Genomic DNA, 72,089 nt, shown 5'->3' on the forward strand with positions numbered 1-72,089 from the left:
TCACAGTCACTTATTCTTTATTCTTTTAGTGACAGTTTGAATAAAGGAAGGCCCAGCCACACATTGTGGTTATTGGAGTTCCCATTTCTTGTCTCTCTCTCTTTCTTACTCTTGCTCTCCCACCATAGCTCTCGCATGCAAGCTTTAATCCTTCTCACCTTTCACTCTCTGCCCGTAGGGCATAACCCCATTGTGGTCCCCAAAAATCGGTATGAGCTCGGGTATTAACCCGTACTGCCTAAAGATCAAATGACGATAAAATCTTGTGAGAAGCTTCCTAGTCCTCTGGGACCACCCTGCCGTCGAACAGACCCGTCGAGGTTTCCGCCCACCTACTTCCCTCAATAGGCATACTTTAGTTAACAAATTAGTCCTATCTCATTTATGTGCGACATGTAAAAGCATCTTCCTTAATTAAGCCTTTTAGGGAACATGGTTCGTTCACGTAATCTTACGGCACTGACACGAAAATAAATTCAAACATGTTCCTTGGAAGTAAACTTAACATTAGCATTTTATCAGAGATACAAGTCTTGTTCAAAAGGAACAATATCCGCAATCTGTGAGGATGCACTTTATTTCCTCAAAGATTCTGCCTTGTACTAGTAACAACGGCCCTCGAGAATCTATCTCGAGTCACACAGATCATTTGAGTAGGACCGAGAGGCAATGAATTTACAGGCATCCAAGCGTCCTCCTACATTCAAACCAACCGGCGGAGAGATCTCTCGTGGCGAGTTCGGTCCACGTTCCCGTCACGGCTATTTAGAACCCCCTTGGCTAGGGTTGGCGGCCAACTGGGGGTGGTTTGGCGCGCTCTCCAAAAGTCCTCCAAAAGTTCAACCTGATTCATTATTTCCATTTCTTTTATGAGTTTGGGGTTATACAATCTTTTACAATCCGTGTTCCTAAACTTACAAGCACAAACAATGGTGCATGCGAGTGCTCGGGACATCTGCTAAGGTAGGGTCCCTATCTTTGATGCTTGGCATTGATCCTTCTTGCCTTGGTGGCAATCCCAATATCCTCTGGGGGATAGGGAATATCTTATTTCCAACCCCTCTCATGTGTGATGGGAGCGAGCAATTATGCAATTGGATCTATATCCGATAGTTCTCAAATGGTAGCTGTCTTAACTTGCTAGCCTTTAATCCAAGGTTCTTGTCTTAGAAGAAACGACACTCAAACTCTCTTATATTAACGTCAGATTGCATCATGGTTAAAGGTGATATCTTTAAGGTTGTTTCAGCTTTATTGAGGCCAGATTTAGAATAGAGACCAGTGTGTTTTACTTGTCTCATGGTCCCTCTATGAAGTAAGAATAGATTGGCTCAATTACTTTTAAACCCTAAATAAGTCGAGTTTAGCCCTATCCTTGTGTATATAAGGTTCATTTTATTGAACGGTCCTGAGCAATTTTTAGCATTTCATATGCACGACTTACGATTATCTTCAAGACGAATCCTTAGAAGTGCAACTAAAACTGACTATGATGCCACACAATCTAGATGCGTGTCTTTCCTAAGGCAATGATGCAATGCATGGCTTTTGCTTTTGGGAATTCATTTCGACGCACTTATGCAAAACATAAATAGAGACTTGTATTTTTCTTTTGAGTGGAGGACGTGAAGTTATCAAGCCTAATGCAAATGCGAACCCCTTCCCTCTAAAGGTTTATAGGAGCCCAATACCTGGCTTAGTATTGTAATAACCAAAGTATACTTAACCGTTATCATAGCAACTCACGATCCTTATGTACTTAATTCAAGCCTTTACTCCTACCTTTCCAGTTTCACAAATTTCGCGATGCAAAAAAGTACAATTTTCGCTTAATGACGAATATGTGTAAGCGTCCTAACAACCCATTTTTCAGTACCTTTCAAGCATGTCAATGCTAATGCATAATCCAAAGCACTACGAACACAATCAATAAGGTCCTTGATTTTTAATGTGCATGAATGCAAAATCTTTTGTGCAATTTATTCGTTCAAAACCTGCCAAAGTGCAATAAAATGGTGGTTAGTTATTATAAACTTTTGCCCGAATACTTCTCCCTTCCCAATGAAGTCGGTCTATGTTCTTAAGGGCTCCCAACAAGGTAGGATTTGTGGGACGTACCTAGTTACCAAGCATTGCAGTTCCTTAACCCATAGCTCCATCAATTGAAGTGGGATTCGTGCTCTCGATTGAACATTACTTCACTTGGGAGGCATCGTATAACTCAGCTTTTTCTTTATAGCTACGCACCCAAGTTACGAGAGAGATGACTCCTCATGGAAGGAATTCGTCCGTGAGAACCCTCTCAAGGAGGGGAAAAAAGAAAGGGGAAGCTCAAAAGCCTCCAAGGGGAATTCCTCTCTCTCTCTCTCTCTCTCTCTCTCTCTCTCTCTCTCTCTCTCTCTCTCTCTCTCTCTCTCTCTCTCTCTCTTCTTATTCTCTCTCCCTCTCTTTTCTCACACACACACTCTCTCTCCCTTTTCTTACTTTGTCACCAGTCGGACAGCAAGGAAAAACAATGATCCTCCTCCTCCCCCTTTCAACGCCCAAGGGCCCTTTTATAGAGTATTTTGGGGGGGGGGGGGGGGGGGGGGGGTATTGGTAAGGTATGGAGGCCCCCCCCCCTTATTCCCCATCAGGGCGGCTAGGTGGATGGCCGTCGCCATATAGAGTATGCGGGAAGGGAAGAGGGAGTAATCGTTATCCCCTGCCCATGTCATCCTCCTACCAGTTGGAGCTCCCCCCACGCCGCTCGTCATCCATGGCAGTCCCCCCTCTCTCTCCGCCGTCAACATGTGCCAATCCCCCTGCATCCCCCGATGGTGGCGTGAGAGAAAAAAAAAGGCCGTTATTCTTTTCTTTTTTATAAATTCAAGGGAAATGTTACAGAGACATACTTGATAAGTTCTCTAGTATGCATCTATGTACATGACACCTTTGGATGTTTGACAATATTTGGTACTTGGTGGTCTATGCTCTTTCTTGACATTGCTCTTGGTAGTTTATGCTTTTTCTTGACACTACTAGTTGCATTGTACATCTTGATTTGCTACCTTGATTTCCATGGCAATGGAAGTGTGTTATTTTTTGGATTTTTGCCTGCATTTGCATACTCTTTGACTGCAATTTTGTGAACAACAATGTTGAAACTTAGTTTTGAGTTGCTTTATTGAAAGTAGACTCTTGGTTTGAGCACTTTAATACATTCATTCTATGGACATCCCATACATCGTATTGCATCCTGCCTCTTAGCTAGTTTTGGGGATAAGTTATTGTTATTACAACAACCCATTCTCTCTTTGCTTTTCAATCATAATGGCATCAACTTCAAGTGCTTTTGGAGATAGTACCATTTTTAACATAGACAAGTTGGATGGCAATAACTTCAACTATTGGAAGGCCCAAATATGGCAAAATTTGATTCAAAAGAAGCAAATTAGGTAATTGATAACTAAAGAGGTAAAGCCCAAAGTATGATGTAGAGGCTTGGGCTAATCTTGAAGAGTTATGCAAGTCCACTATCATTTTGTCTTTATTAAAACATGTTTAATTTAATATCATTGAGACTGATGGTGGTGCTTGGTAGTTGTGGAAAAAAATATGTAATATTTATGATAGGCAAAGGCCTGCTTTGGAATTGTATTGGCTTAAGAAACTCATGGATCTTTATATGAAGGAAGGAACTACTATGTCTTCTCATTTGAATGAGTTTCATTCTATTTTCAATGAGCTTACTTTCAAAGGGATTACCTTTGAGGAGAATGCCAAGGCTATGTTCTTGCTTGTCACTCTCTTTGAGTCATGGGATACTTCCCGTACTACCATAAGTACCAATTCTCCTGCATACAGTTTTAAACACAAAGGCATAGAAGGTTCCTTGCTTACTAAGGAAGTAAATAGAAAGAATATTTATGCATCCCGTACCTACATGGAAAACCACTCATGGCAACCTCGATTAAATTATAGCCGAGTTGACTGCCTGCAAATGCTAATGATGTAGTGGCCCAGAATATGCTTATTGTGAAGGATTATGGTGTTGGATAGAAAGGACAAAATGTACTAAAGAGGATAGAATGTACTAATTCCCAACTAGCCTTGAGACGCTCTAGTAGAGCCTCTCATCCTCTTTATTGTTATGAGCCCTCTATGCATTATGCCATAGTGACAAATTCTAGTGAGTCCCTTACTTATGAGGAGGCTGTGTAAAGATAATAGTCACTCTTGGGAGAGAGCCATGTAGTCTAAGCTTAATTCACTACAAAAGAATCATACATGGGACATGGTTTCAATATCCAATGGAAAAGATACATTGCCATGCAAGTGGGTGTATAAGTTGAAGAGCCCCCTAAGCCAACATATAAAACCCATGTTTGGTTACTAATAGTTTTAACTAGGAAAAGGAGTTGATTTTGATGAGATATTCTTCCCTGTGGTCAAAATGACTATCCTTCACTTGGTTTTGGCCTTGGTTGTACACATGGACCTAGACTTGTTTAGATGGATGTGAAAATAACTTTTTTATATGGGGACCTACATGAGAACATCTATATGCAATAGCCTAAGGGCTTTGTGAAAAAGGGTAGGGCACACCTAATGGTCTTGCTCTATCTTCTTGCCTCCATAGCTATTGCTTCTTGCTTCCACTTGTGCTCTCATCCTTGCTCATCCTTTCCACTTTTCACATCATATGCATTTTAAAGCTTAAATAGAAAAATTATACTAGATTACACTTAAATACTTCCTTTTAATGTATTTATCCCTATATTTTCTATTTTTCTTTCTAAATTCTTACAATAGCTTCTATGCAGGAAATCCTCGATTGCTTAATACAAGCACAACATGAAATATGAGAGCACGACCATCACATATTGCAACTAATGGGATTTTCTTAAATATGATTTTTAAATATACGACATATGCAATAACAATTTAGACTTTTGCTTAAATCAATAGATGGGCATTAAAGAGATAGTAGTGTATTTTCCCTTTCATCCATTCTTGGGTAGTGGAAATAGAGTGTTCTTGGTTTTCTTTGTCAAACCTTCATGTTCCAAGTGGTTTAAATTTTCAAAGGAAAATAGTATTCATATCTTGCCACATAACATTGAAAAATGAACTTTTGTCCAAATGTTCTAGTTCCCTCATAAAGATCTAGTTATTGTTCCTAGAAATATATTTTATTGTAATAGCATAGATGCTTTGAAAATAATAAGTGTGGATGTGATGTATATAGACATCCTTTTTAGCATGGTTCGGTCTTAGCTTTTCATGATTAGTTTTACTTTTTTGTTTGACTTAACTTCAAATAACTTTATAATAGAAAATAGTAGATATTGGTTTCAACAATGGTTTTTGATAATAAGGTAGTAAGTAGAAATGCCAAAGGGAGGGTAAATAGAGTCTACAATATCTTATTTAGACAATTTTGTCTTTGCAATAATTTTGATTTTATTAAGATGAGGATATGAAAATCTCTTTTTGTGTTTCTCAATCAGAACACTATAAGTAAACCATATGGTGGGTTTTGGAAGGATAAAAGATGACTTACATCACCAAAAGTGTGTACATCATGATGCATACATTAGGCAATACATGTTATTATAAGTCGCTACAAACAAAAGATCAAAAGCCACCACAAGAGGGAATAAGGCACAAAAGAAATTGATAATGAATATAGTGTATACAATAGATGGATATAAATAATGAATATAGTGTATACAATAGAAGGATATAAATTAAGTGCCTCTAACATGATGTGATGTGAATAATTTCAGTAAAGCAATGTGCACAAATGAGCTCAAATATGACAACCTTCAATAAATCTACAAAAAATCAAAAGAAATGCCCAAAAGAAAATTTGTAAATGGTGAATTGTGCAAACATAATGCAAAAGTACGAGGAGATGAAGGAAAGTTAGTGAAATGCATTCAACGAAAAAGGAGGTGAATAAGAAGACCCTAATACTTCTACCTAGAATATTACTAAATGAATTTACATATCTAGATCTTATAATGATGCTTGCATTCATTCCATTAAATGCTAAGTAGAAATAATAAAAACATTGCAAAATGAACCTAACAAAAGTCCAAAAAAGGATCCAAAAATTTGCAAAATATTAATATTCTAATCATAGGTAGTCAAACATTGCCATGCAAGTAATTACTAACATTTGTTAATGTTTATCACGTTGCCTATTGATGTGAATACATTATACTTATATCCTACCTTTATCAAAATGAGAAAAAAAAATGTATGCCTTATTGAGACTACTAGATGCAAAACTCAATGGTTGAGAGAAACATCAAACTCTAATTACTACATTGACCTACAACATTAAAAAAATTTGAACTTTGAGAAAAGATCTATGCCATAAAATGCAATTTAACAATGACACACAATATGTTTGGTATGTCATATGGATTCTTACAACTTTTGAGTGTTATCTTACTATTGAAAAATATATGTCTCAAGCACATAAGATGTAAAACATTGTAGCAAATAAATCATCACTACACATTTTTTCAAAACAAGCACGTGAGAATCTTCCTTGATTGCACAACAATCAATGTAGTCTCCCAAACAAAGAAAACTCTAGATTTTGGAAATATATGCTTTGAAAGGTGATCATTATGGATCTTCTTAGATATTTTTTAGAAAAGATAGAATGCAAGATGCATGCTTTTATACAATTCAAATTCTATGTCATGAGAACATAGAAGAAAAACATCCAAGAATAAGATTGAGAGAGAGAGAGAGAGAGAGAGAGAGAGAGAGAGAGAGAGAGAGAGAGAGAGAGAGAGAGAGAGAGAGAGAGAGAGAGAGAGAGAGAGAGAGAGAGAGAGAGAGAGAGAGAGAGAGAGTGTGTGTGTGTGTGTGTGTGTGTGTGTGTGTGTGTGTGTGTGTGTGTGTGTGTGTGTGTGTGTGTGTGTGTGTGTGTGTGTGTGTGTGTGTGTGTGTGTGTGTGTGTACGCATGCATGCATACACACATGAGCAAGTGAGAGTGTGATTCATGAGTGTGAGTGAGATAGTTCGGGATAGTTGAGTGGCTTCAAATCCAAAACAAATTGTTCCTTCTTTCAATCTCCTATAATTACACTTTTGATCAACTAGAAGGTCCTCTTCCAGTACATTTTTTCTTTATATACTCTTTATGGAATTTATTTAGATCTCAAAGATTGAAGTATTTCATGTATCTTTTAATCTATTGAACTTTAGCAAATTCAAATTTTGACTTCTTCTCTCATTTTTCTTTTACTACACATCAAAGAATGTTCAAAAGGTGTCATGAGGGTTTTCATTTTATTATTTTAAGGGTATTAAGGAGCATGCTAGGTCAATAAACTCAATGGGTACTTTCTTTTATTCCTCATAATGTCAACATGATATTACCATAAACTTAGCATGAGATTGATGTTGTTATTTTTCTTTAAAATATTCAAATAATTACAAAATGTTAAATCCTTGCTCTATCTTTTGCATAGATCTAAAGCATATGGAAGGAGATCTTGGAATCTTTTGACATGTTTTGTCAAAAGGAGTTGCCAAAGTTCAAGCATATGGAAGGAGATCTTGGAATCTATTGGCATGCTTTGTCAAAAGAAGGAGTTGCCAAAGTTGCTTGACCTCTATGATCTCCATGGCTTGAAAATAATGGTGGAAGTCAGATTCTCTTTCTTCCTAGAATCTTGCTATGTTTGACCTGAAGCATGACACTTTGCGAGGGATTGTGACCTAAGTGGAGCATATCCAAATAAAGAAAGAGTCATTTCGTGCACCAATCAAAGAAGACAAGACCCCTAGGGTGAAAGAATTGAGGCCTAAAGAAGTCTCGGGATAGACCTGGTCACTTCATAAAAGAATGTCTTCATGCTTTGCAATGTGCCACATAGGCCTTTTTGATAGACTTGATGATTGACTGATACTCAATGTTGTGCAATATATGCAAAGCGCATCGCTATAACTCCCAAGGACTTTCAACTTGTAAGAAATCTTCAAACAGTGAAGGATGTGCTCATTCTGATGGAATGAATATAGTTTGTAATGTTATCTTTTTTGGAATAGTTTTCTCCTTGTGCAGTGGATGAAGGAAAGCATGGTAAACAAAACATATGCCCTAGCAAGAACAAGTGTTGGAGAAGTGTAAGGGTCAGGAAATAGCCCTCAATAAAATGGCTCACCCTTGGTCAATCACAACTATTTCATAGCATTGGAAGGTGACGATGAATTTAAATATTCTAATGATTCCTTCTATGAATAGGAACATGAAGATGTCCTTAATCACTTGAAATGTGCATGGCATGTGCATTGACAAAATAAGTTAGTGTGTTCCATGCTACTTAGAATAAGAAAAAATGACATTTTTTCTTTATAGGAGATTGACATTAAAGAAGAAGATATTGATAAATAAGCCTTCCCCTAGTACAAATGTTTATTGATGCCTTACCATAGAGGAAGTGAGGATACTCTCCTACTAATCCACTCTGCATGGCAATCTAAGGAGAAGTGGAGAGATGGGGATGGATGCATGCTTATTGTGTTATTAGCAATGGGACAAGAGGTAATTGACCTTATGTCCATATATGCCCCAAATGCATCACATACACACATTGCCAAGTGGTTAGCTATTGAGATTAAGATGGCATGAAACCCAATTCTCCTAATTGGCAACTTCAACATGACAATTGGGATGATAGATAGGTTGCATGTAGCTAGTACCATATATGCCAGCACAATCATCAAAACAAAGTGGCTAGCGTGCTATGAGACTAGATAGAGCTTATGTCAATCATGGTTATGGATGGCTTCTTCCTAAGCCCAAAGTACATCTATTGACTAAGGTGATTGGCCCCAAGAGGCTACTTGCAAGATGCTCAAGTCACATTAAGTGCTATAGCTACTCCTTGCCACCTTTCAAGTTGAATATTTCCTTCTTATAGGATGAGCTATATCTTTGATGAGTCTGAGAAGCATGGCAACACGCCAATGGTTAGAGCCTCTCACATTTTCAAAGACTAAATAATTGTATCAAGGCTATTGCCCAATCCTCCAAACTAAATGGAAGGGCTAGAGTGAGGGAGAGAAGAGTGTTGTTTAATACTACATGTAGCTATTGTGTTGCTAGACTCTATGCTCTCATGATTCTAAAGATGATTACCTTGTATCTCTCTTATAAGACATTGAGGATTACCTTTTGGCTATGAAAGACACAAAATTAATAGTATTAAGGGGCAATTGAGAGAAAAGTTGATTTCAAAGGTGAAGAGATGTCACCCTTCTTTTTCAAATGTTTAAGACAAAGAGGAGCCAAAATACCATAGCTATTATCAAAGACAACTAAGGAAAGTCCATAGTGATGATCTCTTTATCTCCAATGTCTTTGTACACTACTTATCCTCCATTGTTGTGGTAAAGAACATGAATACTAGATTGTGTATGCAAATGGCATGCATGTTTTCTTGCTACCATGTAGTAGCATTGTCCCATAGGAGGTTTAATGTTTGCTAGCATGATCTTTCCTTGGAAGAACTAGAGTTTGTGACTGCCAAAATGAAGAAGGGGAGATCCCCTAGCCCAACATTTTCCTAGTCAATTTTTACATCGCTATTTAGATTGTATTTGGCATAGATTTGTGTATCTTTTTCATAGAGTAAAATAAACTTGCCATGTATATACCCATTGAGGAAAAAGATGGATGTTGGGGGAGATAGTGAGACAAAGAGAGGTGACCTTCCCTCACTATCAAATATCCTAAAGGGGTGTGACCAACTAAAGAGAGGTGACCTTCCCTCACTATCAAAGACCTCAAAGTTAGAGTTTGAATTTGGCATCTTCCCTAGGTTTGATGATCAGAAGATCCACTTTGCCATGCTTCATCTTGAGGGATTTTCTCATACATGGTGGCGGTATCTAAAAAGAGAAAACGAGCAAGTTCACAATTGGGAGGATTTCAAAGCAAAGATGGCTCAAGTGTTTGTATCTCCCATAGAGAAAGAGAATTTGGCTAGGAGGTGGTATCAAGTGGACCAAAGAAGCCTATCTATTAGAGAGTATACCAACTAGTTCTTGAACCTTACCATGTATGTTGAGAGTGTGAGTGATGATGCAAAATTGTATAAGTACATCTATGGTTTGAAGCTTAATTTATCAACTAATGCTATGGTCCATAATCTTGTCATACTACTCCATGCTATTGAATTAGTTGAGAGGTATGCTTGTAAGTGTAGGAAGGATATCCTTATGCAAGCTTCTTTTAGATAGCAAAGGGCTATTGATAGACATGGCAAGTTTGGTGGCAATTATGGTGGGTATGGCACTTCATTTGGTAGCCCCAAAGTCCCCACATATCCCACATTTAATAGTTCGAGGTAGCAAAGTGCTTCAAAGCCAATAATGAGCCATAAAATTGAGCCTAAATAGGGTGACAATAGACCCAAGAATAATTTAGCAAATGGTAAAAATTGTAAACTTATGGATCTTTTTAGAGAGCGCAAAAAGAAGGGTGTATGTTTCAAGTGCAGTGAAAATTACATGGCTAACCATGCATCTAAGTTTACTCATAAGAATACCAAAGCTAAAAACTATAACATGATTTTGCTTGAGAATATTGATGAGGAAATAATTGAGGAACCAATTGTGGATGCACAAGCTAAATTTGAGGATCATAGTGAGTATCTTGAGCAGGATGAATCTTATGACCTAGTTGATGGGTTTCCATTTGACCCTAGTGGGCATGTTCCATTTGATCCAAGTGGGATATATTTGCATATAACTGCCACTACCCTTTGTTCTATTTCCATGGATGCTTGGATAGGTTCTAGGAGCCCTAATACACTCCATATGAAGGGTACTATTCGTGGGGAGGAAGGATGTGTTTATCTTGATAAACAATGGCAGTACACATAGTTTTGTAAATAAGCTAGTTGTTGACATGCTGAATTATCTTCCCACTTATTTACAATAGCCCATAAGAGCTCAAGTAGCCAATGGTGAAGAGAAATCAACACCTAGGCATGTCCACAAGTTCATATACAATTGGTTGAAAACTATGAAGCAAAGGTGAATCTGATTACCTTGGAAATGGGACCCATAGATGTGGTACTTAGGTGTGATTGGCTTATGACTTTAGAGAGGATTGCTATGGATATTTTACAATTTTACATGAATTTTTCCATTGATGGGCAACCTATCCATCTACAAGGAATCCATAGTCAGATTTTTAACTTATCACCATTAAGCAACTCAAGGAGTATAAGAAGTGCTCTTAAATTTTTATTTACACCTGAATAAAGAGGTTGAAGATCATTCTAAGGATTCAATTTTAATAATCCATCGTTAAAAGCTCTACTTGAGGAGTACATGGCTTCTTTGAAGAGCCTATGTCATTACCTCTCAAGAAAGCATTGGATCACCTTATAGACCTAGAACCACGTTCCAAACCAATCAATAAGCCACCCTACAAATTCTCTAAATGTGAGCACGAAGAAGCAACCAAGCAAATCAAGGAGCTTTTAGATATGGGTTTCATTGAGCCTAGTTTTTCATTGTATGCTTCCTTGATCTAGTTAGGGAAGAAGAAAAATGGATCCTTTAGGATGTGTATAGACTATATGGATCTAAATAAGATCACATTAAATAACAATGACCCAATTTCTAGAGTAGATGATTTGCTTGATGAGCCTAAAGGGGTTAAGCTCTTTACCAATATTGACTTCAGATCAAAGATATCATCACATTCGCATGCAAGAGGGTGATGAGATTAAAACAACCTTTAAGACTAATCATAGGTTATACTATTTATTAGTGATGCCATTTGGGCTTACCAATGCCCCAGCCACCTTCCAAAGTCTAAAGAACAAGATATGTAGCCTTTCCTTTTCAAGTTTATTCAAGTGTTTTTCGATGACATACTAATTTACAATGAGACATTGGAGAACCATTTCTCACATATGAGAAAGGTCTTTGATGTGTTATGGCACCACAAACCCTCATTGCTAAGAAGAAAAAGTGTTCATTCATGCAAGTAGAAGTGGAGTACTTGCTCTTGTTCATCCTAATATATGTGGTCCCATGCCTTTCAGAATTACTAGGTGTGGCACAAAGTATTTTATGAATTTCATTGATGATTATTCGCATAAGGTCTAGGCATATTTCATAAAGAAATAATCAGATGTATTTACTACCTTTCAATGTTGGCTTGCTCTTGTTGAGAACTAGTCTAGGTAAAGTCTAAAATACCTATGGTTAGATAATAAGGATGAATATGTCTCTAAAGCATTTGAGCAATTTTGCGATGAGCACAGTATCAAGTGTTGATTGATCGCTCCTTACATCCCACCCCAAAATGGTGTTGTTGACTGCATGAATAGGATGATTCAAAAGAGAATTCATACTATGCTTAGCTAAGTAAGCTTATCGTAGCATTTTTGGACTGAGATAGTTACTATTTCCATACACTTGATAAACATATCCCCATGCACTACTATTGTCTATCATGTTACAGAGGAGGTATGGTCTAGAAAACCTTTGTCATATGCTCATTTGCATGTCTTTGGATATAGGCTTTTTACTTATGTGCCCAGTCTTACCACAATAATGACATGTGACCCGATCCTTGTTATTGATGTTGAATCCTCGTCCATGTCTTTTTGCTCCATAAGTCCCCTTGGTGTACAATAGATTGTCCTTTGAGATGGTTTCTTTTGCATCCTTGTTTTTAAGTTACTTTCTCTATCAAGTAGAGAATGCTCAATGTCTTTGAGTGAGAGATTAGGAACATTACTTAGGATAGACACAAGGTTCTCATATGGTTCTTGATTTACATTTGATAGTAGCACTGTTATGGCTTTAGCCTCATCTATGTTCTTCTTTAAAGTTGAAAGTTGAGTTTTTAGGCTCAAACTTGTTAATATGCATGGTCATAGAAGAACTATCCTTTACATCTAGCTTATAGAACTGCATGAGTAATTTTACTTTTGTGTTTTTAGATTGAGTTCCAAAGATCATGTCAAGCTCATCCCATGCCTTTTTTGCATATTTGATGCTGGAGATATGGTGCAATACATCATCAAATAGTCCCCAAGCAATGATGCCTAGAGCTTTGTTGTTCATCTTTTTTCACTCTTTTGTCTTAAACTAGACTTCTTCACTGAACCCCTCTTCATCATCTTCCTTCTTGCCATCTGCATCTCCTGTATCATCCTCAAATAGATCTCAGATGTCTTTCCTCATGAGATGGTACATTGTCTTTTCTTTCCGAGCATGAAAGCCTTCACAATTTAATTTGGCTATTTGCTCAAGTTCAGAAATTTTGAAGGAGGTCTTACCTCAAGTATCTTTAGGAACAATGAGATTGAGGCTTACAAGGGATTTAATCAATTGGCCATTCCACATTAAAAATCTTCATGTTTTTCATTGCAAGAATTTAGGTAAAACCAACAAATGAGTTGTTCTTGAATGTTCTAAGAACACAAGTGTCAAGAAGTACTAGATTAGTATTAAGAGATACTAGCTTAATGTCAGACTTTATGATGCCTGATTTTAGGTGGTCTTCTTGATCTTCAGGTGGACTACTTGAATTCAGATGGGTTGCTCCAAATCTTCTTTCTGAGGTTTGACTTGCTGGAAACTTCAAATCTGAGTGATAGAACCTTTAGTGTGCTAGAATTAGTGAGAAAATGAAGTGAAAAAGAGCTTGAAGAGTACTTAGCTATGGAGTTTCTGTTTAGGGTTTTCTATAGATCTAGTTTTTTGCTTGTAGTGGGAGTTGTAGTACATCATTTGAACAACCCTCTGGTGGGGAGAGAGCTTATACAATGGGCTTCAAATGTCATATACTTGTAGGATTTATTGCGGTGCATAGAGGTAGATTAGATCGTATGATAGTAAACAAGCACAGATGTGACAATGAAGACAAAATCATGCAATGCCAGCTGCTTTGTGCATCAATCAGCTCAATTTTTGTGATGGGTTGAAGCGTCCTGGACTATAGAGTAATCTCCCAAAGAAATCAAGTTGAGATATGGCCTATAGGGAGAGTTATAAAAGCTCCAAGTGCTATTGGTCCAGTTTGGCTATGGCAAACAAGAAGGTAAAGTGGAGATGGAGGTGAGAAATGACACCATGAGCTAATAATGAGCTGACCAAAGGTAAAGAGAGACTAGAGGAGTAGAGTAGAGCTAAGATATGCTTAACTGAGCTCTAATACCATGTCAAAAAGATAGATCTAGAGCATGGCAGGAGCTATGGAGGTTGGAAGATGAATACAAGACTCATGATGACATAGACAATGGATTGATTGTTACACAAGTGAATTAGGTTCTAAGATAGAAGCTTGGACTCATAAACACAATCTTGTGTAGGATATCGACAATGACAATGACACTAACTGAAAGAAGAAAGCATCATGATATATTGCATTCAACTCACCAAAAGTGATAGTCAAGTACAATGCTATATAGTAGTTGGATAGTAGCATTCTGCCTCATTGTGCATATGGCATTCAGGGCATCTCTTCCTAGAGCATACATCATTTGTCATATCTTTCAACACCAAGGACAAATGCAATAAGTTGGATCCTAAATTTAGTGAAATATATGTTTCTTGGTCATGGGGATGTAGGTGAGATGGGCTATTACCTATGGAATCCATAAACTAGGAAGGTTATTCATAGCCATGATGTTGTTTTCCATGAGGAGGAGATGCATAAGTAGCTTGAGCAGGTAGTTGAAGTACAAAGGGTAATATTTCAGGAGGAGCCTCCTATTACTATACAACTAGCTAGACATCCTACATCAACTGATGTTCCATTGACCCATAATCATGATATTGGACAAGATTTACATGCCCCACAACCTTGTTTGAGATGGTCTACTAGAGATAGACATCAACCTCATCAATTTGAGCCCTCCGTAGACTATGTTATGGTGATGAATTCTGGTGAACCCCTTATTTATGAGGAGACCATGTGCAAAGGTGATAGTCACTCTTGGGAGATGGCCATGCAGTCAAAGTATGAATCATTGTAGAAAAACCATACATGGGATCTAGTTCCATCCAATGAGAAACATGCTTTGCCATGCAAGTGGGTGTACAAGTTAAGTACCCCTAGATGCTTTAAGCCAACATATAAGGCCACATTGGTTACTAAGGGATTTAAGCATCAACACGGTATTGACTTTGATGAGGTCTTTTCTCATGTAGTCAAGATGACTACCCTACACTTAGGATTGGCCTTGGTTGCTCAATTAGATTTGGATCTCTATGAGATGGATGTTAAGATGGATTTCTTACAGGGGGACTTGCATGATGAGATTTATATGCAACAGCCTAAGGACTTTCAAGAAAAGGGTAGGAAATACCTAGTGTGCAAGTTAAAAAAGAGCCTTGATAGTCTTAAGTAGGCACCTAGGAAATGGTATCATAAGTTTGATGCATTTATGTAGTCACAATCTTACTCCCATAACTAATTGTGAGACTAAGGCTAATGGTAGCTTGGATGTGGACTTCTTGATGAGTAGGCATCTAGGCTAGTCTTCAAGTTCATGGGACACTTATGGTTAAATCTTTTGTGGGCTAGTATCCTAAAAGGAAATGGCCATAGTTGACCTAGCTCCTTCTCAAAATGATGAAGTTTATGATGAAAATTCAGAGGTGCCAAATAACATTTTGAAATTCTAGAAGGTGGTACCCAATAAATACACATGATAAGAAGACAAGGCAAGAAGAGAAGATATGTCCCTTGCAATGAACATTTGGCTCTCAACCCCTGCTACGAAATATTAGAAACTCTCTGAGGTGGTGGGCTAGTAAAGGAATTGTGAGGTGGGCTAACCTATGGGATCCCCAAAAGGAAGATTGGATGGAGACACAAATAATCATGTGGCAGTTAATGAGCTAATAGTTGAAGAAAGGTGGCTTTAATAAGTGTTGTACAAGCTAGCCCCATGTTGACCTATGTCAATTGACATCCATGTAGCAAGATTATTAAGATCTCTAGTCAAGATTAAGGGTGAGAAATCTTAGTGGTGGCCTACATCCAATTGTCATCCATGTAGCAAGATTGTTAGGGGCTATTGTCAATATTAAGGGCAAGAAACCTTAAAAAGTTCATGAGGACTTTGATGAGAAGAAGATGCACATTTCTAATCAAGTCAAAGGAAAATGGAAGCCCCACTACCCCAATGTGCATCTAAGGATGTGGAAGGATAAGATGAAGAGGACAAGGGAGCACCCCATCCCCCCTTTGGAAGTAGCCAAAAATATGATCATCACTAAGGACCATCTTAGGAAATTCATGAGGCTTTCCTCATGATACCCTATTTGCATCAAGAAGAAGGAAAGTATACCAAATGATTTATGTGTTAACCCCAACACGAAGAAAGCAAAAGGAAGTGGAAAAGACGCAGGGCAAAGGCGGAAAAAAGGTAGCCCGACTGAAGAAAGAAAAGGAGAAAACGCCAAAAGCGCAAGGGCAACCTTAAAAGTCCAAGGCAAAGGCAAAAGGGGAAATGCGCATTTTTAAATAAAAAGGCGCACCCTGAAATCTTGTAAAAGAGCGCCAGGCTCTCACCCGTGCAATCTGTAAAGGTAGACGGGCGGTGGAAAGGAAGCTAGGAAGATAGAAGGACAATGGGAAAAAGGGCCTAGGCTATGGCCGGCCATGTAAAAAAGGGGAAAAGGGGATGACCGCCCAAAAGGGATTTAGGGTTTTGTATATAAAGTTGAAAAGTGAATGAGAAGCTCATTCTTGTGTGTGGCCAAAAGTAGCTCTCCTCTTCTTCTTCTTCTTCTTCTTCTTGCTTGCTTGAGCTTGTGCTTGAGAGAGGGAGTGTGAGAGTGTGAGGGAGTGAGTGTGTGAGGGTGAGGGACCGAGGAGGAGAAGCTCTCCATCTTCTCCTCTCTTCTTCTCTTCTCTTCTCTTCTCTTGTCTTGCTCGCGGTAATGGAGCTTGGAGCTTGGAGATGGAGGAGGATTGAGCTTGCTTGAAGCTTGCACTTGGATTGTGGAGCTACCAGAGTGCGCGGGAGAGGAGGTAACTCGAACGGCATCAAGGTAAGCTCACTACACCCGTAGATATGGATGGCACGTCGGCTATGTGAGAGGTAGCCATTAGTGCTCGGCTTGGAATGCTTGAAACAATAAGCGGTCCGTGGGTCTTGGCGGTTGAGTGAAAGCTCCCACATTTTGGTTCCGTTGCCGGGACCAACGGATTCAAGCCTTGAGCGCTTGCGCACTTCGAATCGAGCATCAAAGTAAGGGGTTTCCCCGAACCGGTGCTTGAGGTAGATAGGTAGGAAGCGAGGGGGTTGAAGATGGTATTCGATCTCCTTGGCAAGTAGGTTTATTGCTTTCTGAGATTTATATTGTGGAATGAAGTAGTGTAGGTATTTATTTTGTGATTTGGATGCATTTAGGGTAGGAAAAAACAAAGAAAAAGAAGAAGAAAAAAAAAATAGACAAACAGCAGGGTTTTCTGTTGCTGTATAACAGGCTAAAACAGGGAAACAGGGGACCAGATTCAAGTTCTGGGTAAGATAGGAACAAGGAACTAGCTGTGAGGTTCTGCAGTGCTCGAAAAGGACCTTAAGAGGCCTAGGGGGCCAGGACAGACCTCATTTCCTTGGTTTGCCTTGTGTGTGTGTGAGAGAGAGAGAGAGAACTTCTGGTTCACAGGACCAGGAAGCGCTGCCCCGATTCCTAGGCATCGGTGATTCGCGCTGTTCCAGGTGAGTCCAATGTCTTCCAACAAGTGCCCTGATCAGATTTAGAAAGTTCGTGGTGATTTTGTGCACCAGATAGTGAGGAGGGGACAAACGCGCAGGAATCGCGTCCGCCCGTCGACGCACTCGGACCAACTCGCTGTGGTCCGATTCCCAGAATCGGACCACCCAAGTTCGGGAGTCGGACCGTCCGATTCCCAGAATCGGACCAGCCCGATCGGACGTGCCACGTGGCACTCGGACCAACCCGTCCGACTTTGAGAATCGGACGCTCGGACCGCTCGGACCAATCCGTCCGACTCGGACACTCGGACGAGTCCATAATCGGACCACTCACAATCGGACCAGGCCGTCCGAGTCCCAGACTCGGACCAGCCAGAATCGGACCAGACAGAATCGGACCACCCTGTCCGATCTGATTCCCAGAATCGGACCAATTGAAAATCGGACCACTTTTTGATCCGATCAGACGTGACCAAAATCGGACCACTGGTCCGATCAGACCCACCCAAAATCGGACGTCCGATTCTGATAATCGGACTCCTGAAAATCGGACATCTGTGAATCGGACAAAAAACTGTCAAAATCGGACACATGCCTAGAACACAAATTTTGATACATCTAAACCCCGAGATTGACCCCAAGGCTGCGTAGAGCTAAAGGCACATCACAGATCCATAATCGGGCTAAAATTTAGAGCACATAGCTCAAAATTTGGCTATAAACGGTCCTCCAAATTGCATATGGCGTCTAGCGTAACGGCCCTACAGGCCGGGGGAGACTGCCCCCCCTCGGACCCCCGCAGAGGGGGCTCTGCCCCCTCCGCACCTCCCCCGAGTAGGTTGGAGAGAAAACGCGCGCCGTGACAGGTCTTCCAAGTTGGACCCTAGTGAAGCAATGGCTCTACATGAGCATGGATTCTCACTTCCAAAAGAGCCATCAAAAGCCCGTACCCGAACAGAGAGAAACAGAGACCCTAGAACATCAATGGGCCAATCTAGCCATCAAGGGCAAAAAGGCCACACCATGAGAACACAAGGACATTGTGTTCAAACCGTGTCTAGTCAAAGAAAAATGCAACTTCAGCAAGCTACAAATGCGAAGATGACTAGACACGACACTCTTGACGAGAGATGTACCTTGAATAGCACTGCATTGACGATCCAAGACAGCAGTGGAGAATCCACATCTGGTCGTGCAGTCGAGAACTCAAGGGCATCTGTCAGAAGGCTTAAATTTACAAGCCAAGACCCGAAAGATGAAGACGTAGTACCACCTGCTTATCTTAGGGTTAAACTCAACGCGAAAAGAGAGCATACTATTGATGCTCTAATTGATGAAGGAGCAGATTTTAATATCTTGACCTATGAATCATGGACCCTAGTAGGCCAACCAGAGCTGACACCAACTAGTGTAACTCTTAGCCCTTATGGGGGACACCCACAAGCACTCATAGGGAAGGCAAAATCCTTGCGACAATTGAAACAGAAAGCTTGCCTATTCTATTTCATGTTCCTCCAAAAAGTGCTAGCTGCATGAAGGAAACCCTCCTAGGAAGACCCTTCAAAAGGGTGACCAAATGTGAGGCTGACTATGTAGCACAGAGGATACACCTGACACTACCGGGTGTGAGGATAGTCACCACCTTTAGCAAGAGTGACCTTATCGACCCTCAAGGGAAAGGCAAGGAAGGTGATGACGTAACAGTCAAGCCTACTAATGAGGGCAAGGACTTGTTGGAAGAGTTGATACAAGCACAAGTCGAACAACGAGAACCAGTGAGTGAGGCCATACCGGAAACAACAAGGTCAAGAGACAAGGCCAAGGACAGGGTTTGGACTCACAAATATCGTAGAAGACCACGAAAGAAGCCCAAGCCTTATAGACGGAGGCGTCGATGGAGAGTCAGCACAACACCGCGATGGATATCCAAAGCGTTGCTACGTGCTCAAGGATACTACGCAGGTAACCAATGGATTTGGGTGCCCAAACTCCCTGCTAGGCCACCTCTATCAGAAGCCCAAACTATGTCCAAAGCAAAGAGGCGTAGGAGGAAAACTAAACGAAAGGCCAAGTTTCAAACCAAAAATATTGGAGTGATTGAGCCCATCACTACTGAAATCAAGAAACCAAACATGGCCTATCAAAAAGTAGATCCTCAGCCTCGTGTGCTTGACAAGCGGACATCAGATGCAGCCACTGAGCGTGCACAAAAATCATTAGTGCCCAAGGAGCCTTTGATTTCCCAAGGGGAGAACAAACATCATAGGCACAACAGTGCTCATGGCAAGGCTATTCACTCAACAAAGCAAAAGGCACAATCATCTAATAGCCTTGAGAAAATCATTCAGCTCGTGCCACATCCACCTAGGAGTCCTAGATCTCCTACGCCCTCTTCTCCCAAATAGACACAGGAAGCACTACAGCAGTTGTCAAGGGCGACTGCTCAATTCCAATCTCTATCTCCATCTAAGCTTCCAAACGTCAAAGAGGTGGGGCATGATGCCATCTGTACCTCTCGACCCAAGGATATGCCTGAGCCACCTAATGCGACTAGATCAGCTCATGCTCGATCTACACAAATGAGTGCTCAAAGGCCAACAAAAGACACAACCACTTCTGATCGCCCTAGGGACTTGACACCACAATCCACCAAGGGTAGCCAGCCCACTAAACTAGCTGCTACTACTTCCAACCAGGGATCACAGCAGTCACAGCCCTTGGCCGTGACAATACCCTATGTGGAACGTGTCCTTAGAAGTTCACCTGTGGAGGAGGTGTCGCAACCAAATCCCTCGACAACTACAGCACCTGCAAAGTGCCTAAAGCCTAGGACGGAGGAGTTAAACGCAAGGGAGTTTGCTGAAAAGCTAGACTCTCCGAAAAGGGCGGCAGTTGTGCCCTCACAACCGGGCAAGGCTATTCAGCAAACCACGACTATGTCCCATAAGGACACACTAGAGAAGGGAAATGCTAAAGCCCGACCAAGCACATCAACGGTCGATATAGCCCAGGGTCCTGAGTTGCTGAAAGAGGCACCTTCATTAACCAAGAAAAAGAGGAGAAAGCAGAGAAAACAACAACAGATGCAGGTGGTTGTGGACCCAAAGAACATTGAGACGAAGGGCACTAGAGAGCTGATGAATAAAGCATCGAGTCCATCCACCAATGAACCCACTGATGCCTCTCCTAATAGCGGTGAACCCTCAGACACATCCGTGTGCTCTGAAAAACCAAAGCAACCGTTGCCATCAACAGTTGCTTAAAAACTCTATCCACTGACAATAGAACTCACATTGATCAATCAAGAGTGGATACGACGCTGTCACAATAGGATGACCAATCTGTACCCATCACATCCGAGGAGAACCATGACAAAATAGCAGTAAAACCTCAGGAGAACCGTGAGAACCCCAAGAGCATAAGAAATCCTAGCGTTGACCAATCTTGCTCATCTAGACCTGAGCCCCCAGCCATGCTAAAGCCTAAGGAAACTCTTAGAACTTTGCATGAGATAGCAACCGAGTAAGCCCTCGCTGAACGTGAGTTGGAGACTAACCTCAAAGTGGTCGCGCGTGTCTACGTCCTTGCAGACATGGGCACGATCCCCAAGGAGCAGCTTGGAGATTACTTGACCTTTCCTCTATCATGGGAAGAACAAGAACATCTTAACGGGCACTATGACAGGCTCCTGCATGAACAGATGCGACTCATCCCTGACGAGGAGGCTGATGAACTACGCTTAACCGTCATGTTCAATGAAGTGCTCTGCCGACCGAATCTCGTAGACCTAGAGCTACTAAAGCGACTGTCAGCAGGCCAGAGTCAATTTGAGCAGCGTTGGTGCGAAAGCCGCGTCGTAATGGCTGAACTAGGGGCTCAGATCATACGGTCTCAGAAGAGCGATTGGCCAAATGGCGGTCTCAAAGAGACCCAACCTACGTGGCACCAACTTCCCTTCGAGTGCTCACTGACATTCGGGGTGCGGACTTGGCTGGGACTAGGCTACATGGCCCTTTGATTGATGAGGTTCTCACCGAAGAGGAGTTACATATTGCCAGTAGACTCGGTCAAGGTTCCATGCTACTCGACGTGGCAAAATATCTATCAGTATTAAGTCAGCTGCCACGAATACTAGATGCGTATGCCATGCTCCAGTACAACCCCGAGTTCTACACTTGGTTCTTATCCTCATGATGTGACATGGATTAGTAGATATATATATAAATAAACACTGATTTTTGTGTCACCTTGTATAAACAATATCAACACACACAAGTAATGATAGTCAAGCGCAGGGAGAAGAGTTGGTTCTAACAGGCTAACCTCCTCAAGCCCTCTTCTCATCACACATTTACTTGTCATGTGCGCTTGATAAACCACACTAAAATCCCTTCCATGCGAACAATTGTACCCTGTATCAAGGTCTAACCCTTGGTTCACACCTTGCAGGTTTCCTTTTTTAGCGGAACGCATGGAGCATCATGGAGATTTGGCTTGCAAAGATGCTCTTCGCAAGAGACGGGAGCATGTGGCACGCGCCTCTCCACCAGAGCGCTATGTGCCCACCATCAAGAGGTATGCCAAGAAGCGGGGCCCTAAGCGACATTGTCCAGGGTGAAGGCCGAAGAACCCTCGAGTTCAGAAGGTCGAGACTCGAAACCTGCAACAGGCCACAGCACTAGTGGTGCGCACTCCCAGCTCCCGCTCGGGCCCTAGACGCTCAAAGGCAGAAAGGGCAGCCCGGGAAAGAGAAGAATTTAATGAAATATTTAAAGATATTCTGGAGACGGTAGCGGGTCGGGACTACACCATTCATATCCCGGCCGACATGTTCCCCGCTCACCCCCGTGGGAGTCCCACACCAGCAGAGCCCCCATCATCCGGCCATCCAGACTCGCCCCGCCTCGTACAAATCGAGTAGCCCATAATGCATAAGGGGCTTATCAAATGATAACTGGCCAGGACTTTTTGTTTTTAAATGGTTGAGTGTCCCCGACTTGTTAAGTGTTGACATGTTCCTGACTTGTATGAACTTATCATATCTGCGTTTAATATATGCTATGCCTTTAGCAAAAGAAAAAGCTAATCAAGCGCAGGTGATAAATGTCTAGTCAACACCATAGAATGCAAATAAGTGATGTCTCCTTGCATTGCACTGGTTTATTATAGTTGCGGCATACACAATGCATATGCTCTCATGAAGCAACAAGTGAATGCAGGATAATGCAGGTCCTTGTGCGAAAATGCTCAATGCCCATCACCGCAACACCCATAACCCCACAGCGAGCCGCGGCAAAGCCACACTGCTGAAAGCACCCTTGCCAATCGCCCACATTGCATGGCCCACAAAACATTCCTGGGCCACGCCCCCTTTCTGGGACAAGCTCTATAGTTGGCTCACGGCAGTCGTCACCTCAATTGTACCCATATCGCATGTGCCGCAAGGAGGGTTGCAATCTCTCAAGTGTATCTCCCCATTTCGCCAACTGCTTCTCTAACAACGAGGCTAGGGCACCATCATCATGGTACTATTCATTTTCGAAGCCTTCGAAGCTTGATATTTTCCAACCCTTGGAAAGGCTGATAGCCTCAACATATTGTAATGGTTGTACTCAGGCAAAAAAAAAAAAAAAAGAAAGAAAGAAAGAAAGAAAAAGAAAAAGAAAAAGAAACAAAAAGAAACAAAAAGAAAGAAAAAGAAAAGGAAAAGAAATGAATGGAAAAATAAGAAGCACCCACGATCACAGCACAGCACCTAGGGGTCCTCAAATTAGGTACGTTTGGTGACCTTGGTCGACCGGCTTCGTCCCTAGTCCCCTAGCCCCCTACAATCACCCACAATTGTTCAGGGCACATCAAGGGTAGGACATACCTGGGGAGCTTGTCTCGCCTAGGGTTAGACCTGTCACCCTGACCCACTTGCACAATTTTCTTTTGCACGCTGCCTTAGTACCATTGCAATCAGTACCGCATGATTAGCCATGAAAAGTACACCGTACTCATCAAGCAAGTCCAATAGTTTTCAGCTACTAAAAGTGCGGTGTCCCTGTATTCAATTATGCTCCATCGTGCAGTCACAATGCAAAGGATGTCTCATATACCTTCACGTGTACTTCTTCTCAACATGGACAACTTTGCTTCATCCACGAATTGTTATGAGAAACTAGCCCACGGTCTTCTAACTATGTAATATCTAAGTATGCATGAGCACTTACATAATATCTGCACCAAAGTATATGCACATTTTGGGTCCTCAAGTGCAGGACAATACTCTCAGCTTGCTTAGAGTTCGACCTGTCTCCCAAACTAATCAAATGTGTCTTGTGTACGATAAGAAGACTAGCACTACCCCTTAGGGAGAGATCACACGAGAGGTTTTCAAATTGCAGGTATTGAAGCCTCCAACGAAATTCCAATCGCTCCTTATCTACACTCAACTTTGACTGCTTGTCCCTTACCATCTGACAAGCCCGCAAGGAATCGTCATGCGCAGAACCCCCAACAAACCAACACTTGTGCTGGCCATCCATGCAATCCCCAACATAGCATAGCCCTACCACCAACTCCAACAACCTTCCACCAGCCACCTTGACCACCAACAGGCCCCCAGGACCTTCTGCCACACCACCACCAACACTCCTCCACGGAAACCACAGGTGTCCTTGCCACCCACGTCTTCGGTGCATGCTACAGCCTGCTACCTACGACGGTGAGTGCCATGGGACTGGCACTCGTCTAGGAGGGGGGTAATGTTAACCCCAACACGAAGAAAGCAAAAGGAAGTGGAAAAGACGCAGGGCAAAGGCGGAAAAAAGGTAGCCCGACTGAAGAAAGAAAAGGAGAAAATGTCAAAAGCGCAAGGGCAACCTTAAAAGTCCAAGGCAAAGGCAAAAGGGGAAATGCGCATTTTTAAATAAAAAGGCGCACCCTGAAATCTTGTAAAAGAGCGCCGGGCTCTCGCCCGTGCAATCTGTAAAGATAGACGGGCGGTGGAAAGGAAGCTAGGAAGATAGAAGGACAATGGGAAAAAGGGCCTAGGCTATGGCCGGCCATGTAAAAAAGGGGAAAAGGGGATGACCGCCCAGAAGGAATTTAGGGTTTTGTATATAAAGTTGAAAAGTGAATGAGAAGCTCATTCTTGTGTGTGGCCAAAAGTAGCTCTCCTCTTCTTCTTCTTCTTCTTGTTCTTGCTTGCTTGAGCTTGTGCTTGAGAGAGGGAGTGTGAGAGTGTGAGGGAGTGAGTGTGTGAGGGTGAGGGACCGAGGAGGAGAAGCTCTCCATCTTCTCCTCTCTTCTTCTCTTCTCTTCTCTTCTCTTGACTTGCTCGCGGTAATGGAGCTTGGAGCTTGGAGATGGAGGAGGATTGAGCTTGCTTGAAGCTTGCACTTGGATCGTGGAGCTATCGGAGTGCGCGGGAGAGGAGGTAACTCGAACGGCATCAAGGTAAGCTCACTACACCCGTAGATATGGATGGCGCATCGGCTATGTGAGAGGTAGCCATTAGTGCTCGGCTTGGAACGCTTGAAACAATAAGCGGTCCGTGGGTCTTGGCGGTTGAGTGAAAGCTCCCACAATGGCATTGCATAAGGATTCTAAAGTAAAGTCAAGAAGTAGGGACTAAAGGGGCTAACATCTCATTCAAGAAAGCCTCATTGGAAATAACAAGAACCTAGATGGTCAGTCTCCTATGATGTGGAATGTGATCAAGAATATCATGATTAGAGCCATTTGGGATAACAAGAATAGAGTAGCCACCATGACGAAGCATGTTATGTTTAATGCAGACATTTTGGTTAGCCAAATAGTTAGAGAGGCTTCAATTACCATCAAGTCTATTAGAAATAAAAGTGGTGGCTATAAGATAGGGTTGAAATTGCTTTGCAAGGCAATTCATTTTTTTGGATAAAGGGCTTGACAAATCCAAAGAGATGCTTATAAATATTTTTTAATTAATATAGCATATTATTTGTATTTTAAAAAAAGAAACTTAGATGTTGGCAAAAGGCCAAACTCTCCATATAGGCCTCAATTTATAACCTACAATCCTTGACATGGAAATCTAGGTGTATTTAGTTTTTTGAATCTTTTTTGTACTAATTTTCTCCAAACTATCCTTCTATCTTAGTGAAATTTAGGATACAATCAAATATCTAATATAAATATGATGGCAACAATTTTTGTCTGAGAAATTTTTTCAAAATATCCAAAACTTCCTTTTTTTAAAGGCATTCTTTACAACATGCATTTTAAGAAGCTACATCTATAAAATACAAAGTATTACCTAAATCCCCAAAAAGTGTCTTGCACATTGAGGCAACCTCCCAACATAAGAAAAGCTTCATTTTTGGAAGCAACCATTTCTAGAAAAGTTAAAACAAAAAAGGCACATTTTTGTGCAAAATTTTTTACTTTTCCTTTCTGATCCGGGTTTTTTACAACCCGGATTACTACCACAAAATTTGGCCAAAGCCCCTATCAAGAGCTTACCATATCACTTTGGATTTACTCTTCAAGCCCTAGGTATGCTACATTGCTTCTCGATTATGATAACTCTAGCAAATGGGGGGAACAAGTTCTTAGGACGTATGTCAATGTAAAGGGTAAAAGGGATGGTTATCTTAGTGAAGATGAAAATGGATTACACCTAGGAGTTGAGTGAGTGCATAGATTTTTCAAAGGACTAGCCTCCAACTACACATGGGCTCCGTCTGCATCATTAAGATTTGGAATATATCACCATCATTAGAGGACACCTCACCCTCGCACACAAGTCAATATCCACATCATGGTATCACTTGGATCTTACACAAAAGCTTACAAGCATGGACCCCTTTTGTCACATGCTTATATGTATTTATATATATATGGGGGACTAAAGTCAAAGCAACTTTTGGAAGCCGTTTTTTATAATCTCAATAACCCCCAAGAAAAAGCAAATTTCAAGAAAATTCTCATGTGACCCGATCGGTTTCGACCTGGTCTACAAAGTTGTAGAAGAAACTTTTTTCAGATTCTTCACGGATTTGAAGTTACGAAGGCACAGACTGCTGGCTATATGCAATTTGCTCCTCTCTTTCACCACACCAACTTTCCACTCTATCCTTCTTGTAAATATATTATAATAATGTGCTTTGGGCACCCACCTCTTGTAATCTAGCTCCATTTCTCTATTTTTTCTACCACCACCCTTGGCTTCTTGCATGATGACCAAGGTGGGGACTTGTCCCATCCACTATTCTCCATATTTTCAAAGATGCCATACATCATCTAGGATTATGTTAATCAAGAAGATTAGCTTAATCTAATCCCTCATGGAGGCTATATAAAGAGCCCATGGAGAATAAAAGGAGAAGGACAATGACAAGCCCATGAGAGCACTCTAGAATACCTTCATCTCTTTGAGGTGAGCTATGAGTGAGTTCTTTTATTATGTAGTATAATGGCAAGCTTCCTCTACCTCTTCTCCTATTATCTCCCTCTCCTCTCATCTCTCTCTCATATTCTAATATGGTGTCTAGTACATATATTCTCTCTTGTAAATTTGTGTCTTGGTTCTCTTGATTCTCTTTGAGAAAAAGGATGTCCTAGCCCATCCTCGCTTTGGCTAGGTGGTGCCTCTCTTTAGTTCTCTTAGTGAGGATTGGAGGTTGGATGGGTAACAGGCAACCCGTTCATCATTTCAGCCCTCATTTTTTGTGCCCCCACTGAGGACATTCTCAACCACAATTCTCTACCTCCTTATGTGGGACGATACAACACATGGTGGTGCATCCTCTACAACAAGTTTCCCAAGTGGCTCTTCCTCAATGCCTTCACCAACTGTTTTTGAAGCTGGTCAAAGTCCACGACTCCCACAATGGTCTCCCAAGGAAGCCCAAGAAAGGAAGTATGCCTATCGGATGACGGCACGTATGCGGGTAAAAGATGTTCACCTTAGAAATTCCATTCTCTCACAACAAAAAAAATCATGTTGCCATCAATTACTAGGTTCTCATAATTGTGGTGAGTGTTTTGCAAACAAAGTAAATGCCCTTCCAAGAGGTCCTCGTCTCCAAATCATCAAATCCCTCTCTCTCTCTGGCCTAATCCACATCAAAGGAGGACAACTATGCATGAACGGTGTGGAGTTTTGTAGAAGTGCAAAGTATGAAGACTACCTTCAACTGTTGTTAGCTCGAAGGTTGTGTGTGGTTGAAAAGGTGGCCATCACACCTTATGAAATATATGTCGCCATGGATGGACACACTAAGGCAAGAACAATCACTGGTGAGCAAATTCTCTGTATAGCAAAGTTGGTGGGTTCCAGAAAGAAACACTCTGGGGAAAATCCTTCATAATTCAAGAAAGTGCATTCCCTCTACTCCCTTAAGTAGTCTCCACTCATGAATAATAATAATGGCCCGAATTTCTACACCTTCCACTCTGTACAAAACATCCGAGTTAATGTATGCATCAGTAGGAAGATTTTCTTCCAGCAGCATCTTGTCATGTACTTTGGGGCTGAAAGATTAAGGGAGATTCTTGTATCACCAGAACCTATAATCTTCCCAATGCTAGACTACAATGCATCCTTCAATGTACATGTCTTTATCTTATTATAATAGTTTCTCATGAATCACCACGAGTTGTATGGACCTATCCGTCCACTTTCTATGCAAACTGTGCATATTCTAGCCAGCACAAAGCTTAGATTCCAAGGCATTATTAGAAGCATACTGGGGCCTAGACGTCTTGCTGAAATCAATGCATCTGTGAACCCATTCATCCTTCCCCTCATAAAATACAACTTAAGTCTAGACGTATTCATCTTCGTACTCTACTAAGGCAACATGGCATTTCCAAGTTTTTCTGGGCACAAAGGGGAGAAAGCTCTAGACTTTTTGGATGACTTAGAAATGGCCTTCCTAGTCACAGACCGGGATAATGAAGCGACCAAAGTACGGGCCTTCTCTTTAGTTCTAAAGGGTGATGCTCGAGTGTGGTATCAAGCTCTCCCGAAGGCTACAAGGGGTAATTGGGAGGATCTCAAGACCGCATTCATGCACAAGTACCAAGATACAAAGCCACCTGAAGATATTTGGAGACAACTCTTAGATCTTTGCCAAAACTTACCAGGGGAGTACCAAGCATATGAAGGCATGTTTATAAAATTGTGGGATAAATGGACAACCTCCTTAGCCGAGGGAGAAAGAGTACATGATTGCCTTAAGAAAGATTGTTTTCTAGCCGGACTTCATCCTCTACTAAGGGAGAAGGTCAAAGGAAAGTTTCCCACATCCTATGAAGAATCAGTCACTTATGCCAGGGAGAAAGATAGAAAATTGAAGTATCAAGCCAAGTTGAAGGGGGGAGTTGAACCCATGCAGGTTTTACCAACCATGCCAAGACCTAGAGAAATAGCAGATGCCCCACCTGAACCAGAGATACCACAGCAAGAGCTCCTACAACGCATTACTAATCAACTTGAAAGCCTTTCATTAAATTTGGTGCAAGGAGTGCGGCCCCCTCCCCTCATAAATGAAGGCAATCGAGGTCCAAGGAGACAAGAAAGAGAGTATGTTTGCTATAATTGCGGGGAGACTGGCCATGGTATATACTTTTGCCCTCATCCTAGGCGTTTTCCAGGAAATTGTTTCCAACCAAGGAGGGAACAACAAGTGACACCACCTAGGGAAAGGTTTGTTCCACCGAATCCAAGGCCTCCACCACCGGTTCAAGTTCTCCAGCATCCTCGACCACTTGGTGCAGAGGTGCCGCCCTTGCGTGTCCAGCTGCCAGAGAATCATGATGTCAAGATAATTAGTTTAGATGAGAGTGATGTCAAAGGGAAGGCCAAAGTAGTAGAGGTTGAAGCAATGCCGGTGAAGAAAGCCCGTAGAATTGAGAGAATGGAGCCTACACCACCAAAGGAGGTTGAAAATATGGAAGAGGAGGCAGAGTCATCAATGGCTGCAAAGACACGCAACAGTAAAAAGAGGAGGACTCGCTCACGCCGACACATTGAGCCAGATGATTTTTCCCTGGGTAAAGGTACTAGAGTTTATGATTTGCTTGCTGATGTGAGGAATCAAGGGCCAAAAAATTTCATGGCCACAATTACCACATCTATCTCCAACAGTGCGACGACAATGGTCAAAGATGGTAAGCATTAGATCCATGAAGAATAGACATGTGAATGCAATCCAAACTAGAAAGATGAAAGATATTGTGCCTCTAGTGGAAGCCGAAATCAATGGGCAGAGAGTGTCAAAGACATATGTGGATGGAGGTGCAGAGATTTGTGTCATGACGGAAAAGTTGATGCATTGTTTGGGATTAGAGGTAAATGAAACTACTAAATTTGGGGCCAAAATGGCTAACAATGTAGTAGTAAATTGTTTGGGAGTTATAAAGAAAGTCAAGGTAAAGGTGTGTGGAGTGCAATTGGGGCTTGACATGTATGTGATGCCAGTGAAGGGGGACGGCTATCCGCTCATTCTTGGGCGACCATGGCTAATGGGAATGAAAGCCAGACAAGATTGGGAGACAGGGGCTTTAGAGCTAAGGCCACAAAAGGGACTGCAGAAAAAATGGAAGAGCACTATCTACAACATGAAGGAGGGCCGACAGGAGGATCTTGTGTTAGAGACCACTGCTAATTAATGGAGTTCCAGCGAGGGTTGGTCATCTATGACAGAGGGAGAGTCTTCTAATGAGGAGGAAGAAAGCTCTCTAGAAGTGATGGGGATTACATTAAAAGGGCCTTCTAGTAGTGAAATTCCATAGCAGCTTCCAAAGGTCGAGAACGAGGGGTTAGAAAAAATGTTGGCTAAGGATTCTATGAGTTGAGGAGAAGGCAGCCTACATGGAAGTGGTGATAAAACACTCTGCACTTTTTATTTCTGATTATGAACACATCACAGGTGTGACAGCAGTACAACATCACATTAATCTAAAAGAGGGAGCAAGGCTGGTGGTGCAGCGACTACAACGGTTGGGAGTAGTTTAACAAAACGCTCTACTCATCACTGAGGTGCAACGACTTTTGAAGGCAGGCTTCATCTATCCAATAGGGGACTCAGAGTGGGTTTCATCTGTGGTGGTAATACCCAAGAAGAATGGAAAATGGAGGATTTGTGTGGACTACAAGCCGCTAAATGTTGCAACAAAGAGAGATCACTTTCCTCTTCCCTTTCAGGATGAAATACTCAACGAGGTGGCCGGGCATGAGAGATACATTGTTTGTGATGGGTATTCAGGTTATTTCCAGATCCGAATAGCTGAGGAGAATCAACAGAAGACCGCCTTCATTACACCTTGGGGTTGTTTTGCTTACAAAGTAATGCCATTTGGATTAACAAATGTCCCAGCTACCTTCCAATGATTCATGAATTATGTCTTCCAGCCATATTTTGGGAAATCCATCAGGGTCTTTATTGATGATTTTTGTATTTATAGTTCTAAGGCTCTACATCTAGGGAAGGTGGATAAAGCTTTCAACCAACTCGCACAAATGGGGGGGCAGTTAAGCCATGAGAAGTGTCGCATTGGCGAAAGCAGTGTAACTTTATTAGGGCATGTCGTAAGTGAGAGGGGCATTGAAGTAGATCCAAACAAAGTTAAGGCCCTATTGGCGGTGCCATCACCATCTTCTATGAAGCAACTAACCTCTTTCATTCAAAAGGTGCGATATATGGGACGGTTCATTCATCTCCTCTCCCAATTAGTATTTCCACTGCAACAGTTAACCCACTCTGCGGAGCTCCTGTGGAGTGATGAAAGCGAAAGGTGCTTTCACGAGGTGAAGAAGGCTCTCAGCACCCTTCCTATAATTTTACAGCCTTGCTAGGATCAAGAGTTTTTTGTCAACCTGAGTTTTGGGGAAGATGCTCTAGGGGCAGTACTAATACAAAAGGATGCTAAAAGTGGCCTAATGAGACATGTCCATTCTAATAATGAGGCATAATATCAAGCCTTGCTTTTAGGTTTGAGGTGGTGTCTCTCACATGGTGTCACTCGACTTAATGTTTTTGGGGATTCTATGCTAATTGCTAAGCAAATGAAAGGAATTTGGGCTTGTAAAAATGATAACTTAACAGTGAAAATGAGAGAATCTAAAATCCTCATGAGAAAGCTACAGAAAGTCCAAATCTATTTTGTGCCAAGGCGCACAAATGGCGACGCAGATGCCCTAACAGCTGAAAAATTGAAAGAGGTAATGGTGGGCATCATTACAGTAAAGCTTCCCTTGTTTCAGAGTAAGTTTCAAGTACAATATGTGCTTTATTTTCTTGAGCATGGTGAGGCACCTACACATATGAGTAAGAGTGAGAAAAGGTGGCTAGCTACTAAGGCCACTAAATACCGCTTGATAAATGATGTGTTATATTGCAAAGGAAAGGATGCAGTGCTTAGAAGGGTGCCAACAGCAAAGGAGATTATGGATGTGATTAAGAGCTTCCATGAGGGGGTTTGTGGCGGACATTTTGCTCAAGAAATAACCAGCAAGAAGATTCTCCAAGCCGGTTTTGAATGGCCTAGTCTACATCGAGATGTGCAACATTGGTGCCGCACTTGTGACGATTGCCAAAAGGCCGGACCAAGGAAGCTAATGCATGAGGAACAAAATCCCATAACTACATATGGCCCATTTGAGAAATGGGGGATTGATGCAATAGAGCCACTCCCACGAACTCAATCTGGCAAGGAATACATCATAATGGGTGTGGACTACATGACGAGGTGGGCAGAGGCTTCAGCAACTAGTAGGATCACAGCCCAAGAAGTGGGAAAATTTGTGTTTGAAAATATTTGTTGCAGGTTTGGCACACCTTTGGAAATTATCTCTGATCGGGGTCCTAGTTTTAGGGCGAACTTAGTAGGGGAGCTAATGGAAAGGCTAAAAATCAAGCACAGGCATTCTACTCCCTACTACCCACAGTGTAATGGTTTGGTCGAAAAAGTGAATGGGCTGATTTGTAAGATAATTACCAAGCAAGTACACATGCACCCCAAACACTGGGATAAAAAATTGAGTACAGCTCTTTGGGCCTACAGGACTTCATTTAGAACCTCATTTGGCTATACTCCATTTCACCTCGTCTATGGTGGCCAAGAGGCTTTGCTTCCTATAGAGGTGGAACTGGCCAGTTTGCGTGTTTTAGTAGCCAATCGAGAGAAGAATCGAGATAAGAAGTTAGAGGATAGAATCTTGGATCTAGAGAGGCTGGAGTTAGATAGAGAAGAAGCAGTCCAACACTATTCCATGTAGGCTGAAGAGAGAAGGAAGACATTTAATAAGAAGCTGCTAGCAAACACATAAGGGAAGGATCACTTGTGCTACGTTATGATAACTGCTTTGATAACAGAATGGATGCTAAACTTGTGTTTAAGTGGGAAGGGCCATTCATGGTCATAAGGAGATATCCAAATGGCAGCTATAAGCTAGGTGACATGGATGGGAAGGTTCACAAGACAAGGGTAAATGGATGGCAACTGAAGCCTTATTTTCAAAGAAATATGAACACTTTGGAGCAGTCATTCAATGAAGAGCTACCAATGAGGAGGTGCAGTCCTCCTTGCTCTATTGGACCACCATTAGCAAGCTAGAGGCATGAATGCCTCTAGCCTAAGGGGAGGGCTAATGATCCGGGTTTTTACAACCCGGATTACTACCACAAAATTTGGCCAAAGCCCCTATCAAGAGCTTGCCATATCACTTTGGGTTTACTCTTCAAGCACTAGGTATGCTACATTACTTTGATAACTCTAGCAAATGGGGGGAACAAGTTCTTAGGAGGCATGTCAATGTAAAGGGTAAAAGGGATGGTTATCTTAGTGAAGATGAAAATGGATTACACCTAGGAGTTGAGTGAGTGCATAGATTTTTCAAAGGACTAGCCTCCAACTACACATGGGCTCCGTCTGCATCACTAAGATTTGGAATCTATCACCATCATTAGAGGACACCTCACCCTAGCACACAAGTCAATATCCACATCATGGTGTCACTTGGATCTTGCACAAAAGCTTACAAGCATGGACCCCTTTTGTCACATGCTTATATGTATTTATATATATATATATGGGGGACTAAAGTCAAAGCAGCTTTTGGAAGCCATTTTTTATAATCTCAATAACCCCCAGGAAAAAGCGAATTTCAAGAAAATTCTCGCGCAATCCGATCGGTTTCGACCTGGTCTACAAAGTTGCAAAAGAAACTTTTTTCAGATTCTTCACGGATTTGAAGTTACGAAGGCGCAGACTGTTGGCTATATGCAATTTGCTCCTCTCTTTCACCACACCAACTTTCCACTCTATCCTTCTTGTAAATATATTAAAATAATGTGCTTTGGGCACCCGCCTCTTGTAATCTAGCTCCATTCCTCTATTTTGTCTACCACCACCCTTGGCTTCTTGCATGATGACCAAGGTGGGGACTTGTCCCATCCACTATTCTCCATATTTTCAAAGATGCCATACATCATCTAGGATTATGTTAATCAAGAAGATTAGCTTAATCTAATCCCTCATGGAGGCTATATAAAGAGCCCATGGAGAATAAAAGGAGAAGGACAATGACAAGCCCATGAGAGCACTCTAGAATACCTTCATCTCTTTGAGGTGAGCTATGAGTGAGTTCTTTTATTATGTAGTATAATGGCAAGCTTCCTCTACCTCTTCTCCTATTATCTCCCTCTCCTCTCATCTCTCTCTCATATTCTAATATGGTATCTAGTACATATATTCTCTCTTGTAAATTTGTGTCTTGGTTCTCTTGATTCTCTTTGAGAAAAAGGATGTCCTAGCCCCCATCCTCCCTTTGGCTAGGTGGTGCCCCTCTTTAGTTCTCTTAGTGAGGATTGGAGGTTGGATGGGTAAGAGGCAACCCGTTCATCATTTCAGCCCTCACTTTCCTTGCACGACTTGCTTTTGTGCAAATAAATCGAACACACCCTATTCTAAATAGCTTTAGAATAATATTTTATCTCTTCTAATAAATACATTCAAAATAAATATATTGTGTGTGTGTGAATACAAAGTCCTTGTGCTTATAAACACATATAAAATATAATGTTTCCATAATATTTTTCCACGATATGAAGTGCATAACTTCTACTCATCAAAATGTTCACTCCAGAATAATAATTCTACCTAACTCTATCTAATTATTTGCTCACCACAACAAAAAACACATTAGTATCCTTTCATCTATCTACTAGGCATAATGCAACTAGTATCACACACATGTGTTCGCATGATAAGTCATAGTGATAAATAGACAAATTCCACAATAACCGAAATCATCTAAATTTTATAAATAAATATAATTTACATAACAATATGATCATGTTTAATGTTCTTAAAATGGAAAGGAGCTTGTGTAAGAACATGGTGCTTGTTTACAATCATGAGTCAAAGATTTACCTTTTTTTAAGGGATTGAGAGACATCCAACAACGTATAGCTATACGAAATGCAAATTCAAAAAAATCAAATTTAACTCATGCAAGAAAAGCATACAAAAAGTGACCTAAAATGAGTAGCAACTTGAAAAATGAGAAAAGAGTAGGCAAAAGATGAGCAATAAGAATGCATGGCTAGCAATGACAACCCTATTTCTATTTAAAGGCCCAATTCCACAACTCAAAATACAACCACATCTTGGTTGCCAATGCTCCACTTCATAAACAAACAAGAGGGGAGAGAGGTGAAGCAACTAAGAGCACACACACATACACATGAAATGGAGATTTGAGTATACAAAGAAGTAAGACTAAATTCTTCTTTTTCCACACAAAAGGACTTACTTTATAATATGATGAAAACATTTGAGTATTCAAAGAAGTAAGGTTGAAATCTTCTTCTTCTTTCTTCCTTTTCCACACAGCTTAGTCTACAACATGATGAAAAGACCAATATGAATGTAGTGAAACACATGTATATGCAGTCACAATAAGCGTGAACCACCCACTAAGGATAGATGAGGTAGTATAATGAATGTGCCATGACCGAGAATGGACTACATGGGTGTAGTCCAGCTATAGAATCACTACCATCATGATCTCCATGTTGGTCACCTAGCATGCTAATTAGTAAAGTCCCACCACATCACCAAGGCATGTTCTTTATTCCAAATCATGTGGAGCTTAATATCTCAATGTTAACCCCAACACGAAGAAAGCAAAAGGAAGTGGAAAAGACGCAGGGCAAAGGCGGAAAAAAGGTAGCCCGACTGAAGAAAGAAAAGGAGAAAAGGCCAAAAGCGCAAGGGCAACCTTAAAAGTCCAAGGCAAAGGCAATGCGCATTTTAAAATAAAAAGGCGCACCCTGAAATCTTGTAAAAGAGCGCCGGGCTCTCATCCGTGCAATTTGTAAATGTAGACGGGCGGTGGAAAGGAAGATAGGAAGATAGAAGGACAATGGGAAAAAGGCCCAAGGCTACGGCCGGCCATGTAAAAAGGGGAAAAGGGGATGACCACCCAAAAGGGATTTAGGGTTTTGTATATAAAGTTGAAAAGTGAATGAGAAGCTCATTCTTGTGTGTGGCCAAAAGTAGCTCTCCTCTTTTTCTTCTTCTTCTTGTTCTTGCTTGCTTGAGCTTGTGCTTGAGAGAGGGAGTGTGAGAGTGTGAGGGAGTGAGTGTGTGAGGGTGAGGGACCGAGGAGGAGAAGCTCTCCATCTTCTCAAAATGTGGGAGCTTTCACTCAACCGCCAAGACCCACGGACCGCTTATTGTTTCAAGCGTTCCAAGCCGAGCACTAATGGCTACCTCTCACATAGCCGACGCGCCATCCATATCTACGGGTGTAGTGAGCTTACCTTGATGCCGTTCGAGTTACCTCCTCTCCCGCGCACTCCGGTAGCTCCACGATCCAAGTGCAAGCTTCAAGCAAGCTCCATCCTCGAGCTCCATGCTCTAAGCTCCATTGCCGCGAGCAAGACAAGAGAAGAGAAGAGAAGAGAAGAAGAGAGGAGACGATCAAGAGCCTCTCCTCCTCGGTCCCTCACCCTCACACACTCACTCCCTCACACTCTCACACTCCCTCTCTCAAGCACAAGCTCAAGCAAGCAAGAACAAGAAGAAGAAGAAGAAGAAGAGGAGAGCTACTTTTGGCCACACATAAGAATGAGCTTCTCATTCACTTTTCAACTTTATATACAAAACCCTAAATCCCTTTTGGGCGGTCATCCCCTTTTCCCCTTTTTACATGGCCGGCCGTAGCCTTGGCCCTTTTTCCCATTGTCCTTCTATCTTCCTATCTTCCTTTCCACCGCCCGTCTACATTTACAAATTGCACGGATGAGAGCCCGGCGCTCTTTTACAAGATTTCAGGGTGCGCCTTTTTATTTTAAAATGCGCATTGCCTTTGCCTTGGACTTTTAAGGTTGCCCTTACGCTTTTGGCCTTTTCTCCTTTTCTTTCTTCAGTCGGGCTACCTTTTTTCCGCCTTTGCCCTGCGTCTTTTCCACTTCCTTTTGCTTTCTTTGTGTTGGGGTTAACATTACCCCCCTCCTAGACGAGTGCCAGTCCCATGGCACTCACCGTCGTAGGTAGCATGCTGTAGCATGCACCGAAGACGTGGGTGACAAGGACGCCTGTGGTTTCCGTGGAGGAGTGTTGGTGGTGGTGTTAGAAGGTCCTGGGGGCCTGTTGGTGGCTCAGGTGGCTGGTGGAAGGTTGTTGGAGTTGGTGGTAGGGCTATGGTGTGTTGGGGATTGTATTGATGGTCACCACAAGTGTTGGTTTGTTGGGGATTCTGCACCTGTCGATTCTTTGTGGGCTTGTCGGATGGTAAGGAATAAGCATTCAGAGTTGGGTGTTGATGAAGATCGAATGACACGTTCTGTGGAGTCTTCAACACCTGCAATTTGAAAATCTCTCGTGTGGTCTCTCCCTAAGGGGTAGTGCTAGTCTTCTTATCGTGCACAAGACATATTTGATTAGTTTGGGAGAGAGATCGAACTCTAAGCAAGCTGAGAGTATTGTCCTGCACTTGAGGACCCAAACTGTGGATATACTTCGGTGCAAATATTATGTAAGTGCTTGTGCATAGTTAGATATTACATAGTTAGAAGACCGTGGGCTAGTTTCTCATAATAATGCGTGGATGAGGCGTACGTGTGAAGGTATATAAGACATCGTTTGCATTGTGACTGCACGATGTAGCATAATGGAGTACAAGGACACCTCACTTTCAATAGCCGAAAACTATTGAACTTGCTTGATGAGTACGGTGTACGTTTCATGGCCAACCGTGCGGTGCTTATCACACTGATTGCAATGGTACTAAGGCAGAGTGCAAAAGAAAATTGTGCAAGTGGGTCAGGGTGACAGGTCTAACCCTAGGCGAGACAAGCTCCCTAGGTATGTCCTGCCCTTGATGTGCCCTGAACAATTGTGGGTGATTGTAAGGGGCCAGGGGACTGTTGAGATGACAAGCTCAACATATGCGGACATTGATGATGGACCGCCTGGTTAGATGGGTTCACACATCTACACTTAGTACGTCGGTGGTCATTATGACTCTCACATGGCCACTGACTCATTACTTATTATATTCAGGTTGTTACACCTATTTACAGCTGGCATAGTTATAACGCCAGTAGACTAGTGTAGTCAGTTATGCATTGTTTGACTTAGTAGGCCACTTTCCTTTTATGTTGTATCTTATCTATACTTTGTGTACATTGTAAAGAGTGTGGAAGAAGAAGAAGAAATCAGCAAGAAAACGTTTTTTGGTCTCCATCTCTCTTCTTGTCTCTTGAGTGAGCTTCTCCTTGTGCATTCTGTGTGTGTTCGGCGCAGCATCTTGAGCAACCCCCTCCACCACGCGATTCTTGACATGGTATCAGAGCCGCGCCATTGAGAGAGGCTGATTTCGAAGGTTGAAGCAAAGGAGAAGAAGCAAGGTTCGAGCAAGCAAGCCACGGGTAAGAAGCTCTCCCATCCTTCAACTCTTTCTCTTCGATAGTGCCTGTGGAGGCACTGGAAGCAGGGCAGAGCAAAAATCTCAGATTGCAGTGAGATTTGGTATGCGCGAAGAGCACAGTGTATTCTGCAGATTCAGCCCTTTAGGGCTTTCCTGCAGTTATTTTGGGCATCTGAGGCCGTTTCAGGGCCCGTTTTAGAGCCGCAAGGTTGCAGACAGCATTTTCAAGGTACGCTGTGACTTCGACTATATTGACCGAAAGTGGGTGCGCAGGTTACAGATCTCAGATCTGTAAGTTCAAGGGTGTTTACCAGTGAGTAAACACAAGGTTTATCTGCAAACAGGTTGCAGATTGCATGTATTGTTGAGCAGACAGTTAAAAAGGCTGTCTGGTGTATTGCTGTGCACTACAGGTCCAGGGTTGCAGAAGATTTACTTGCTGTTGGTATTAATTTTGTGATAATGGCAGAGAACAGTGGAAGCCCTATCATTGAGAAGCTTGACAAGAACAACTACCCTTCATGGAAGTTCCGTGTCACGAACTTCCTTATTGGAAAAGGCCTCTACGAGTTTGTTTCAGGTGAAGAAAAGGAACCGAAGATGAGTGATCCTCCAACTGCAAAAGAGACAAAGGCACGGAAGGAATGGAATGCAAAGGATAAAAAGGTCATGTATTGGTTGTCTACAGTAATTGACAATAATATGCTGGGACACATTAGAAATGCAGAGAATTCATATGCAGCTTGGACCATACTTGAAAGTATGTTTTCTGTAAATACAAAGGCACGAAAGATTCAACTCAAGCAAGAGTTGAATACATTAAAGAAAGGGAAGATGTCTATCAATGAGTATGCACTGAAGGTAAGAAGCATTGTAGATGCATTGGCAGCGATTGATGCAATGCCCGATGATGATGATTTGGTGTCGTCTACCTTGGGTGGACTTAACAATGAAAAGGCTTGGAAGTCTTTTGTAACTTCTGTATATGTCAGAAAGCCATTTCCAGATTTCGATGAGTTGGTCTCCCTTATGATCACTGAAGAGATCAACATGCAGAGTGAGACATCTGAAAGAAGTGGTGAACAGGTCCAAGCTTTCTACTCCAGTTCAGGAAGGGGATGTGGCAGGTTCTCTTCAAGAGGCCGTGGTACAGGACGTGGTAGTGACAACCAGCAAAACAGATTGAATCAGCAATTTGGCGATATGCAGGTTTCAGGAGGTCGTGGTAACTTTAGAGGCAGGGGGAGCTTTAGAGGAAGAGGTGGATGGCAGAACAGAGGTTCTAACAACTCTGGTATTGTGTGCCACTACTGTGGCAAAACAGGTCATATTGCAGCCCAATGTTATGCTAAGAGAGATGATATCTGCAGTGGTAAGTTGCAGCAAGGAAACTATGCATCGTCTTCACGACAGAATGAAGACAAAAATGAACGTTTGTTCGTTATGCAGCATATGCTGAATGCTGTTACAGGAAAGGGAACACATGAAGATGTTTGGTATATTGATTCAGGTGCATCCACTCATATGACCAGCCATGAAGAATGGTTTGGAGAGATGCAGGATTTGCAGAATGCAGGTTATGTGCAGACGGGTGATGACTCATGCCACCCAATTTCACACATTGGAAAAGTTCCCTTGTCCTTGCATGATGGTAAGACAAAGAGTCTTTCAGATGTATTACATGTGCCATCTATTACAAAGAACTTGGTGTCAGTCGGTCAAATGGTAGAGCAAGGGCTGCAAGTCAGATTTAATGCAAAGGGCTGCTTTGTAGAAGACTTCAATGACAAGTGCAGGTTGGTAGCAAAGGGAAGTAGAGTTGGACGTATGTTCACTCTAGATGCTGGAATTCCTACTATGAATGCGGCTATGTATGCCAAAGGAAAAGGTGTTGTTGCAGACATTGAAATTTGGCACAAACGCATTGGACATGCAAATGTACAAAGGCTGAAATTAATGCAGTCCAAAGGGTTGGTTACAGGTTTGCCTACATTTAAAGTTGCAGAATTTCAGAAGGTATGTGAAGCATATCAGTTTGGTAAGCAGGCAAGACAACCCTTTTCACATGACAGAGATGTAAGCAGAAATATCCTTGATGTTGTGCATACAGACATTTGGGGGCCTACACAAAATGTATCTCTTGGAGGTAGTTCATACTTCGTCACATTCATTGATGATTGTTCTAGAAAGCTGTGGGTATATTTTATGAAGGAAAAGAGTGAAGCATTTGAGCACTTTAGAACTTTCAAGGCTGCAGTTGAAAGAGAAACAGGCTTGAAAGTAAAGTGCCTGAGGTCAGATGGAGGGGGAGAGTACCTCTCAAATGAGTTCAGTGATTTTCTGAGGTCTCAAGGGATAAAGAGACAGTTCACATGCAGGTATACCCCACAGCAAAATGGGGTTGCAGAAAGGAAAAACAGGCATATTGCAGAAGTTGCACGCGCCTTGATGGCTGAAAAGAATATGCCTAAGCATTTTTGGTCTGAGGCTGTTCATACTGCTGTTTATATTATGAACAGAACTCCCACAGCTGCAGTTCATGGTATGACCCCCCAAGAATGTTTTACAGGTAAGAAGCTTGATGTTTCACACTTGAAAGTATTTGGCTGCATTGCGTATGTTCATGTGCCAGATGAGTTGCGGAAGAAACTGGATCCAAAGGCTGAAAAGTGTGTCTTTATTGGATACTCTTTAGAGCAGAAAGGGTATCGCTGTTACAACCCTGTCACATGTAAGTTTAGAGTGAGCAGGGATGTCATCTTTGATGAAATGAGCAGTTGGTATGCATCTAGTGGTGATGCATTGGATGTTGATGATGATCATGACACTCATGTGCAGGCTGAAAGGCAAGAATCACGGACTCTTAGTAGACCAGAGACATCATCTGGTAGTCCTTGGTCTGGGAGACTAAGGAGTACCTCTACATCTTCGAGTGCATCTAGTAGCACTACAGGTAAAGACAAAGGAAAGAATAAAGTGTCAGAAGGCATTGATGCAGTTCTTGATGGAGACTCCAGTGGCTCAGAGAGCTTGGATGATGAGCTTGGCATTCCTTCAGTGAGGACTCCAGATGTGCAGAGAGCACGTGTTAATGCAAAGACTCCATTGAGTGATCCAGCGGTACGCAGGTCTAGCAAGGTGAGATACCCTGTTAAAAGGTTTGGTTTTGAGGGTTATGCAGCTCACCATTATGCTTATATGGTGAAACTAGTTGAGGATGTTGAGCCCACATGTTTTGAGGAGGCTGTTGGTCATGCTCATTGGGATGCAGCAATGGATGAGGAGATGGCTGCATTAGAGGCCAATAAGACTTGGGATCTAGTATCATTGCCGAAGGAAAAGAAGGCTATTGGATGTAAGTGGGTTTATAAGATTAAGCACAATGCAGATGGTTCTATTAGCAGGTACAAAGCTAGGTTGGTTGCAAAAGGCTATGCCCAGACATATGGCATAGATTATGATGAAACCTTCAGTCCAGTTGCTAGGATGGCAACTGTCAGATGTGTAATTGCTTTGGCAGCAGCCAAAGGTTGGAGGTTGCAGCAAATGGATGTAAAGAATGCCTTCTTGCATGGTGATTTGCAGGAAGAAGTGTATATGGATCAGCCAGCAGGGTATGAAGATTTAAAGCATCCCACGTATGTGTGCAGGTTGAAGAAGGCACTCTATGGGCTCAAGCAAGCACCTAGAGCATGGTCTGACAAGATTAGAGAGTATCTTGTCAATATTGGCTTTTATGTTTCTGATGCTGATCACTCACTTTATGTGAGAAAGGGAGATGCAGGTTTGGTCATCATAGTCATCTATGTGGATGACTTGATTATTACAGGTGATAGTGATAGTGGAATTGCTGAAGTCAAGGGCTGTTTGAAGATGAAGTTTGAGATGAAGGATTTAGGTGAGCTAAGGTACTTCCTTGGCATTGAGGTGATCAGATGTGATGATGGTATATGGCTATCCCAAAGACAGTATGGCTTGGATATGTTGTCCAAGTATGGTATGACTGCATGCAAACCACTTTCAGTCCCGTTGGAGCAGAATGTAAAGCTGAGTGCTGATGTTGGGGATGAGATAGAAGACCCTACTATGTTCAGGAGGATAGTGGGGAGTTTGATCTACATGACCATTACAAGGCCAGACTTGAGCTACGCTGTTGGTCTTGTGAGTTAGTTTATGCAAGTACCTAGAAAGCCACATTTGGATGCAGTCAGACGCATATTGAGATATGTGAAGTCCACATTAGATTATGGACTTTTCTATGAGGCAGGTACAGATGTACAGGTGTTTGGATACACAGATGCAGATTGGGCTGGTAGTATGTCTGATAGAAGATCTACCAGCGGATACATGTTCTCTCTTGGTAGTGCAGCAGTTGCATGGAGCAGCAAAAAGCAATCTACAGTTGCTTTGTCGAGTACAGAGGCTGAGTATAGAGGTGCTGCTGTTGCAGCATGTGAGGTAGTATGGCTGCAAAAGCTATTGGCTGATTTGGATGTGCAGGTGGAAGGTCCAGTTGTCATTTATTGTGACAACATGAGCAGTATACAGTTGGCTAGGAACCCTGTGTTCCATGCCAGGACAAAACATATTGAGGTACACTACCACTTTGTGAGAGAGAAGATACTAGCAGGTGAGATTGACTTGGTGTATGTCAACACACAGGATCAGATAGCTGACATCTTCACGAAGGCATTGGGTACAGAAAAGCTTCAAAAGTTTTGAAGCTTACTTGGAGTTGCAGAGATGCAGTTGAGCTTGAGGGGGAGTGTTGAGATGACAAGCTCAACACATGCAGACATTGATGATGGACCGCCTGGTTAGATGGGTTCACACATCTACACTTAGTACGTCGGTGGTCATTATGACTCTCACATGGCCACTGACTCATTACTTATTATATTCAGGTTGTTACACCTATTTACAGCTGGCAAAGTTATAGCGCCAGTAGACTAGTGTAGTCAGTTATGCATTGTTTGACTTAGTAGCCCACTTTCCTTTTATGTTGTATCTTATCTATACTTTGTGTACATTGTAAAGAGTGTGGAAGAAGAAGAAGAAATCAGCAAGAAAACATTTTTTGGTCTCCATCTCTCTTCTTGTCTCTTGAGTGAGCTTCTCCTTGTGCATTCTGTGTGTGTTCGGCGCAGCATCTTGAGCAACCCCCTCCACCACGCGATTCTTGACAGGGACTAGGGATGAAGCCGGTCGACCAAGGTCACCAAACGTACCTAATTTGAGGACCCCTAGGTGCTGTGCTGTGATCGTGGGTGCTTCTTATTTTTTCATTTTTTTTCTTTTTTTTTCCTTTTCTTTTTCTTTTCTTTTCTTTTCTTTCTTTTCTTCTTCTTCTTCTTCTTCTTCTTCTTCTTTTTTGATTTGCCTGAGTACAACCATTACAATATGTTGAGGCTATCAGCCTTTCAATGGGTTGGAAATTGTCAAGCTTCGAAGGCTCAGAAAATGACTAGTACAATGATGATGGTGCCCTAGCCTCGTTGTTAGAGAAGCAGTTAGCAAAAGGGGGAGATACACTTGAGCTATTGCAGCCCTCCTTGCGGCACATGCGATGTGGGTACAATTGAGGTAACGACTGCCGTGAGTCAACTATAGAGCTTGTCCCAAAAGGGGGCGTGGTCCAGGAATGTTTTGTGGGCCATGCCATGTGGGCAGTTGGCAAGGGTGCTTTTTGGCAGCGTGGCTTTGCCGCGGCTCGTTGTGGGGTTGTGGATGTTGCGGTGATTGGATATGAACATTTTCGCACAAGGCCCTGTATTATCCTGCATCCACTTGTCGCTTCATGAGAGCATATGCATTGTGTATGCCGCAACTATAATAAACCAGTGCAATGCAAGGAGACATCACTTATTTGAATTCTATGGTGTTGACCAGACATTTATCACATGCGCTTGGTTAGCTTTTTTCTTTTGCTAAAGGCATAGCATATATTAAACGCAGATATGATAAGTTCATACAAGTCAGGAGCATGTCAACACTTAACAAGTCGGGAACACTCAACCATTTAAAACAAAAAGTCCTGGCCAGTTATCATTTGATAAGCCCCTTATGCATTATGGGCTACTCGATTTGTACGAGGCGAGGCGAGTCTGGATGGCCGGGTGATTGGGGCTCTGCTGGTGTGGGACTCCCGTGGGGTGAGCAGGGAACATGTCGGCTGGGATATGAATGGTGTAATCCCGACCCGCTACCGTCTCTAGAATATCTTTAAATAGTTCATTAAATTCTTCTCTTTCCCAGGCTGCCCTTTCTGCCTTTGAGCGTCTGGGGCCCGAGCGGGAGCTGGGAGTGCGTACCACTAGTGTTGCGGCCTGTTACGGGATTCGAGTCTCTACGTTCTTGACTCGCGTATTCTTCGGCCTTCGCCCTGGGCAATGTCGCTTGGGGCCTCGCTTCTTGGCATACCTCTTGATGGTGGGCACATAGCGCTCCAGTGGAGGGGCGCGTGCCACATGCTCCCGCCTTCTGCGAAGAGCATCCTTGCATGCTAGATCTCCATGATCCTCCATGCGTTCCGCCGCAAAAGGAAACCTGCAAGACGCACTTCAAGGGTTAAACCTTGATACAGGGTACAACTATTTGCATGGAAGGGATTTTAGTGTGGTTCATCAAGCGCATGTGACGAGAAGGGGAGGGGTGAGGCATGCAGTGTTTGTTGTAGGGGAATGGCCCCCGTGATGATGTTTGGTTTGCCTCCAGCCATTAGCCGATATTGGCTTATGCTAAGTCGGGTGGACTGGTTGTCGTGGAGTGGGACAGGGTACATCCTCGGGAGGATAGACCAAAAAGGAAAGAAGGTGTATAGGAAGGGACTACACCCTGTCTACACCATCAGAGTTGTTGGTCAAGGCCTCCTATGGTGGCAATATGGGTTGCATGCCCTTCAATTGGAGGTGGGTTGGTCACCCGACTTTTAAAAGCGTGATGTGAGGAGGACCTGAGGAGCTTAGCCCGTCAAACCCAACTCTTCTCCCTGCGCTTGACTATCATTGCTTGTGTGTGTTGTTATTGTTTATACATGGTGACACAAAAATCAGTGTTTATTTATATACATATCTATGAATCCATGTCACATCACGAGGATAAGAACCAAGTGTAGAACTCGGGGTTGTACCGGAGCATGGCACACGCATCTAGTATTCGTGGCAGCTGACTTAATACTGTTAGATATTTTGCCACGTCGAGTAGCATGGAACCTTGACCGAGTCTACTGGCAATATGTAACTCCTCTTCGATGAGAACCTTATCAATCAAAGGGCCCTGTAGCCTAGTCCCAGCTAAGTCCGTACCCCGAATGTCAGTGAGTACTCGAAGGGAGGTTGGTGCCACGTAGGTTGGGTCTCTTTGAGACCGCCATTTGGCCAATCGCTCTTCTGAGACCGTCATGATCTGAGCCCCTAGTTCGGCCATTACGACACGGCTTTCACACCAACGCCGCTCAAATTAACTCTGGCCTGCTGACATTCGCTTTAGTAGCTCTATGTCTACGAGATTCGGTCGACAGAGCACTTCATTGAACGTGACGGTTAAGCGTAGTTTGTCAGCCTCCTCGTCAAGGATGAGTTGCATCTATTCATGCAGGAGCCTATCATAGTGCCCGTGAAGATGTTCTTGTTCTTCCCATGATAGAGGAAAGGTCAAGTAATCTCCAAGCTGTTCCTTGGGGATCGTGCCCATGTCCGCAAGGACGTAGACACGTGCGACCACTTTGAGCTTAGCCTCCAACTCGGTTAAGCATTCTGCGACACTTCTATGTTCAACGAGGGCTTGCTCGGTTGCTATCTCATGCAAAGTTCTAAGAGTTTCCTTAGGCTTTAGCATGGCTGGGGGCTCAGGCCTAGATGAGCAAGATTGGTCCCACTAGGTTTTCTTATGCTCTTGGGGTCCTCACGTTTCTCCTGAGGTTTTGCTGTTATTTCGTCCTGGTTCTTCTCGGATGTGACTGGTATAGATTTGTCACCTTGTTGTGACAGTGTTGTATCCACTCTTGATTGATCAATGTGAGTTCTATTGTCAGTGGATAGAGTGTTGCAAGCAACTGTTGATGGCAACGGTTGCTTTGGTTTTTCAGAGCACACGGATGTGTCTAAGGGTTCACCGCTATTAGGAGAGGCATCATTGAGTTCATTGGTGGATGGACTTGAGGCTTTATTCATCTGCTCTTCGGCGCTCTTCATCTCAATGTTCTTGGGGTCCACAACCACCTGCAACTGTTGCTGTTTTCTCTGCTTTCTCCTCTTTTTCTTGGTCAATGAAGGTGCCTCTCTCAACGACTCAGGACCCTGGGCTATATCGACCGTTGATGTGCTTGGTTGGGCCTCAGCATTTCCCTTCTCTAGTGTGTCCTTATGGGACATAGCCGCGGTTTGCTGAATAGCCTTGCCCGGTTGTGAGGGCACAACTGCCTCCCTTTTCGGAGAGTCTAGCCCTTCAGCTAACTCCCTTGCATTTAACTCCTCCATCCTAGGCTTTAGGCACTTTGAAAGTGCTGGAGTTGTTGAGGGATTTGGTTGCGACACCTCCTCCACAGGTAAACTACTAAGGACACGTTCCACATAGGGTATTGTCACGGCCAAGGGCTGTGACTGCTGTGATCCCTGATTGGAAGTAGTAGCAACTAGTTTAGTGGGCTGGCTACCCTTGGTAGATTGTGGTGTCAGGTCCCTAGGGCGATCAGAAGTGGTTGTGTCTTTTGTTGGCCTTTGAGCACTCATCTGTGTCGATCGAGATCTAGTCGCATTAGGTGGCTCAGGCATATCCTTGGGTCTAGAGCTACAGGTAGCATCATGTCGCACCTCTTTGACGGTTGGAAGCTTAGATGGAGATAGTGATTGGAATTGAGCAATCGCCCTTGACAACTGTTGTAGTGCTTCCTGTGTCTGTTTGGGAGAAGAGGGCGTAGGAGATCTAGGACTCCTAGGTGGATGTGGCACTGGCTGAATGATTTTCTCAAGGCTATTAGATGATTGTGCCATTTGCTTTGTTAAGCGAGTAGCCTTGCCATGAGCAATGTTGTGCCTATGATGTTTGTTCTCCCCTTGGGAAATCAAAGGCTCATTGGGCACTAATGGCTTTTGTGCACGCTCAATGGTTACATATGACATCTGCTTATTAAGCATGCTAGGTTGAGGCTCTTTCTTTCGAACACTCATGTCTGGTTTCTTGCCTTGAGACCTAGAGGTTCTCTTAGATTTCCTCCTGTGCCATGCTTTTGAGGCACTCTGGCCTTCAGCTGATGGAGGCGGTTTAGCAGGGGATTTTGGTACCCAAATCCATTGGTTACCTGCGTAGTATCCTTGAGCATGTAGCAACGCTTTGGATATCCATCGCGGCGTTGTGCTGACTCTCCATCGATGCCTTCGTCTATAAGGCTTGGGCTTCTTTTGGGGTCTTCTATGATATTTATAAGTCCAAAGCCCATCCTTGGCATTGTCTCTTGACCTTCTTGGTTCAGGCCTGGCCTTACTCACTAGTTCTCATTGTTCGACCTGTGCTTGCATCAACTCTTCCAACAAGTCCTTGCCCTCGTTTGTAGGCTTGACTGTTATGTCATCACCTTCCTTTCCTTTCCCTTGAGGTTTGATGAGGTCACCCTTGCTAAAGGTGGTGACTATCCTCACACCCGGTAGTGTCAGGTGTATCCTCTGTGCTACATAGTCAGCCTCACACTTGGTCGCCCTTTTGAAGGGTCTTCCTAGGAGGGTTTCTTTCCCGCAGCTAGCACTATTTGGAGGAACATGAAATAGGATAGGCAAGCTTTCTGTTTCAATTGTCGCAAGGATTTTGCACTTCCCCATGAGTGCTTGTGGGTGTCCCCCATAAGGGCTAAGAGTTGCACTAGTCGGTGTGAGCTCTGGTTGGCCTAATAGGGTCCATGATTCATAGGTCAAGATATTGAAATCTGCTCCCTCATCAATTAGAGCGTCAATAGTATGCTCTCTTTTCGCGGTGAGTTTGACCCTAAGATAAGCAGGTGGTACTATGTCTTCATCTTCCGGGTCTTGGCTTGTAAATTTAAGCCTTATGACAGATGCCCTTGAGTTCTCGACTGCAGACCAGATGTGGATTCTCCATTGCTGTCTTGGATCGTCAGTGCAGTGCTATTCAAGGTACATCTCTAGTCAGGAGTGTCCTGTCTAGTCATCTTGGCCTTTGTAGTTTACTGATGTTGCATTTCGCTCCGACTAGACACGGTGTGAACACAATGTCTTTGTGTTCTCGTGGTGTGGCCTTTTTGCCCTTGATGGCTAGATTGGCCCATTGATGTTCTAGGGTCTCTGTTTCTCTCTGTTCAGGTATGGGCTTTCGGCTGCTCTTTTGCAAGTGAGAATCCATGCTCGTGTAGAGCCGTTGCTTCACTAGGGTCCAATTTGGAAGACCTGTCACGGCGCGCGTTTTCTCTCCAACCTACTTGGGGGAGGTGCGGAGGGGGCAGAGCCCCCTCTGTGGGGGTCCGGGGGGGCAGTCCCCCCCGGCCCGCAGGGCCGTTACGGTAGACGCCATATGCAATTTGGAGGACCGTTTATAGCCAAATTTTGAACTACGTGCTCTAAATTTTGGCCCAGTGATGAATCTGTGATGTGCCTTTAGCTGTACGTAGCCTTAGGGGTCAATCTCGGGGTTTAGATGTATCAAAATTTGTGTTCTAGGTGCGTGTCCGATTTTGACAGTTTTTTTGTCCGATTCTCAGATGTCCGATTTTGGGTGTCCGATCGACCCAGTGGTCCGATTTTGGTCACGTCTGATTCTAGGAGTCGGATCAAAAAGTGGTCTGATTTTCAAGTGGTCCGATTTTGGGAATCGGATCGAACCGGGTGGTCCGATTCTGGCCTAGTCCGATTCTGGCTGGTCCAATTCTGACTGGTCCGAGTCTGGGACTCGAACGGCCTGGTCCGATTATGGACTCGTCCGAGTGTCCGAGTCGGACGGATTGGTCCGAGCATTCGATTCTCAAAATCGGACGGGTTGGTCCGAGTGCCACGTGGCACGTCCGATTCCGAGCTAGTCCGATTCTGGGAATCGGACGGTCCGACTCCAGAACTCGGGTGGTCCGATTCTGGGAATCGGACCACTGCGAGTTGGTCCGAGTGCGTCGGCGGCGGGCGTGATTCCCGCGCGTTTGTCTCCTCCTCACTGCCTGGTGCACAAAATCACCACGGACTTCCTAGATCTGACTAGAGCACTTGTTGGAAAACACCAGACTCACCTGGAGCAGCACGAATCGCCGGCAGCTAGAAATCGGGGTAGCACTTCCTCGCCCTGTGAACCAGAAGTTCTCTTTCTCTCTCTCTCACACACACACAAGGCAAACTAAGGAACTGAGGTCTGTCCTGGCCTCCCAGGCCTTTTAAGGTCCTTTCCCAGCACTGCAGAACCTCACAGCTAGTTCCCTGTCCCTGCCTCACCTAGAACTTGAATCTGGTCCCCTGTTTCCCTGTTTTAGCCTGTTATACAGCAACAGAAAACCCTGTTGTTTGCCTGTTTTTTCTTCTTTTTCTTTGTTTTTTCCTACCCTAAATGCATCCAAATCACAAAATAAATACGTACACTACTCCATTCCACAATATAAAACTCAGAAAGCAACAAACCTACTTGCCAAGGAGATCGAATACCATCTTCAACCCCCTCGCTTCCTACCTATCTACCTCAAGCACCGGTTCGGGGGAAACCCCTTACTTTGATGCTCGATTCGAAGCGCGCAAGCGCTCAAGGCTTGAATCCGTGTGTCCCGGCAACGGAACCAAAATGTGGGAGCTTTCACTCAACCGCCAAGACCCACGGACCGCTTATTGATTCAAGCGTTCCAAACCGAGCACTAATGGCTACCTCTCACATAGCCGACGCGCCATCCATATCTACGGGTATAGTGAGCTTACCTTGATGCCGTTCGAGTTACCTCCTCTCCCGCGCACTCCGGTAGCTCCACGATCCAAGTGCAAGCTTCAAGCAAGCTCCATCCTCAAGCTCTACGCTCCAAGCTCCATTGCCGCGAGCAAGACAAGAGAAGAGAAGAGAAGAGAAGAAGAGAGGAGACGATCAAGAGCTTCTCCTCCTCGGTCCCTCACCCTCACACACTCACTCCCTCACACTCTCACACTCCCTCTCTCAAGCACAAGCTCAAGCAAGCAAGAACAAGAAGAAGAAGAGGAGGAGGAGAGCTACTTTTGGCCACACACAAGAATGAGCTTCTCATTCACTTTTCAACTTTATATACAAAACCCTAAATCCCTTTTGGGCGGTCATCCCCTTTTCCCCTTTTTACATGGCCGGCCGTAGCCTTGGCCCTTTTTCCCATTGTCCTTCTATCTTCCTATCTTCCTTTCCACCGCTCGTCTACATTTACAAATTGCACGGGTGAGAGCCCGGCGCTCTTTTACAAGATTTCAGGGTGCGCCTTTTTATTTTAAAATGCGCATTGCCTTTGCCTTGGACTTTTAAGGTTGCCCTTGCACTTTTGGCCTTTTCTCCTTTTCTTTCTTCAGTCGGGCTACCTTTTTTCCGCCTTTGCCCTGCGTCTTTTCCACTTCCTTTTGCTTTCTTCGTGTTGGGGTTAACACTTAACACCCCACCTCAAGCTCAATGTGAGTTCATGACCTCCAAGCATAATTCTAATGCAAGGGAGCTTCTCACCTCCCAAGGCTTTGGTGAAAATATATGGAGTCCATGCATGATATATTTGGGATTCCTAGCCAATGGAATGCTACTAAGGTTATCATAGTAGATGATAATCTTCTTGTCCATATGTAGCCCCAAGTCACCAAGTAACTTGCATAGCCAAGCTACCTCACATTCTAAAACTACAACACCCTTGTTTATTTGCCTCAATGCTAGACAATGCAACTATATGCTATTTCTTGATGCTCTAAGTAATAGCAACACTTCCAAAGAAAAACATAGAGCCACTAATAGATCTTTTATCTTAAATACTATCAAGTTAATTTGCATCCTATGGTAATGCAAGTCTAATGGTACACTTGCAACAACATAGAACAAGGCATAATCAAGTATTTACTTAACACAATGCAATGTGTGATACATTGCATTCAAATGTATCTTTCATGGAAGCTACATAAAGTGACTCTCGAAATTGTGTAATTCATGTCTATCCTAGTAATCATCAAGTAGATAAGACTATCCACAATCTTTATACATAGTGATGTCCTAAATCAAGTCACCCACATGTACACTATGCTTACTATGAATATCTAGAGGTATATGAATTTTCTTAAAAGAAGCCATACCATACTTTTTCAACATGTCTAAAGCATACTAATCTCTATTATAACCATATCCCCTCTAACTAGTTTATGATTATAGGAAGAGTAAGGTTCATGGAAGTTAAAGAGGCCTCAATGAGAGAGCAAGGTGTTTCGTCTTGGTTGACCTACAAGCTATCCTTGGCCATGGCAATGTCCCTGAAAGAAATAAAGTCAATCAAAAGCTTCGTAGACTATTATATATCTTCAAGAGGGAGTTTACTCCATCTTCTTATTGCTTTAAGACTTCAAAGAGTTAGAGAGCTTCACCCACAAACCTAAGTAGACCTTAACAAATGAAAATAAGAAACTTGTAGATTAGCACTATCAATACACAAGCTAATAAATGATCAAGTTGGATTATCATAGGAGCCAATGCAGAAACACCAAACCCATGAAAATTATGAGCCAAGTAAAGAAGCCTAGCTATATGCAAGGAATAGATTGATGGAATACATTCATAGCATTCTCCATGCTAGTACTATTAGACAATACATCAAAATGGTGGATGTATGTACTATTGCTTGGTATTTTAAGTGAGAGCCAGGTAAGACAATAAGCCTAACATGTAGAATTTGACTTCTCCCTTGAGGGCTCTCTTGAGGGCTAGGAGAAGCTTACAAGGGGCTATGATCTAGTAAATGTTTCCTAACTCCTAGAATAGGGTGTAAGTTGAACATGTCCCAACTACATATGTTGGTTACAAATGAAAGATAGAAGTGGAAATAAGAAACTTAGGAGCTAGCAATCCAAAATTAGAAAGCCTAATTGATGCATTTATTGTCATTAAAGAAGTGATTAGAAAGCAGTTTTGTGTAAGGATCTTTACTACAAATTTTGACTTTATTTATCACACTAAGAAAACTAAAATGACTTGTATGTGTTGGATGAGAACTCATTGGATCTTGATTTTATGAGTATATAAGAACATGTGGGACCAATTAGTTGGGTGATTTTCCACTTCTCCATATTATTTAGAAGAGATCTATTGGTTGAATTAGAACCTAATAAAATTTCATTTTAGGGGACCATATTGATAATTGTGCCTCATTTACTTGAGTAAGGCATCAACAATATTAAAACCAAGTGTTAACTACAAGTGCAAAAGGCCTCCACAATTTTTGAAAAAGAACTATTGTATTAATCAACTGGATATTTTATTGAGAGCCAAGCTCCCTCCTGTGAAAATTTTATGCAAATTGAGTGGCACCATAAGTCTAGGCACAATCTAATTTTTACATTTAGACTAAGGTCTAGGTGTATGCAAAAGGAGGGATATATTGATCATATGGCCATAAAAGTGGACTAGATACCCAAAGGGAATAGGGAAACCCTAACCCTAACAATCATGTATAAAAAGGATTAAAAAGAATAGAATAGGCTATGTCTTCTAACTTAGCTTTGGATTCTTAGCTTATATTGGCCAACCTAATGAGAATTTTGAAGGCAAGGCATTGGAGTATGTATTTGTGGATTGGTAATATATTCTTATTAATCTCACCTTCTTTGCAATCCTAAAGGGAAAAAGATACAATGCTTTCATCAAGTGATCATCAAGGTGTGGCCCTTTCTATTTGTTAATAAATGCTCTATAAAATGTGTACAAGCTGAACTTGGCCGGCCCACATAAATTTTTACCTTTGTAATATATAAGTGTGTTTGAAAGAAGAACACAAGAGAATGGCAATCATACCCTCTCTTTGAATGGACTCATCAAGTGAGTGAGTATAAGATGCTAAAATAATTAGAAATTTCTATGCCTAAGTCACTTGCAACACAGTGATGGAAGCATGTGTATCTTCTGAAATGGACCGCACAACATAAGAAAGAGAAAATATAAACACTCCGAAGAAAAGGACACTACAAAAAGAACTCAAAAGATAAGAGATGCTTGGGAAATGGAATCCATATTTCCAACCAAGAGACATCATAAAAATAGCATCAAATCACTAGTTGTGTAGGCATTGGCATTAGCTCCCTCTCTCCAATAGAACTTGTTGTGAGAGTGTGAAGAGTGAATGATCGAGAAGGAGGGAGGCCAACCTACAAATAGACTAACAATATGAAAAATGTGGCCAATAAAATAATTAGGTCATCTAGCAATAAATGCCTTAAAAATAGGTGCCACCAATTGATGCCAAAAAAATAATATGCCCAACCCATTCTCATGGACACAAACTCAATCATGGGCTAACAAATCTACTAACACCCTCTCTCAAATCATGGGTGCTCTAATACAATGGAATATACAATGATAACGACTCATCATAGTGCATACAAAAATAATTATTAAAAAGGACCATGGATACCCAAGTAGTGCATTTATAAGACACCATTAAGGTGCATTGGAAAGAACCTAGTATCGATGTCAATTATATTAGCTCCTAAAAATTCAAAGGAATCATAGCAGCACCCTATGTCTGTCAACCATGCCTTTTAAGTATCACATGTGACAATCCTATAGCCGATGCCAAAGTGTATAAATAACCATGGATTTCCCTCCTTTGGCCAAACTACAAAAGTGTCCCCTCATGTTACCTTAGACTAGGAGCCAATCCTAGCTCTAAGATTTCAAAATACCATATTTTAGCTTATATGTTAGGGAGAAAACCTCTCTAGATCATGTGCCCCATATGAAAGTGTAGATGGGGTCTCTCTATCCCACCTGCACCACTCTCTCATAATCCCTCTCTGGCACTAGAGAGTTGTGAGGGATGACTTACATCACATGTACTAGCAACTTAGAAAGGAGGCTTGTGCAGCTAGTGCTGAGACTGCATGGGTGGCACCTAAACCTGGATATGCAAATGATAAGGACTCATTGATAGAGTCATCACTATTCTACTTTGTCCACTCCTTCTACAAAGTTGCTAATGTCTTCCAATCCTTGCAAAGGTATCCCCTCTTGCCATAATAATAGCACTAAGACTTTTTTTTCTTACTATGTCATCTCTCTTTGAAATTGGAACATCTAAAGTACCTAAAGATGACATCCTCACCAAAACTTGGCTTTGAACATGACAAGACTCCAATACAACACTTATAAATGAGTAAGCAATGTCTGCATGTTGGTCATCAGTAGGAGAAAGCTAAAGGAGCCATGACGAAATAGATATAGAGAAGATGAGTAGAGGCAAGGGATCTTAAGGGATATATGTGGGCCTAAAATACAAACTTGCATGAATTTGAAGAGTTCAAATAGTAAAGAAAGCAAAGTATATAGTGTATGGAACACAACAACTAGGTATACAAAAACCCTTGCATGAGTTTGAACAGTTCAAATAGTAAAGAAAGCACATAGAACCATGCGCAAAGTATAGTGTATGGAACATGAAAACCAGATATACAAAAACCCTCTTTAAAGCTAAGTATTAAATCACAAAACCTAATCAAAAAATGATGATTGCTTTACAAAGAGAGAAAATAGAAGAGAATAGACCAAAACACAACCAACAAGTACATGATCAAAGTATAGCCCACCAAACACAAAAAAATAGCCAAAAATAGAGTCTCCCTAGCCTACATAGGATCAACAATTCCAAATGCATGTGCCAATCATTAAAATAGAGCTAGAAGGCATTGAATGCTACTGTACACGAGGGACAAATCTCATCTTAACCCTAACATAGGGCAAAAACCCTAACATGCAAATTGATATATAAATGCATAGATGTCATAAGGCTAAAAATAGGTTGATTATTCTCAACAAGTGGTCAGTAAGCTACAATATATAGGAAAATATTGATTATTTATAGAGGAAGGGGATGAAAGACCTAAAATAGTAGAAATCGTCACTATAAAATCTAGCATCAAACGTTTGATATCGTATTAGAAGTGTGTTCAACAATTGTGAATTTGATATGATAGATTGCACAACACAAGAGAGAAGAGAAAAGAGAAATGCGATCTTTTTTTTAAAACACTACAAAGAGACATCAAAATAAAAGAGATGCTCAAGAAATGGAATCTGTATACCAAGATAAGTACAAAAATAATAGTCAACCATTAGCTATGTGGACACTAGCATTGGCTCCCTCTCTCCAACAAAACCTACTATACTATGTAGAGTGAATGAATGAGTATGAGAGATCCCAACCTATAAATAGGTTAGCAATATGAAAAAGTCAGTCGATTGAATAAAGTGCAATAAACTAAGAAATCTGGCCAAAAATATAGCCATAGTAAATGCCCAAAAAATAAGAGCCAATAAATCATCCAAAAATAATGTGCCCAATCCATTCTCACATGCATAAACTCACTTGTGAATTGACAAATCTACGTAACAACCTTCATTTAAGGAGTAGATTACATGATTCTACTTAACAACTAGATACCAAGATCAACGATTAAGTAGCAACAAGTTAAAAATCTCATCTCATTATCTCAAGATTAGTGAAAATTATATGTTGTTGATGAGTTTCTATAATCATGAGGTTGAAAATTGTTGTTGCATGAGAACTTGGCACCTAAAGGCTAATTTGAATATGAATGCTTTATGCATTTGTGCAGATTTGAGTGCTAGCAATGGAACATATTGTAAAGATTGCATGGTGTAGCGAATAGAACCTAAGAAGGAATAGAGAGTATGTAGCAAATATGAAAAGAGCAAGAATTTATTTAATTCCAAACAAACTGATACAAAGAGGGCTCTGTCCACCCATGAACTTCCATTATGAAGCTTATATGGAGATCCAAAACAAATGGTAGGCAAAGAGCTTAAGGCTAGTTGGAAAGACTCTAAGTCGTAGATTAATGATGGCTTTGGAGAGTTCTTTCTTTTATAGCTAGAGAAGGTAGGCTATGTCACCCTGTTTGACCATATTATGAACCTTCCCTACTTAACTAGGGAATATTCCCTTTACCATCAAGCCAGGGGTACAACCCTTGAACTCACATCAAGGGGGCCATTGTCCTCCTTAAGACCCCTTAGCTAGGGGCCGCTTCTATGGCCCTCGAACCCCAACATAGGAGTCCTTGATAACCCCCATATTCCTCAACTCAATTGTAGTGTGCCTCGAGTTGCTACCAGTTTAACTACTCTATCTAACCCAAAGGCTAGACCTACAAAGGTCACCTTTTTGCCATCCAACCATATAGAACTCATCTAACATAAAAGTCAAGACCCCGACCAAAATTTGGGCTCACACATGGCTTCTTCTCATAATGGATGCCTTAAAACTTTCAACACCATGGATCATTGGTGTCACCATATGAGGGTGGGGCATTGAGCACATCTAACATCTCTCCTCAATATCCACTCACAAGTAAACTACATCCTTGGCCCAAAGCCAATTCTCTAAAGATGAACTCAAAGCAAATCCTTCATACTAGCTTTGGTGAAGATATCTACTCCCTTCTCCTCCATTGGATAGTAGATAAGCTCTAGTATCCCATCCTTCATGAAATCATGTAGATAGTGATACTATATTCTAATGCCAATGGCACATGTATGAAACACTAGATTTTTGGAAATGGTGATACAAGTCTAATTGTCACATCTTATCACTATTGGATCTTCATCATGCACTTCCATATGCCATAGGATCATCTTTAACCATACTTCTTCATCGTGCACTGCCATATGCCATAGGATCATCTTTAACCATACTTCTTCACATGCAGTAAAACAAGCAGTCTTGTACTCTGGTTTGGTCAAAGGAAATGCCATAGTTGGTAGTTGTTTCTTACTAATCTAAGAGAAGATTCATAAATCCAAAGAGAAACAATATTCAAAAACTGACTTCCTAGAGTCATTTTCACTTACCTAGTCTAAGTCACGATTTCCCACAAGAAAACTTTCAGAATTGTACGTGATACCATAGTCAAGAGTTTGCTTCAAGTATCTAAGCACCCATATCCCAACTTTCCAATGACTTTCTCATGGTTTTTTTAGGAACTTGCTTAAAAAACCAATAGAAAAGTTGATAGCTAGCATAATATTGCACAAATATATGAGAATGCTAACCAACCTCTTGTACCTCCCAATGTTTACAAGTGTTCATGTACCATTAATGGATAACTTCTTGTTGACCTCCATAGGTGTAGCTATCTCCTTGCACTCAGTCATTCCAAATTCTTTCAAGATCACACCCATTCCAAACAATGGTGATTTTGGCAATTAGAGTAAATGATTCTTAAAAATCAAGCCCTTCAACTTGTGAAAATCCCTATGCAACTAGTCTACCTTTGTACTTTTCTAAGCTACCATCAACCTTGTTTACCTTCTAGTCTCTCTTGGTGCCAACAACCTTTCTCTTTTCTTGCCCAGCCTAGTAGTTTCCAAGTGTTTTTCTTCATTATGATGTCATTCTCAACTTGCATAGATGCTCTACATGCTAGATGGACAAGTGCTTCTTCTATATCTAATAGCTCCATTACTTCTCTCATAATCTCAGCCATCAAGGCTATATTCACTATGTGAGTGGAAGCCTTTTCTTTGCTTCTCTATTCAATGAGACCTCCTTGGTCCATCTATCTTTTCCTTAGTGGTTATAGTTAGAGGATTATTGTGCTCATAGAATTCCTTCACCCATCATGACAATAGATTTTTTGATAGCATGTTTGTAGGCTTGTGAACTTTCTCCTTATCATTTGAAGATGATGTTTCCTCCTCCTTGAGGATAAGATAGCTCTTAGGATAGGTGCATACTAGAATACTTATTTGCTTAATGATAGAGTTGAAGAACTTGCATTTTCCTTATCCACTATATATTATAGTGAACCTCCCAAGAGCATATTTCATTTTATCTTCATTGTGCATGTTGGACATACAAAGGTTATCCATGGGACAAACACATTATAGCTTAAGGGCTTATACATATTTGCTACATTTCAAGAAAAGAACTGCTCAATTTTTTGCTTATTGGGTTGCAATTAATGGCATTTTTATAGGTAGCACTTTGCTCTATTGGAGATTGCATTGGGCTATTAGAACCTGTGCAATTGGTGCCCATTGGTTTTTCTTTCTGGAGTAAAGTATCCTTGCATGTTTGGAGGTTTTCATGGAGTATCAATTCTCTTTAGCTTTTAAAATTCAATCTATTTGCAACGGTCATTTTAGCTTTAGTTTTTAGAGTAACAAATCTTGTGATGCATGCATGAGTTTACTCTTAGATGAATGTATTGATATTTTGGTTCATGAGACGTTACTTTTGTTCAAGTTCAAATTTTTTGGAAGGGTATGACTTTAGATCTATATTATTGATTGGAGTTTTAATACACCATTTTTCTCTTCTCGTGAAGGAGTGATACCATATTCTAGAATACATGCACAAGTGTAAGCATCCATAGATATTGTTCATGCAACATTGTCTTATATGTTGAATGTCAATGATATATGCTACACTATCCTATTTATAAATACCATGGTTTTATTTGCATCGGACCTTCAATAGCTAGATTGGAATCCAAGCTTGTTACATATAAGATATTTTCATGGATAAGCACTTGTTGAGGGAGATACAGATTATTAATCCTTTGACCTTTGGAGATGAAATCCATGGCATTGTCCATGTCGCCTTGTTGCAACATCATGGCAATGCTCCCTACTATTGTCCCCTTCCTCATTAATACTGTTGCCAAACACCACATGAAGGCATTTCTGGCCTAATTCCACTCTATCCAAAAGTCATTTTGGAGGTAGGCTCGCTTGTACCTTCTTGCTCCTCAACCCTATTACGAGAGCCTTCTAGAAGGCAATCTTTGTCATTCTATGAGTTGTTGGCCTTAGTCCAGAGCTTTAGAGTAGTCCAAACGATGACTAGATGGAGTGGAAAAATCTACACTCCCGACCAATTTGCATTCCTGACCAGTCTGCATTCTCAACCAATCTACATTCTTGACCAATCCACATTTTCAACCAGTTTGCACCCCCAAATAGTCCACACTAATTTTTAGGTTTTTCCTCCTCCACTCCTCGCCCACTACCATGGCATAACTCCAATCTCTTCGGTGAACATTCTCAAATTCTCGAATTTATCAAGACCAAAAATTGTGGCAGTTGCTATGCAGCCGATGATTGAAGATCACATAGGAGCAACAAGTGTACAGGGAGGTGCAAGGCCAACAGATGCCAAAGGGAAGCAACCTTGGTCAACAATGTACCCATGGATCAAGGGTTATATTAGTGCCAAGTTTTTGTTCATATGCTTCACCTTTATCTATTTGGGATATTGTACTTGAACATTGTATTTGGCTTATTGATGCACTGTAACTCACTGCAAATTTTCACGCACTTGGGATTTGCACTATAAAATGGATAAGGAATCTGACCTCTATCAAGGGACATCATTGTGGGATTCATGTCCTTTATGCATGCCATGTGTAAAAGGCAAGACAAAACGAGGTATGAAATACCCTAAGAATTATGGGTGTGGAATTAGGGTGTCATGGCTATAAAAATGTAAGGTATGGAAAACCCTAACAATACACATGAATCATCTTTTGTTTTGAGTCTCTTCATATTCTCTCTTTCTCACTCAAGCCCCTCTTTTTGTATTTCCCTATTTGGGGATGGGGGAGGGTAAACCCTTCCCTTACCCCTAAACAAGCATGGGGAAACCCTAGCCCTAAATTTCATGTATAAAGAGGATGAGAACTAATGGAAAAATCTATTCGTGTGTATACAAACTTTGCTTTCTTGATTTCTTATAGCTTGTTGCCTTGAGAGTGAGAGTGAAGGAGAGGGAGTTAAGACCTTGTGATAGAGTGACAAACATGGAGTATGAAGCTCTTTACATACTATCTTCTCTTCTCCATCCCATCAAGGTGAGTGTCTTTGTGAGTGAGAGTGTGTGAGTCGAGAATGTAGAAAGATGAGGGACATGGAAAAAGAAGCCTTCTTCTTCTCGTCATCTTAGTGGCATGAAGTGGAGCAGGGTGGCAAGGGATTGAATGCTTAGTGCATAAAGAGTGTACTATCAAATCATGAGGTCTTTACCACTCCCTTTGTTGGTAGACAACAAAGAGAAGGTGAGTAATAGGTGAGTGTACTACAAAATTTGAGTCCTTTCTTGTTTCTTTACTTTCATGGGATTGAGAGAGCGAGAGAGAGAGAGAGAGAGAGAGAGAGAGAGAGAGAGAGAGAGAGAGAGAGAGAGAGAGAGAGAGAGAGAGAGAGAGAGAGAGAGAGAGAGAGAGAGAGAGAGAGAGAGAGAGAGAGATTGGTGACTCAGAACTAGAGTACAAGCCAACTAAGCGAGAGATTGTTGGAGAGTACCATCCAATATGAGCTGTCATTGAGGCCAACAATGATATACCAACATATCTTTGACTGACACCCTCCCCAAGTGAATGCTTTCAAGTTTAGATGAATCCTCCACATTCCTTAAGATTATTAGGGAAAACTATTGTCCACGACAACATGTTTTGACCACAAGCATTGTTATTACCACACACACACACACATATGCACAACGGCACATATATTGTATGTAAAATTGGAAATGTTTACAATTACCTTGAAGGCATGTAAGATAGCTCATGTACAATCTTCAACATGATCTAGGTAGATCCAAAAGTTGAACATTATTGGTTTGAACTAGGATTATATTTGATAATGCAACTTTTTAACATATATCTATATTAAAAAATGTGATGTATCTAAAGAAGTTACATTGTCATATACATAGAGCCCTGCACATATGTACTATACATGTGCATGCATACATTCAAATAGATCTATATATGCAATTATTTCCCAACACAAGTTGTATGTCATATGTATATAAATGATTCTGTGCATATGCCATGTAATTGATATATTTGTACATTGTGGCGCTTACTTGTGAAGGAAGGGGTGGGGGGAAGGAAGGGGGAGGGGGGGAAGTTGGAATACATACATCTATAGCTTTATGCTCATGCATGCAAGAAGAAGAGCTAACAAACCTCCACAAGAACCTATAGTCAATGAAAACCACCACTATCATCTTGAGCAAACTTACTCCAAACACCAAAATTTGCAACACATCAAGACAATCACAAACCACCACCATAAAGTGTAAACATTTAATTTTCCAAAATCCTTAATCATATTTACATATACACCACTCTAGTAAAAAAACAAGACTCTGTGTGTGTGTGTGTGTGTGTGTGTGTGTGTGTGTGTGTGTGTGTGTGTGTGTGTGTGTGTGTGTGTGTGTGTGTGTGTGTGTGTGTGTGTGTGTGTGTGTGTGTGTGTGTGTGTGTGTGTGTGTGTGTGTGTGTGTGTGTGTGTGTGTGTGTGTGTGTGTGTGTGTGTGTGTGTGTGTGTGTGTGTGTGTGTGTGTGTGTGTGTGTGTGTGTGTGTGCGTGCGTGCGTGCTTGATCTTGCTTCCTCCTCTCCCTCTTAATTGTCTTGTGCCTAATACATCATAAAAAGAAACTAGAGGAAACAAACTTTATTGCCATTCTTAATATTAATGTTCAACTCTGTGTGTGTGTGTGTGTGTGTGTGTGTGTGTGTGTGTGTGTGTGTGTGTGTGTGTGTGTGTGTGTGTGTGTGTGTGTGTGTGTGTGTGTGTGTGTGTGTGTGTGTGTGTGTGTGTGTGTGTGTGTGTGTGTGTGTGTGTGTGTGTTCAATGTAAAATTCGATTCATAAGAACCATATGTATTTAAGAATGTATTTAAGAAAAAAGTAAGATTTTAAAAGAAACAGAAATGATTATAAATTTGAACAAAACAACTTGTAAATATAAAAGGGTTTTCTTAGTTTCCAACAAGATGTTCACAAAGAAAAGAGAATGTCTTCATCTTCTTTTATTCTGTCAAAAAGCCTTGGGCTGCTACTACAAGCAACAACTACTGGTATTGCAAGTCTAAAGTTTATGCATGCATCCATCCACAATAATCATCACTAATCCAACATCGTGGGACTCCATGTGTCAACAACTTTAGATACGTGTTATCGATGTCCATGAAAATATTAATTGCAACTCTTAGCAAACCCTAGATTTTAAGTGAATTTTAAATAATGAAATATGAGTTGGTTGTAAAATAACCACAAGTTGTAAATATTACAACATAAAGTACCTGACTCAAACTTTATAGGTAAAAATCTGAGGTGGTTTGGAAAATACCCACCATCTATAAATATTATAAAGTGTTTAAATCAAACTATCTAAATATACTTTCGTAATTTTGTTGCACTGATCACAATTGGTAAATTAAACAAGATACTCTCAGTACCTACTATAGTTTTCAATATATAATTAGCCTTTACATTGTAGGGAGGCATAATTAATTGCCATTACTCTAGATAACTAGAGTGTATGAATAATTATGCATTTGCCTCAAAATATGTAATATGGCAACTTATCTTCTTGCTATTATGAATGTATTATCCATTCAATACATTTTAAATGTCCGTGAACCTATTTTCTCTTTTATTGTTATACAGAATGACAACCCACCTCTAGTTACCTGAAGGCTATTAGAGGAAACAATGGATTGGAGTGTTATCATAACTGTTTTGTTGCTCTACAGCATAAAAAATGCGTTCATGAGATCACATACAAGTATTTATTTTATTCAAAAAGTTCATGTTAGGAGTAAGATGTTTCTAGTAAAGTATGCTTGAGATAAATGTATATGTTATTTTTCTTTGGCATGTTAAAGAAGTCATTAGAGGAGGAGGATTATCAGGGAAAAGCTAGTGGGGTAGGTAGAGAACAATTCCACTTCTAGTAATCATGTAGAACATAGTATAGAACATGTTGTGATTCTTAATTAGATCCACTATAATTTCTTAAAATAAGTCATGTAGACTGGTTATTTCTTAATTTGCAATAATTATAGTAAATAGATAAGCCTAGAGAGTATTAAATGCATTCATTAGGTGTAGCTTTCACTTTAGCAAGGCCATCTAATCAATAAAATAGTTCAATCATGTAGGCAAGTAATCTCAAATTGATGGTCAATATTTATGCCACTATGCTGCAAGATCAAACTCATACCCTGGAGAGATCAAATGGGGCAACCCTTGGCTACATGTATGTTTACCAAAGTAGTTTCTTTTGGTATTATAATATAATGTCATAGTAATAGTCCTGCAAAACATTCACTACAACCTCTAATTTTATTATGGTTAATAGAAAGTCTATCATCCATTCATTACAATAGTTAGGGTCTACTTTAATGGTTATAAGAACAAGTTGTTAATCATAGCATTATACCAATCATAGAAACCATTCAACTTCTAATTACTTCAAGTCATTAAGATTCATGTAAGATTATGTTGAATTTAGTGCTTATAAACAAATTAAAATAGGAAGATATTTTATATTACAAATTTTCTAACCTCCACTTGGGTCAGTAGGCCACATGTCTTGCCTAAAGCATGTGTAGTTATTCTTGAGATAGAAGGTAGATTATCATTTCTCTCAACTCCCTTTTCTGTTAGAAAAAGATCCATGTACTATATTATGTATATACTTTGTGTGGGTTCTATTTTCCTTAGGACTACTAGAGGGGCCATCAAGGATTGATACTATAAGGGAAGAACTAGTTTTTGCTTTCAGGTCATGTTGAACATGCTACAATAGTCAATTTTGTATAAATCAATTGGACAACAAGCCTATTTTATTGATTATATAGTTAAGTAAACTCAAATAGCTAGTGAATACTTATGGTACTATGCAAGATCAATACTGGTGCACAGATCGGACGCTGTATGCGTGCGTAGTGAGTGTCAGAAGGTCCCCAAGAACAAAAGAACTCTACTTTTTACACAAAAACCAATGAAGAAAGCTTGCACGACATGAACAAGAGACCAATTGGGTGCAATCTCCCTCCATGCCTTGTGTGAGCGCTCCACAGAGTATGTATTTAATATATTATTCATCTTCAAGCTCAAATAATAGCTCAATTTATAAAATAGCACGCTTTAGCTTTTGAGTTTGCTTTTGTGCCAATAAAGAATTAAAGCTAATGGGCGCCCAAGAAGTCAGGTAGTACCCAAATACAATGTCCAATACAAGTATTTAAATCGTGCGCCCATGCGCATACAAAAATAATAAATGAATATCAAGCGCTTTAATAAATAAGCATGACAAAATATAGGTGCCATGCCTAAGATACGTGCCCATAAAAAATTGATGATAATTTGAATACACGCTATCCTCCAATGCTTTCCAATGCCACCGCTGCTCGCTCTACACATCAACTGAAGCATTCACAATTGTTAGAAAAATAATACAATTAAACCGACAAAAGTGAATACCTAGCAGTCTTCAGCTACAAAAATAAATTGGTTAGAAATCAATCCTAACCTTAATTTATTACGAGTGCGCACTCTAAACTCATAAACGTTTATTAATTTAAATATGTATTTTGCGGAATCACCTGCTATGGAATTACCCATGTACACATAAAATTAATAAAACGCCCGAAAAGGATAGGCGTCCCCATCGACTTTTCGCACAAAGAATCCACTTTGTGTATGAGCCCCGGTAATAAAATTTTACGGGATCCATCGCAAAACCTCACAGAATCCACTGTGGAATATGCCTCCTGGCATCATACCCCCGGGGTGGGATAGCAATTGTCCTCAATTGCTATTAGCTCAATGTGGAGCTAACAGAGTGGGGAAAGCATTTAGATCTCTAACGTGCATCCATTGGGCCTCTTCAACAGGATGATTTTTAAACTTGACCAAATATCTAGAATATCTACGGCCAGTTCTAGTGGTCATAAAGTCAGTATCTATAATAGTTTCAGGCTCAAGTATTTCAGTTTCATCATCTAGCAAAGGAGGGTTTTCATAGACAGGGTGTACAGGTAGCTGGCCTCTAAAAGGTCGTAATAAATTGATATGGAAGGTGTTGTGGATTTTCTAATGTTGTGGTAGTTGTAGTTTAAATGCATTGTCATTGATTTTGTGTATGACCTTGAATGGTCCATAGAATCTAGATGCTAATTTGACAACAGGGTCTTTATCCACACGTTGTAATCTTCATTTTTCAATTCGTAACCAAACATAATCATCAACTTTAAAATTCATAGCTTGTCTTTTCTTGTTTGCTTGTTTTGTATATGATTGCTGGGCTTTAGCAATCATATCTTTAACTTCATAAAAAGTAGTAGCATGCATGTTAGCAATATCATCAGCAGTCTGAATTTTGTTTGATAATGATGCAACAAGTGTAGGCAATCAATATCCATAAATAACTTCAAATTGTGCTTTCTTTGTAGCTGTATGTGGTGTGTTATTATATGCAAACTGAAGTAAATGTAGATATGTATTCCATGTGTGTGGTTTTTAAATAGTGTAAGCACGCAAAAGATCTAAAATAGTACTGTTAGTAGCTTCTGTTTGACCGTTTGTTTCAGGATGAAATGCAGATGAAAAATCAATCTTTGTTCTTAAGTTAGCAAACAACGTAATCCAAAAATTATTGCAAAATCTAGAATCACGATCAGAAATAATAACTTTTGGTAAACCATGCTTAGTAAACACAATTTTCAAAAACAATTGAGCAGCTTGAGATGCAGTTAAAGTTTTCTTGCATGGAATAAAATATGCTTGTTTGTTGAACCTGTCTACAACAGTCCAAATCATATCATGGTTAGTTTTAGTGTTAGGTAAACCTGTGATAAAATCCATTGAAATCTGTTCCCATGGTCGTGATGGAATAGATAATGGCATTAGTAAACCATATTGTTTACCATGGTGTCTTTTAACTAGTTGACAAACTAAGCATTCAGATACAAAGTTAGATACATCAGTGTCCATATGTGGCCAATAAAAATCTTCAATCAATGTACGCAAAGTAGATATAATTCCTCTAAGACCTTGATATGGAGGACAATGAATTTCATGCAAAAAAAAAGATCAAAATGGAACTGTCACACATAATCTTTTTTCATAAAACATGAATCCATTAGTGTAAGACAGTGAATCAATAGGAATCCAATTATTTGTAACTAGTTTATTCCAATCAGCTTGAAAAGTAGGATCCTGATGATAAGTATCTTTCATAGGAATAAGGGAATCAAATGATATCACAGAAATATTTTGAATTGTCGGTCTTCTACTCAAAGCATCAACTACAACATTCTCTTTTCTAGGTTGATATTGTATAAGGGGATAAAAACTTTGAATAAAAGCGGCCAATTTAATGTGTCGGTCAGATATTTATAGTTAACTAAGGAGATGTCTAATGCTTTGTTGGTCAGTTTTGATCATGAATTCAGATCCCATTAAATAATGTTTCCATTGACGTAAGGCTTGTACTATGGCTACCAATTCTTTATCGTAGGTAAAATATTTAAGTTCAGATGGTTTGAGTTTGCAACTAGAGTAGGCTATGGGATGATTATCTTGCATAAGGACTGCTCCTATTCCAGATCCACTAGCATCAGTAACTACTAAAAAGAATGGTCTATTGAAATCAGGTAATTGTAATACAGGAGCATGAGTTAAAGCATGTTTCAATAAATCAAAGGACTTTTGTTGATTGTCAGACCAGTTGTACACAATACCCTTCTTTAAAAGTTTTGTCAAAGGTAATGCAAGTAATGAGAAATTCCTCACAAATTTTCTGTTAAAACTAGCAAGACCTAGAAAAGAACGTAATTCATGCACATTTTTGGGTATGGGCCAATTTAAAATTGCTTCTATCTTTTTAGGGTCGACTTTAATACCTTCTGATGAAATAATATGTCCTAGATATTCAATTTTTGTTTGGAAGAATTCACTCTTTTCGGGGTTAGCATATAATTGATTGTCTTTTAACAACTTAAAAACTAAAGACAAATGTTCATAATGCTCATTCTCATTTTTACTGAATACTAATATGTCATCAAAGAAAACTATGACACAATGCTGATGTTTCAAGAATATGCAATTCATCATACGACTAAATGTGGCTGGTGCATTAGTTAAACCGAAAGGCATAACCAGAAATTCATAGTGTCCAAATTGTGTTCTAAATGCAGTTTTGAATATATCAGATTTGTCCAATCTTACTTGATGATATCCAGATTTAAGATCTATCTTACTAAATATGGCAGATCCTTGTAGTTTATCCATAAGATCATCTACCCTAGGAATCGGATATCTATTCTTAACAGTAATTTTATTTACGGCACGATAATCAATGCACATACGATAAGTATTATTTTTCTTCTTCACTAATAAAATAGGTGCACCAAATGGAGAACTACTAGGTCTAATTAATCCTCTGTTAAGTAATTCTTCTATTTGATATTGAATTTCTTTCTGTTCAATCTGGTTATGTCTATATGGTGCTTTACATGGTGGTTGTGTTCCAGGAATTAAATCTATCTTATGATCTTCAGGACGTGAAGGTGGTAATCTAGGTGGTAAATTAGCAGCAAAACAATCTTGAAATTGGGCAAGAAATTGTGTATGCCTAGGATGCATCTGTTTTTCTTTAGCTTGAATTTCATTCACCCATATTAAATAGGATTTGCTACTTTTACGTAATGCACGTTAAGCCTGAGTATGAGTAAGCAATGGAAAATTATTGAAAGTGTGCATACCATGCAGTGTGATTTGTTTTCCTTGAAAATAAATTTTAATTGAATGCGTAGAATAATCTATATCAGGATTGTATTGATGACTCCAGGGCATTCTTAAGATAATGTCACTAGACTGCAAAGGTACAACTAGGAAATTTCTTCATTCAGTATAATCACCAATTTTAATTTCCAAATTATGCACCTCTTGTGTTCCATTATATCTCGTACCTAGGAATGCAGCCTTGATACGATAATGTGTAGAAACAGTTTGTAAATTCAATTCTTTGACTAATTTTGTAGAAATAAAGTCATGTGTGCTCCCATCATCATGTAAAATAGTCTTTTCTTTAACATGCACAAAACATTTCATTGTTAACAAAGAATGGGGAGTTGGCATACCTGGCAAAGTATCCGAAGTAGTACCAATGTTGTTATCATCTTCCGTAAAGTCCGGCATTTCCTCACGTTCTTCATCTTCTATTGCTCCCAGATAATTGATATGGACGGATGGCTTTTTGGATTGACAATTGGCTACTAGATGTCCAGGTTGATGGCATTTGTAACAAACTATGGGTTTGGCTTTGGATACATTATTGGTAATGCCAGGAAGTTTAGGAATGTTGGGATTTGACTGTGGGGATGGCTTAGGGTTTGGATTTGTGTTTGATGGCAAGGCAGGTGGTCGTGTCCAAGATTTACGGAATGAAGATGGAAGAAAACGACTTTGATTGAATCTTTGAAAAGTTGAATTGAATTGTTTGGAACCAAAGTTACCATTAGTTGGAAATTGTTGTGGTCGCTTGTGTCGTCCGCGAATTTTGTCTTCAGTGTCATGGGCCAAGGAAATTGCATCTTCAAGGGTTGTTGGCTTGAACATATTGACTTCTGCATAGAAATGTCCAAGTAGGCTAGACATAAACTTGCGTTTATGAGTTGCTTCACGTATATCTTCGAGCATACGTAGTTGCAATAGGGCATTCCAGAAACGTTCAGTGTATTGGGAAATAGGTTCGCGATCTCTTTGTTGTAGAAGATCCCATTGCTTGATAGCTTTTTCATGAAATTGAGAAGGAAGGAAATTCTGCAAAAATTTCTTTTGGAAAGTCTCCCATGTAGTGGGACAATCAACGCTTTTGCGGACCACAGTCCACCATAAGGATGCTCGATCAACTAAATGTTTAGTGACACATTTAATTTTGTCTTTCTCAGCATATGTTTCTTCACGGAAGTAATCATCAAATTGACTGATAAAAGTAAGTACAGTCTTTGAAAGTACGAAATTTGAAGTTTCTTTTACTTATCTTTGTTTCTTTACGAATGGATTGGGCTTCAAGTGTTGCATCGATAGTACGTCATATAAGATCTTCAGATTGCAATCCATCTTGGTCGATGGTAGATCATTGCAAATTGGCCAATTGAACTTGCAAAGCTTGTCGAGCTCTTCGTTCTTCTTGAAGCTGCATCATAATCAAATCCAACTTTTGCTCCATCGTTGGTTCAGGTAAATCATCTTCAGTCACATAAGATCGTCCATGTTTTGTTCAGTCATTCTGCAAAATTTCAAAAGACCTCACACTCTCGAAATCTTATTAGCGGGATGAGCGTAGCTCAAAGGCAAGTTTACAAGGCTTATATATTTTGTTTGGCTGTACAGAAGGGGGTTCTTAACTGCTAGGAACACGCTGGTATCGACAGTTTGCCACGAGATGGACTGTAGAGCTCGATCGTTCCAGGAGCTCTGCCTTCGCGCGAGATGGTAAACGATTAGAAGCTCTCAATCTCAGCTTCGCTCTGATACCACTGCTGCACAGATTGGACGCCGTATGCACGCGTAGTGAGTGTCAGAAGGTCCCCAAGAACAAAAGAACTCTACTTTTTACACAAAAACCAATGAAGAAAGCTTGCATGACATGAACAAGAGACCAATTGGGTGCAATCTCCCCCCATGCCTTGTGTGAGCGCTCCACAAAGCATGTATTTAATATATTATTCATCTTCAAGCTCAAATAATAGCCCAATTTACAAAATAGCACGCTTTAGCTTTTGAGTTTGCTTTTGTGCCAATAAAGAATTAAAGCTAATGGGCGCCCAAGAAGTCAGGCAGTACCCAAATACAATGTCTAATACAAGTATTTAAATCGTGCGCCCATGCGCATACAAAAATAATATATAAATATCAAGCGCTTTAATAAATAAGCACAATAAAATATAGGCGCCATGCCTAAGATACACGCCCATCAAAAATTGATGATAATTTGAATACACGCTATCCTCTAATGCTTTCCAATGCCACCGCTGCTCGCTCTACACATCAACTGAAGCATTCACAATTGTTAGAAAAATAATACAATTAAACCGACAAAAGTGAATACCTAGCAGTCTTCAGCTACAAAAATAAATTGGTTAGAAATCAATCCTAACCTTAATTTATTACAAGTGCGCACTCTAAACTCATAAACGTTTATTAATTTAAATATGTATTTTGCAGAATCACCCGCTATGGAATCACCCATGTACACATAAAATTAACAAAACGCCCGAAAAGGATAGGCGTCCCCATCGACTTTTCGCACAAAGAATCCACTTTGTGTATGAGCCCTAGTAATAAAATTTTACGGAAAATCCACCGTGAAATATGCCTCCTGGCATCAAGTACTCCTAGCATAGATAGAACAAATTAGGCAGCCTTTGACTTCATGCATGATGCTTGCCAAATTAGTCTCTTTCAGTATTGCAGCAACCAGATAGTTATCTTGCAATCACTAATATTTTATTGGGTGATAGAAATTTTATCAATCATTCATCAAGCTACTGATTAACCAGAGCATAATCTCAAACAGATGGTTAATAATTATGGCATTATGTAGATCGATACTCCTACCCTAGAGAGAACAAATGAGGCAACCTCTAACTTCATGTAGGTTTATCTAAATAGTTATCTTTTTTATCATAATGTCATAGTACTAATCTTGCAAAACAGCCATTGCAATTTTTGGCAAATAGAAAGGCTATCAACCATTCATCAGAGAGCATTATACCAATCATAAATATTATTTGACTTCTAATTACTTCAAGTCATTCATGTAAGAGTATGTTGAATTAGTGATTACAACCAAATTATAACATCGTGGTATTTTATATTATAGATTATTCTCCCTCCATTTGGGCTAGTAAACCACATGTCTGCTTTGCTTGCCTAAATCATCATGAGATAGGAGGCAAATTATATGTTAGGGAAAAGATCCCCATACTAGATTATGTCTATATTTTATGTGTACCTCAAGGCTACCAGAGAGTCCACCAAGGATTAGTACCATGAAATGTTATCAGGGGAGACATAATCATTCAAAACATACTACAACACTTAATTTTATATAGATCAACTAGTCAGTATATATGTTTGCACTGATTATGCAATGCATACTAAAGTTTACGACCATGCAACTACCAAAGCAAAACTTAGTTTGGAATTCACAATGTCCTACAAGAAGTCTACCAGAAAGTCTAGTCTTCTTGCAAACTCTTTTCACTCCCTATGTCTATGTTGAATATGACCTTTCAAATACTAGTGGGTTACTACATAGAAGCAACTAAGATTTTAGTTTTCTCCAACCTTAAATCATTACACATTCATTACAGTATTTTGATGATAAAAAGTGTTCATAAAATCAGACTATTGAATAATCAGTTCCACACCTCCAGACATATGTGCCATTTAGTTTCTTAATTTC

The sequence above is a fragment of the Lygodium microphyllum genome, chromosome 12 (genome assembly GCF_053477565.2).
Source record: "Lygodium microphyllum isolate KBCC chromosome 12, Lygodium_microphyllum_v1.1.10, whole genome shotgun sequence".
In the NCBI taxonomy this organism is placed as follows: domain Eukaryota; kingdom Viridiplantae; phylum Streptophyta; class Polypodiopsida; order Schizaeales; family Lygodiaceae; genus Lygodium; species Lygodium microphyllum.